This window comes from Bos indicus x Bos taurus, chromosome 24, assembly GCF_003369695.1.
Source record: "Bos indicus x Bos taurus breed Angus x Brahman F1 hybrid chromosome 24, Bos_hybrid_MaternalHap_v2.0, whole genome shotgun sequence".
NCBI classification, from domain to species: Eukaryota; Metazoa; Chordata; class Mammalia; order Artiodactyla; family Bovidae; genus Bos; species Bos indicus x Bos taurus.
In genome coordinates this window covers 4,211,885-4,282,216 of record NC_040099.1, presented here as the reverse complement: position 1 = coordinate 4,282,216, position 70,332 = coordinate 4,211,885, and the positions used below count along the sequence as shown (strand labels likewise).

General features: G+C 50.3%; 2 protein-coding genes and 1 long non-coding RNA gene across 7 annotated transcripts in view; 2 read left to right on the top strand and 1 right to left on the bottom strand.

Moving 5' to 3' along the window:
* Positions 1–21,197: 21,197 nt before the first annotated feature.
* Positions 21,198–38,795, bottom strand: DIPK1C (divergent protein kinase domain 1C). Its single transcript, XM_027525520.1, has 4 exons — positions 38,592–38,795; positions 28,793–29,464; positions 25,426–25,590; positions 21,198–21,847 (listed from the first exon to the last, which is right to left on the bottom strand). Exons 1-4 carry the CDS (start codon positions 38,793–38,795, stop codon positions 21,545–21,547), a joined length of 1,344 nt encoding a protein of 447 aa, XP_027381321.1. The 3' UTR covers positions 21,198–21,544.
* A 1,458-nt stretch (positions 38,796–40,253) lies between these two features.
* Positions 40,254–58,864, top strand: LOC113882801. Of its 2 annotated transcripts, none has more exons than XR_003508448.1 (4): positions 40,254–40,589; positions 56,104–56,149; positions 56,799–56,984; positions 58,083–58,864. It is a non-coding gene; the product is annotated as an uncharacterized LOC113882801 (long non-coding RNA). The 2 variants fall into 2 exon arrangements; XR_003508449.1 differs by having other exon boundaries at positions 53,547–56,149.
* A 6,756-nt stretch (positions 58,865–65,620) lies between these two features.
* CNDP2 (carnosine dipeptidase 2) overlaps positions 65,621–70,332 on the top strand; it is a 13,872-nt gene continuing 9,160 nt past the window's right edge. The window contains exons 1-3 of one of the 4 annotated variants that reach the window (XM_027525781.1): positions 65,621–65,708; positions 68,852–68,932; positions 70,021–70,164. In XM_027525781.1, coding sequence (XP_027381582.1) covers positions 68,873–68,932; positions 70,021–70,164 — 204 coding nt within the window. In that variant the 5' untranslated portion in view covers positions 65,621–65,708; positions 68,852–68,872. Of the gene's footprint in view, positions 65,709–65,733; positions 66,024–68,111; positions 68,933–70,020; positions 70,165–70,332 lie in introns of those variants that run through there. The other 3 variants (XM_027525780.1, XM_027525782.1, XM_027525779.1) reach the window with 3 other exon arrangements.

Below are 70,332 nucleotides of genomic sequence, written 5' to 3'. Positions count from 1 at the left end.
GGTTTAGTCAGTTTCTTTACGTGGCAAAGAGATCAGCAGCATGATAGAAGTGCGGCCACAGGGAAGAGAACGAGGTGTCACTGAGCTGAGCTCCTCAGGCATCCATGCCACCAGCTGCTCGATGCCCGGGCAGTGGGGCCATGGAGGCAGCTGAGGCCCTGTGCTCTCTAGAATCCTGCCGGTGAGGAGGGGTGGGGAGTGGCGCGGCTGGAGGTGTAAGCCATTAACTAAGATCTGAAATGTGGAAGAATGATGTGGGGCCCTACAGGGAGGGACTGGGTGAGCAACTGGTGGTGTTGTCTTGCTCTGGCCGGGCCAGAGTGTGCAGGTTGACAAAACTTTGAGGTAGAGTGGGAGAAAAGAATGGTTGGCCAAGCTTAAGAGGAGATAAGAGGGAAAACAGAGGAGATAAGGGGTGGAAGAGAAAGAGAAGGAGTGAACAGCTGCTACAGGAAAAAGGATCTTGGAGAAAGAATATTTTAAAGAGGATTTTTATGAATTTGTGTGATTTGCGAGGGCTTCCCAGATGGTTCAGTGGTAAAGAATCTGCCTGCCAACGCAGGAGATGTGGATTTGATCCCTGGGTTGGGAAGATGCCCTGGAGAAGGAAATGGCAACCCACTCCAGTATTCTTGTCTGCAAAATTCCGTGGACAGAGGAGCCTGGTGGGCTACATAAGTTTCCATCAAGTTGGTGATGCCATCCAACCATCTCATCCTCTGTTGCCTGCTTCTCCTCTTGCCCTCAATCTTTCCCAGCATCAGAGTCTTTTCCAACGAGCTGGCTCTTTGCATCATATGCCATCTTTGCTCTAAAGTTTTGGAGCTTTAGCATCAGTCCTTCCAATGAATATTCAGGGTTGATTTCCTTTAGGATTGACTGGTTTGATCTCCTTGTTGTCCAGTGGACTCTCAAGGGTCTTCTCCAGCAACACAGTTCAAAAGCATCAATTCTTCAGTGCTCAGTGTGTTTTTAACCCCCAACTTAACAAGGCAGAGACTGGAACCCAGTGAGATTAAGTCACTTGCCCAAGGTCACTCAGCCAGAAATCAGCAAATTCCATCTGAGAATTCTATCTGAGGTTTGTCCGAGCCCCTTGTTCCCCCTACTGCTCTCTGGAAACTTCTCAAATGTTTGCCAAACAAATGAGTGTAGAGGAAGAAGAAAATGTATTCTGCACAGTCTCCATGGTCAAATGAGGTTAATGGGCAGAAGCTAAATGGAAATTGACTTTGACTCATATGAGAAATTTTTATACCAATTAAAATGACCAAATGAGCCTCCTAGGAAGGTAATGAGCTCCCGGGCATTAGAAGAGCTGGGATGTTGACTGGATACCCTGCTGGGATGTTGCCAGACGGAATTCCAGCAGTCGGCTGAGCCGAGTGGTCCTGCAATACTGGAAGGTTTTGTTTTCGGTCCTGTGTGACCCCTGGATTCTGGGACTCTGGGACTCCAGCAAAAGCTGTTTTCACATCTATTCAGAGCGGGCCATTCACTGGACTATAATGCCTCTTTGATCTAACTGATGACCCAAATCGCTCTGAGCAGCTCTCAGCGGGTGGCCCAGCCTGTGTGCAGGGTATCCAGTTGAGGGAGCGGCAGACCGAATCGTGGGCACAGGGCTGGCGCCCCCCAGGGTCAGGATGAAGGAGCCCTGTAGCTGATAGGGCCCCAGCCTGTCCCCACAACCTCACCAGGAAGCCGGTACGTGTGCTGACTCGGTGGCTCGGGTGACAGCATTGATGCACAATTAGCCCCAGTCCAACAAGACAGGTTAGCTCCTGGCTCCAGGGTCCGCAAGGCAGGACGTGCCTGTTGTCCAGGTGGAGGAGCCCCGAGCGTTACTGTCCTGCGGGCTTTGGGTGCCCAGGGCTGCTAGGTCCAGTGACGGCACTTCCTCTCAGCCACACACAGAGCTCAGCGCCCTGGATCTGAGCCTGGATCAGCGATCACCTTTGTGGGAGCAGATAGAGTCCTCCCCCACGTCCTCCCGTGCCAGCTGAGCCTCCATGCAGCTCCACGTAGTACCTTCACCATCGGCCTCCAGGGCCCTGGCCTCCAGCCCTCCTCTCCCCTCCAGGGTCCTTGACCCTTGGCAATGCGAGAGGAAGGTAGTAGATGCTGTCGTGGCTCTTGTCTTAGGAAGCCTCTCCTTCCTGGAAGCTGCACGTGGACAGAGGCTTCCAGGATGCTTGTTTGAAAGAGGATACTGAGGTCTGAGGTCCCCCGAAAATTCACACATTGACACTTCACCTTCAAGGTGGTGGGGTGAGGAGGTAGGGCCTTTGGGAGGTGAGAGGGTATGAGGGATTCCCAGGTGGTGGTCGTTGTGAAGAATCCGCCTGCCAATGCAAGAGATGTGGGTTTGATCCCTGGGTTGGAAGATCCCCTGGAGAAGGAAACGGCAACCCACTCCAGTGTTCTTGCCTGGAGAATCCCATGCACAGAGGAGCCTGGTGGACTACTGTCCACAGGGTCTAAAAGAGTTGGCCATGACTGAGCATACACACACACACACACACACACACACACACACACACACACAGGTCATGAGGTTTGGAACCCTCGCAGGTGAGATTAGCTCCTCATCAGAGACTCCAGAGAGCTCCCGTCCCCCCGCGTCACGTGGACAGTCAGAGGACACCACCCAAAAACCTGCAGGAGGGTGCTCACCAGATACGCCTGGACCGTGGACTTCCAGAACCGTGAGAAATAAATGTCTGCTGTTTATAACCCTTCACACGCACCCCGCCAGTCAGTCAAAGTCTGCTACTGTAGCCGGGATGGATGAAGACGCATAAAGTGCTGACTGATCTATCCTGAGCATTGCTCACAGGCAGGCCGAGGGCTTCCTCTAGAGAACTGTCACAACCACTGAAACATTGAACATTTCCTTCCACTCGTTGAGCTGAAGATCTCTGCACTACAATCAGCCTTCCCCTGTCACCCTGGTCTGAGCGCTGGGACAGATGGGAAGAAGAACCCTGGAGAGAAGTAGACACCCCAGGTGCCAGAGATGGAGAGCCCGTCAATCCTTTGTCTTACAGCCACAGGGGTGCAGCTGCTCTGGGAATGAGGGAGTGAGTGAGAATTGCTCAGTCGTGTCTGACTCTTTGTGACCTCATGGACAGTAGCCGGCCAGGCTCCTCTGTCCATGGGATTCTCCAGGCAAGAACACTGGAGTGGGTAGCTGTTCCCTCCTCCAGGGGATCTTCCCCACCCAGGGATCAAACCCAGGTCCCCTGCATTGCAGGTGGATTCTTTACCAGCTCAGCTACCAGGCAATTCCTGGGGAGCTTGAAATCTTGACCGAAGTCGCTTCCGGGCCCAGGTTTCCCGTAGAAAGAGGAGAGGTCCCCCGAGGTCACCGGCAGGCCCGCACGGTCAAGGTGAGGGTCCCTGTGGCCTTTGCTGCCCTCGGGCTGGCGGGGCTCCTGGTAGTGGCGCCCACAGAGCCCCTGGGGCCTCGGAAGCTGTGAGGCCTCGAGGGTGGGGGTTGGTTCATCTCTCAGGAGGAGGTCAGGTCGATTCTGAGGTCAGCGGAGGTTAAGCCCGTGGACGGGGCAGGCCTCCTGGGAACCAGGGCCCACTGAGAGCATTTCAAATGCTGCAGGGCTCGGGCCCTGGGGGCCTGCGGGGTGTGTTCCTGGCAAAATGTCTGTTCCTTTTGCTTCTTCCAAGCAGACGTGGTCTTGTGAACCACTCACAAGCCTTTCAGGTTAGATTCCTCGGTAACCCAACCTGGCGCTGCCCCAGCTCCTGACAGGTGCGGATGGGGCCCGAGCCCTGGCAGCCTCTCGGCGGCCGGAGCGGCCCTCTCGGCTCCTCCCGACCCCGTGGCCCCGGGTCCGCTTGGCCGTCTCGGGCGTTCAGCCTGAACGAGGACCGCCCCAGGCCTGGCTCCTTTGTTGGTGCCCAGCCACAGGGCCGCTCTCTGGCCGACGGCGGCCTGGGTGCGGGGCTTCGGGGCGCCAACCACACGCGGGCGCGCTGCCTGTGAGGCGGGAACGCAGGAGCCGTGAACCTCCGTCCCCGCGGCCCGTCCCAGCCTCCCCGCTGAGGACGCAGACTCCTCGAGAGGCGCCCCGAGGCCGCGCCCTGCTGCCCCAGGGACAAGCTGGGGATACCCTCCCCGGCTTCTCCTCTGCGCCTCGGGCTGGCCCCACAGCTCACCGGCCCTTTGGGAGCCTCTGCGTAGAGCACATTCCCACACACTCGGGGCAGGGGGCACAGACACCCATGTCTAAGTCGGTTCCAGGCATTAGCAGCTCGAAGGAGTCTTTCATCCTAAAAGACTTTATTTGGTGTCCAAGACAAAAACAGTATTATTCACGTATGGCTTTAAGGAAAAGAATGTCTCTTTTTAAAATACAGTTATTTGAGTTCCCTGACCTGCTATTCATAGTCCTGAGGTACTTTTAAAAAATACTCCCCTCACTGCGACCTCCCCAGGAAGACTTGTGGACAGGCTCCCAGTGATTTGTAAGCTGTTGGTCTCTATTTCAACAGTCACAGCTGCAACGCACAGAAACTGCCCCCTCTCCCAATGTTTGCATGAGTGAACTCCTGCTTCACATATGGAGAAATATTCTCAGAGCAGTGTGCTGTAGGTTAAAAGGACAAAATAAACCAAGTGAAAATCGAGTATTTCCTTTCGGGAACCTGATAGCTCAGGCCACAAATGATCTTCAGAGCAGGTTGAAGCAATGATGGTGTGTGTATGTGTGAGTGTGTGTGTTTGTGTGTGCTTAGTCATTCAGGCATGTTCGATTCTTTTCGACCCCATGGACTATAGCCCTCCAGGCTCCTCTGTCCGTGGGATTTTCCAGGCAAGAATAGTGGAGTGGGTTGCCATTTCCTCTTCCAGGGGATCTTCTCAACCCAGGGATGGAACCCATGTCTCCTGCGTCCCTGGCATTGCAGGTGGATTCTTTCCTCACTGAGCCTCAGGGATACCCACTGATATCCATGTGAACCAAAAGGTTCCCAGCCTGCTGAGTGGAGCAGGCCCCTCAGACATACCCCTGCAGAAGCGAGGTCTTTGCTCTGCCCTTCCCCTCCCCGCTGCCTCCCCTGGCCTGGGGCTTCTCAGGCCCGGGTCTGGAGTCCATTCAACTCCCGCAGAACCCCGCAGCCCCTGTCTCTGCATGCCCTGCCCAGGCTTCATTCAGCTCCTTAATTCTCCTCATCAAACAGTGTGCATCGCTCCCTGGGGCTGACTCTGGCTACATTTAGGGAGGCAGTGAATCTGATCCATACCTGCCTTTGGGCCTTCGCTCAGGCCGGTATTGCAGAGCACTGACCAGTGACCTCCCCGAGACATCCACATTCTCTTTCCTGAAACCTGCGAATGCCTCCTTAGGTGACAAAAGGCGCTTCGCAGATGTGACCACATTAAGGACCTTTCGATGGAGAGATTATCTTGGCTTACCTGGTTGCCCTAAATGATACTAAGTGCCTCCCTAAGAGGGACACAGAAGGCTATCAGACTCCAGAAGAGAAGGAGGCGAGGCGATGATCACAGGGTGTGGGGTTGGGGGGGTGGTGTGTGACCTGCAGCCCAGGAGCAGTGGCAGCCCCCAGAGCTGGATGAACCGAGGAAAGGGCTGCTCCAGGGGCTCAGGAGAGCCGGGCTGTTCAGACTGTGAGTCCAGCCCGGGGAAACCGGTTCTGCACTTCTGGGCTCCAGAACTGTAAGAGAATCAGCTTTGGTTGCTTTAAGCCACGGGATTTGTGGAGATGAGTTACAGCAGCCGCAGGATACAAGCCCAGGTGTGTTATATGATAGTGTCCCAGGTGGAGCTAGTGGTAAAGACCCACCTGCCAATGCAGGAGACTCAAGAGAGGCGGGTTCAATCCCTGAGACGGGAAGATCCCCTGGAGAAGGGATAGGCTACCCACTCCAGTATTCTTGGGCTTCCCTGGTGGCTCAGACGGTTAAGAATCTGCCACAATGCGGGAGACCTGGGTTCCATCCCTGGGTTGGGAAGATCCCTGGAGAAGAGAAAGGCTACTCACTCCAGTATTCTGGCCTAGAGGATTCCATGGATAGAGGAGCCTAGGGGGCTCCAGTCCACGGGGTCACAGAGTCAGACAAAATAACTGAAGAGACTCAGCACACACCATGTAATAGTTCAGGTGAAGTGAAAGTCGCTCAGTCGTGTGTCCAACTCTTTGTAACCCCATGGACTATACAGTCCATGGAATTCTCCAAGCCAGAATACTGCAGTGGATAACCTTTCCCTTGTCCAGGGGAATCTTCCCAACCCGGGGGTGGAACCCAGGTCTCCTGCATTGCAAGTGGATTCTTTACCAGCATTCCCCCAACCCGGGGATGGAACCCAGGTCTCCTGCATTGCAAGTGGATTCTTTACCAGCTGAGCCACAAGGCAAGTCCCTAATAGGCACTCATTTTGGTGCCTCCTGGAGACTCCTTGGCCGAAGCCCTGCACACACCTCATATTCTCTGTAGTCTCTGGGCCCATGATGACAGTAAGCTACCCAGGGTCTTCTGGTGCAAAGTGTTGTCTGTTTCAATGTCACATGACATGCCATGTGAGCAACAACTGCTGGATGCTCACTCAACCCTCTTGTAAAGGAAGGCCTTCACAGGACCTGAACCTATGACACTCTGTACCCAGTTACCCTTTTCCTCGGTTCTGAAAGCAACACCCTGTAAACTCAGTGTGACAGCAAGGCCTTGACAGTTTCCTCTCCCGGAAATGCAGTTTTTGCTTCTGTAGTGGCACGTCCTTGGCGTGGGGGACTCCTCTGCTGATTGTGGAGTATTCTGTAGGATGAAGGGCAATTTTGTGAGGGGTGTCCTGACCGGGTGGACCCTGCCTCAGCTCACCGGCATAAGGCTGGCCCTCAGCCTCCGCAAGGGACTGCCTGAGACCACTCTGAAAGACCAGCCAGTTTGTAAAGGCATCGCACTGGGTTGCTTTTGCTTTTCTGTACCAACACTTGGCAGACCAACCTAGCTGATCATCAGAATCACACAGGGAAGCTTTTGAAAAAGGTCAGGGGAGGGTTCCGGTGTCGCCCTTATAGTGTCTGACTTAGAAGGTTTGGGATGGAGCCTGAACGTTTGCTGTTTGGGAGAGTCTTGGGCTCCGCCAGCTGGGAAAAGCACTGCTGTGAGCTTGCCGATATTCCTTCTTCTGAGAGCTTTGCCTCGCTCTGTTTATAGCTAAGTGCGTCCCTACAGCTTCCCCAGGTCAGGTAATATTTAAGAAGCCATTTAGTCACTGCTGGACACCCTGCCCTTGCGACACTCAGGAGATGGGTGTTGAATCACACCCTCCTCCAAACACAACTGCCTCCAGAGACAGGATTCCATGACGAGAGCCACAGCTGGTGATGGCCAGGCAGGGAAACCCTTCACGCTCAGTGAAGCTCTCTCTTCTGTAGTTTGTCTAGCTCATTCAGCCAAGACATTTATTGAGCACTTGTTACATGCCAGGGGGCTTCCCTGGTGGCTCAGATGATAATGCAGGATAAGACAATGCAGGAGACCCGGCTTCAGTCCCTGGGTCAGGAAGGTCCCCTGGAGAAGGGCTTAGCTACCCATTCCAGTATTCTTGCCTGGAGAATCCCATGGACAGAGGGGTCTGGTGGGCTACAGTCCGTGGGGTCACAAAGACTCAGACACGACTGAGCAACTAACATTTTCACTTAAGTACCAGGAACCAGGAATATAAAAGTGAAGGAAATATACACAAATCCCTGCCCTTTAATCCACATCCGATCATCCCATCCTGTCATCCGGCAGACTGACAGTTCCCCTAACCAGTGGACCATTGTGCCTGACTTCTCCTTTCAAGGATGAGGAAGCCCAGTCCATCTTTTTACTCTTTGATCCTCAGCCCAGCCCTAACCCCAATCCACCCATCAACTTTGTGACCCTTGCCTGCGGCACCCCCCACAAGTTCCCCTTCTTCCTTCGTGAATAAGTGGAGACTTGCTCCTCTGTTCTCCACAGAGGATTTCTAGGGCAGTGAAACCACCCCGTGTGATGCTGTAATAGTGTCTTTGTGCGTTTGTCAAACCCATAAAGTAGACGCCAATGTGAACTGTGGACTTTGGTTATGAGGATGGTGGGAGGATGTTGATAGTGGCAGAGACTGTGCTTTTGTGGGAACGCTCTGTCCTTTCCGCTCAGTTTTGCTGTGAACCTAAAACTGCTCCAAGAAATTAAGTTTTTTTTTTTTTTTTGGATAGCATGACTTAGTGCAGAGCTTGCATGATTCAGTTCAGTGCAGACCAGCTCCAGCAGCTCATGATAACCCGTGTTACCCCAGCCGGCACTGGGACTTTTTCTAGAGGCAATGCAGATTTTAAAGCAGAAAAATGATGAGATCGTTAGCGAGATTTAGGAAGATGGCTGAATGGGAATTAGTTGAGCCAGCAATGAGTCAGGGGAGCCATCAGAACCATGTGGGGAGGGCCTCTTCTGCCTCACTGCTCCCAGGCCATCCGCTCTGGAAACCTGCAGGAGCGGAAGAATTCCCTCAAGGCCCAGGGAAAACCCCGGCCTACTTCCTCTCACCCCGGAATTTTGCCGTAACAGCTTTAGGCATCCTCCGTTTGAGAGTGGAGGAAGCACCTTGGCAGTGCTGGGTTCCACCTGTGACTTAGGGATCTCCGTCAGGAAGCCTTCCGGGTAGACATGTGTGCAAAGCACCCACACGTGCCTGGTAGTGACTTGGCTACCCCCTTAAGAATGGGGTGTAGACTCTGGTCAGGCCACAGTGGGCACCCAAGAAGGGCTTTGGTCTTCGTGGTCTTTCTCTAAGTCATGCTCCTCTTTGCCTGCTCAGATGTCTGTCATCCCCATTTTTCATTTACTTTTTTTAGTTTTTCTAACAAACTTCTCTTTTTTTAGGCCTCACCCAATCTTCTCTCATTGATTCCCCTTTATTTCCTCCAAGGATTCAGAAAGCTTAACATCAATTTCAATTTCCAAACCTTGGAGCTATTGAGAAAAGTGCTTCCTCTGGATCAATACTTCCTCCTGACTTGACATGGAGCTATTAACGACTGTTTGGTGTACGATTTCACTAGGAAAAAAAAAAAAAAACAGAAGCCAATAGAACTGTAATCCATGGGTATAAAATGCACTGGTTTCATGGAGAGGCCCCAAACGCTCAAAGAAGAAAGATGCTCTAGTTCACTGCCCTTTCCTGGTCCACTAAGCTTGTCACCATGTCCAGAAACTAGGTCCGTTTGGCAGGAGTCCCTGCGTGATTGTTCTGCCAACTGTGTGTGGACATTTCTTTCTCTCCCCATAATTTCAAATGGACTACTTTGCCAGCCACGTCAGCGATTTTGCTTAGCAATTATAAGTTATTTACAGTCGCTAATTGACTTACTGGGATCTCTTGTTGAAAAGTGAAAGTGTTAGTCACTCAGTCATGTCCAACTATTCATGACCCCATGGACTGTAGCCCACCAGGCTCCTCTGTCCATGGCATTTTCCAGGCAAAAACACTGGAGTGGGTAGCCACGCCCTCCTCCAGGGGATCTTCCTGACCCAGGGATGGAACCCCGGTCCCCCACCTTCAGGGTGGATTCTTTACCGTCTGAGCCACCAGGGAAGCCCTGGGGTCCTTTGTTAGTGAACCAGAAAGGACTCGAGTGTTTCCACTGGTGTGAAGTTCAGCTATTCCTCTGGGGGTGCCCACAGTTATTCCTTCTGCAGCGCCTCTGCCTGTCTCCCCAGAACTCCCCTTCTGGATTTGGGGGGCGCCCATGCTCCCCTCTCAGGCAAAGCAGAGGAAGACGCTTGCCGGCTCTTCTGCCTCTGCCCGGTGCCCCTTCTCCGAACCACCACTTGCGACATCGAGGAAGATTCTCCTGAAGGATTTAGAACAGCTCAAGAGAATGACACCATCAGAGTAGGAGGTTTTTAACAGCATAAGGTGGCATCCCCTCCACAGGTCCAGAGGGAAGAGAAACCAGCTGGGCTGGGAACATCACAGGCTCCCCCCTTCTCCCCTGGCTCGCAGAGCCGGTCCTCAGCCCAGAGGTACCTGTTCTCCTGCTGAGTTTGCCTTCACAATGCACCCTGAGGGTGTTAGATCAGGCAGGCACACGCACACACACATGCACACACACGCGAGCAGTCACACACGCACACACATGCCCAAGCTCAGCCTCAGTGAAGAGTCACAGAGTCAAAACCAAGGATCGGAACAGAAGCATATCCCTAAGGACCCACAGTTTGCAAGGTCGTGATGCCATCGGGAGGGTGTGACTGCCTCTTGTCCTCACGTGCTTCACTCACCGCCACCCCGGCCCCACACCTTTCAGATTTTGCTTCCTTGGACCGGAGAAAGGAGCCCATTTCTTACAAGGTCGGAGGGGCTGGGCCGTCCTCTCTAGCTGGGCAGGAGGGGAGTGAGGTGTGAAACTGAAAGGAAAGGTAATTCGTCCCCGCACTTCTGCAAGGAGCAGGGTCTGCATTTTAAAAGGAAGCTTCCGAGCCAGGGAGGGTCAGGGAGGACCTCACTCCCGCTCCCTGACCTTCCCTCCTCTCAGGAACACCGAGTGCTCCTCGAGCACGTCGACTGAAAGGCTCCGCCAGTGCCTTTACAAGCACTTGGCGCCCGACCCTGGGAGGTTCCGTTCCCCTGCTGATCTGTCACTTACACTTTCAGCACCTCTGCGAATTTTATTTCCCCACAATAGTACCATTCACTTAACACTTTCAACTTCTGCACAAGCTATTAATATTTTTAAGGAATTACTATTATAAGTATGATAGATAAATAAATAGATGATAGATAGAGATGATGGATGGTTGGACATGGACCTATGGACCGATGAGTAGTTAAGATAATACTTTCTCTCTCCAAACCTAACACATTCCAGCTATTTCCTTGGAGCAGGCGCCTCAGCCTTCTGGCCACTTATTAGTTGAAATGGGGCCCCCCATGTGAATCTCCAGACTCAGCTGAAGAGGAGCCTTCATCAAGCTGGGGAGGAGACGGCTGCACTGACCACTTCATCAGGGGGCTCAGGCCTCCGCGTCCCCAGGAAAATGCACGTCAGAATTTGCTTCAAGCCCACATGGACCCTGGGAAGTAGCAGCAGGAACAGCTGTCTTCCAAGGCCCTTGCTGGCCGGGGTGCGTCTTGAAAATTTTAAAGAAAGGCTTCACGACACCGGTGTCCTTGATCAAGTATGTTGTAGCAGCAATCAGAAACTCATTGCACCGCTGGCCTCTTCACCCACCACACCATGAACTTTCCAAGTCACCATGGGACGCTTCCTGTCCTCCATGAGTCCCTCCCTGAAGGGTCCCCCTGCGGGAAGTTTCCAGTCCTAGGAAGTTTTGGAAAACAGAATCACAGAGACAGATCCAAGAAAAGGCGTGGCCAAGACGCAGATGTCTGGTGCTGTTTCCAGCAGATGCTGCTCACCAGCTAACCCTGGACCCCTGCAGATGCGCTGAGTCATCAGTTCCTCAGTCCAAAGAGCCTTCCAGAGATCACCATGGTACAGCCTCTGTGTTCGGAAGTAAATATAGTTCCTCGAGAATCTTTAAGCAGGAAAATCATCACGGAACCAAAGCAAAATAATATGTCAAAGGCCCCAAAGATTCTTTGGTGAATTACCTTCAAAGTTTTACAAACCTGATTTCTTTGTCTGCCCTGATTTTTTTTCTCCCTGTGTCTTGAAAATTTAAGGAAAGGCTTCATGACACTGGTGTCCTTGATTGATTATATTGTAGCAGCAATCAGAAACTCGTCCCATCTTTGTAGAGAGAGAGGGGTTTTAAAGGCATATCATTTACCTCTACTTATATTTAGTTATGGGAGAAGGAAATGGCACCCCACTCCAGTACTCTTGCCTGGAAAATCCCATGGATGGAGGAGCCTGGTGCGCTGCAGTCCATGGGGTCGCTGGGAGTCAGACATGACTGAGCGACTTCACTTTCACTTTTCACTTTCATGCATTGGAGAAGGAAATGGCAACCCACTCCAGTGTTTTTGCCTGGAGAATCCCAGGGACGGGGGAGCCTGGTGGGCTGCCGTCTATAGGGTCGCACAGAGTCGGACACAACTGACTCAACTTAGCAGCAGCAGCAGCGTATTTAGTTATGAGGCTTCCCTGGTGGCTCAGTGGTAAAGAATCCACCTACCAATGCTGGCGACATGGGTTCGATCCCTGGGTCGGGAAGATCACACGCAGAAGGAAATAGCCACCCACTCCAGTAGTCTTGCCTGAAGAATCCCATGTACAGAAGAGGCTGTTGGGCTACAGTCCATGGGGACGCAGTGTCAGACATGACTGAGCAACTAAATAACAAATAACAACCTATTTAGGTGTGTAGTCTACTTGTCCCCACAAAATAAGACAGGTTAATTACTTCAGAAAACCACAGAACAATTTTTTTTAAAAGGCAATATCAGAAGTAAAGTCAAATTTCATCCAGGCAAAATATTTGAGTATAAACAATGCCTTGAATTTTAAAGCATTTCAAGAATGATCATTTCAAATGATGCAGTTTTCTCTCAAACTCCAAACCTAGCCTAGCATAGATGCTGTGTTTATGTGGGGTCGTCTTCATAAATATAAATGCTAAGTTTCATAAAGCATGAAATCAAACCCCTTGCATAAAAAAACATATCCACACCCCCTATATTATTCAAAGACAGGGAGCTCATATTTTGAGTGTGAGAACAGAGCTGCTTTGCATCCTAACTCACAGAACTATTCTGTACTAGGGATAGGAGCAAAAATAACCTTGATTTTTATAGACTTGTATTTTTTTCCAAGGCCTTGGCCCATAATCTTATTAAATGTAACAGTTCAAATAAGCTTCCCTGGGAAACTTTGAAAACTGACTCTTAGAAAACTTTGAAAACCTTGACATATATGTTATTAATGTTTAACTATCAAAAATGATCATTACCCCAAAGTCAGAAATAATGCAGAAGGATATAAGAAGTGAATGCATGCATATTAAGTTATGTCTGAGTCTTTGTGACCCCGTGGACCCCTTTGTGAGCCCTGTCAGGCTCGTCTGTCCATGGGATTTTCCAGGCAAGGATATTGGAGTGGGTAGCCATTTCCTTCTCCAGGGGATCTTCCCCACTCAGAGATAGAACCCGCATCTCCTATGTCTTCTGCATTGGCAGGTGGATTCTTTACCACTGAGCCATCAGGGGAGCCCAAGAAGTGAATATATAAACATATATACATATGTATATATATAATGTATTTGGTTGCTCCAGGTCTTCATTGCAACATGCAGGATCTTTAGTGGCAGCATGAGCGATCTTTTTAGTTGTGGCCTGTAGGATGTAGTTCCTTGACCAGGGATCGAACCCCAGCCCCCTGCATTGGGAGTTTGGGGGTCTTAGACACTGGACCACCAGAGAAGCCCCAAGAAGTGAATACCTATCCTTCCTACCCTCTGTTGGAGATCATCACAATCTGTAGTTTTGTGTGTATATTTTCAGTTTTAGATAGATACATTTGTATACACACACACACACACACACATATATATACATGCACAAATATACATGTATACCCACATGTACACAGAGGTGCTTTTTTTTCTTTGGCAGAATTTGTTTGGTAAGAGACTAGATGTCAATTGTTCCCACCACAAAAAAGAAATGGTAACTATGTAATATGATGGAAGTGTTAGCTAGCACTATGATGGCGATCATAATGCAGTACATGCAAGCATCGAATCAACAAGTGGTATACCTTAAACGTGCCCATTGCTCTATGCCAGTTACATTTCAATTTTTCTTAAGTGAAAAGCAACTGGGGTGTAATATACCAACTGTTCTGCTGCTTGCTGTTGTCATGTAAGGGCCTGTCAAAGTGTCTCTCCCGGTTGGTGGTTGGCAGAAAGGTGATTCATATGGGCTGTGTGCTCTGTCCCCGGCTGTGTGCTCTGATGGGGCTGTGTGCTCTGTCTGGGGCTGTGTGCTCTGTTTGGGGCTGTGTGCTCTGATGGGGCTGTGTGCTCTGTATGGGGCTGTGTGCTCTGTCCGGGGCTGTGTGCTCTGTCCGGGGCTGTGTGTTCTGATGGGGCTGTGTGCTCTGATGGGGCTGTGTGCTCTGATGGGGCTGTGTGCTCTGTATGGGGCTGTGTGCTCTGATGGGGCTGTGTCCTCTGATGGGGCTGTGTGCTCTGTCTGGGGCTGTGTGCTCTGTTTGGGGCTGTGTGTTCTGATGGGGCTGTGTGCTCTGTATGAGGCTGTGTGCTCTAATGGGGCTGTGTGCTCTGATGGGGCTGTGTGCTCTGTCTGGGGCTGTGTGCTCTGTTTGGGGCTGTGTGTTCTGATGGGGCTGTGTGCTCTGTATGAAGCTGTGTGCTCTGATGGGGCTGTGTGCTCTATCTGGGGCTGTGTGCTCTGATGGGGCTGTGTGCTCTGTATGAGGCTGTGTGCTCTGTCCGGGACTGTGTGCTCTGTTTGGGGCTGTGTGTTCTGATCAGGCTGTGTGCTCTCTTTGGGGCTGTGTGCTTTGTTTGGGGCAGTGTGCTCTGTATGAGGCTCTGTCCTGCAATCTGAGCTCCCAGGCTGCAGTCCCGTCATCCTGACCTGGCATCCGGATCAGGGCACCCAACTGTGTCCTGTCCTTCCTGATCTCTCTCTGGACCAGGTTGTAGGTTCAGAGGCAACTGGTCCGCACTGGTGAGAGGGGCTGTGGCGGACAGCAGCAACATGAGAACCCCAGCCTCCAAACCACTCAGGGAGGCCCGAGAACTCAGCCTCGGCGGGAGAGGACTCGAGCCCAAGTTTTGGGCTCCATCACTGCAACGTCCGCTCCTCCTGGGTCCCTCTGGCCCCCTACCTCTGGGAGAGCAGGCAGCCCTCTGCAGGGAGTCCCCAGGCCTCACCCTGCCTATCACACTTAGGCCTGTGATCCCTCCATTTTCCAATGAGAAGGCCGAACTCCGTCGTGAACGATTGCTGCTCAGTCTGAGAGCTTTGGAGCTGAACCGCCCGGGGCCCAGGCACCAACCCCAGCATGTATGAGCCACGTGAGTCCAGACAAGCAATTGGCCTTTCTCTGCCCTGGGCTGCAGCTCTGCGTTACATGCACGTTAGTCATCCCTCCCTGTTAGAATCAAGAGGATTACACGGCATAGGACCCGTGAGGTGTTCACTTAACGCCCAGACTTGCAATTAGTGCTAAAACAGTGTCAGGCACTGTTGCTCCTATGACAGATCCTTCCTAAGAACCTGTGCTGCTGTAACTGAGATGCAGAGAACTTGGTAGACCAAACGGGATGAAAGGGGCGTGATTCGGCGAGGTCATATGTGGTCCTGCCTCCTACAGACACAGACCCCAGCCTCATACGCACTGGGCCATCCGCACAGGCCTGCTTCAAGGTCTTCACTCTTGGCCAGCCCCACCCTCCTCACCTGAGCCTGCATCCTAGACCTCCCTGGAGTTTGGGTTCATCAGCAGTGCTCCTAGCATCCTGCACCCCAAAGATACCAGAGCTGCAGAGAGAGGTCCCCCTGCAGGAGAGGCCCCTGGAGAAGCATTGACTCACAGTCCAGCTCAGGTGCACCCAGAGCTCTCTCAAGTCCTGGAATCGTGGCCACCGTCAGCCCCACACAGGACGTGTGGGTGGATTCTGACCGAGCATTTTTATCTCTGTCCAGTGGAACTGAAGGTCAAGAGACCGGGGTGTTCTGTCTTGGGCAGCATTCAGATCTGACCACACATGTTTTCTCATCTCTAACAGGAGCTCGTTCCAGCCTCAGTGTTGTGGTGAGAATTAAACAAACCCGCGTTCACAGAGCACTGGCCCTGTGCGGGAGCCTGCTCTGGGGTGGCTGATCGGGAGGGTTCCAGGGCACTGCCGTGTGGTGGGCACCCCCCCGCCCCCACAGCCAGGGGCCCAGCGGCCCAGCTGCCCGGCGGCCCCAGAGCCGGCTCCAGTCTCAGTGTGCAGACGCGCAGACCGGAAACGGGTGGTGTGATGGTCATCCAGCATAAAGCCCTGAACTATACACCGGAAAATGGTCAATTATTCATGTATTATTTACCACAAGTGAAAAACGCCATGGGGTGTGCTGCCTTGACCTGTCAAGTGCAAGCTACACGTCCCTGCCTGCTCCGCGCCTCTCTCTGTCTCGAGTGTTGCTAGAGAAATCGGCCCCTTTGTAGGAAAACATGCGGGTACAAGGCGAGGTCCCAGGTGCACAGAACACCACAAAACGTGTGTGAAAGAAACACAATAAATCAGAACCGCTTATGAAAGCTTGGTAGTTTGCCTTCTTAGAACTGAAAGCCCTCAATGTTAACACCCTCAGAGCAGGACGCCCGGCAAGAAAGAGGGACCGGAGGCCCCTCCGCTGCTCCTGGTGCCCTGATTCTGTGAAGCTGTGCTTGGGGGCACGGGGGTCGGGGGGCGTGCTGTCCCCCAGGGGACCCGGCCCCCACCGTCCGCAGGGAGGCCACTCTTCACTGGGCAGTGCCCAGGTCAACCCTGGCTTCTGCACAGCAGAGACACCACAGGGCCTGGGGTCCCAGTTTGCTCAGTCACTCAGCCGTGTCCAGCTCTTTGTTACCCACCCCACAGACTGTAACCCGCCAGGCTCCACCGTCCATGGAATTTTTCAGGCAAGTAACTGGAGTGGGTGGCCATTTCCTCCTCCAAGGGACCTTCCCAACCCAGGGATCAAACCCACGTTCCCTGCGTCTCCTGCATTGGCGGGTGGATTCTTTATCACTGAGCCACCTGGGAATACCCCGGTTTGCAGAGGGTTCAGCCAAATACTTTCAGAGGAAAGAGCAAAATTAAAGATGTGGCAGGAGAAGAGGTTAAGCAGGAAGCTTTTAATAGTAATTCAAAGTGCTGATTAAAAGCATTCATTCATTTTGTAGCTTTCTCAGAGAGACACGACTCCTGGTTAGACCGCTCCAGTTTCATCTTCCTGCCTTCAAAGGCCGGTCAGACGCTGGATAGGATAAAATAAAAAGTGATTAGGGAGAAGGAACGTAGTGGCAAAGAATGACGGTTTGAAGTGCTGAGAGTCTGGAGAAAAAAGGCTTGGGATGATACGCTGCCTCCAGCTCGGGGAAGCGGTGTGATGACGTGATAGGAAGCGGAACGAAATGACGGAGCCTCGCCTGCTCTTTCCAGGCTCCGAAACGGAGCGCGGGGCCTAGAAGACGCGGTGAGAAGGAAGGTGAGGATCCCAGCCAGTCAGGTTCCCCCCGAACCCCAGCTCGGCAGATAGTTCTAGAACGCCCACAGGGGTGCCCTGCTCAGAAGAGAAACAGGTGAGATGGGGTGGGGGTCCGTCTCATCATCGCCACTGGGAAACCAGGTCCAGAGGCCTGCAGCCTTCAGGAATGCGAGGGAGGGAGCGCACTCCTGCTGAGAAGGGGGGCAGGAGCCTCCAGGGAAGGCCTCCAGAGCCGCTGAAAATGGTCCTGCAGTTTCTTAAGACGTGTTTTCAAATGTGACGCCTGGTAAGTGGACTCTGGACTCTGCATCAGACCGAAGATTTCTTTCAAACTTTAGCAGCAAAGGTGGAGTGAGAGGAGTGAACAAGTTAGAACGGTCCCAGTGGGGTCGGGGGCACCTTTCTCACTAACACTCACACATCGAGTGGGTAACTGCATGTCTTCTGTTCTTGCCCTGGGCATTCTTGCTAAGGGCATTCTCTTAGGGCTGTGAAAGGGAGCAGCAAGGAGCCATTGCTGCTGCTGCTGCTGCTAAGTCGCTTCAGTTGTGTCCAATTCTGTGCGACCCCATAGACTGCAGCCCACCAGGCTCCCCCGTCCCTGGGATTCTCCAGGCAAGAACACTGGAGTGGCTTGCCATTTCCTTCTCTAATGCATGGAAGTGAAAAGTGAAAGTGAAGTCTCTCAGTCGTGTCCGACTCCTATCGACCCCATGGACTGCAGCCTACCAGGCTCCTCCGTCCATGGGATTTTCCAGGCAAGAGTACTGGAGTGGGTGCCATTGCCTTCTCCGCAAGGAGCCATAGGAGGGGGCAGTTCCCAGCGAAATGGGGACAGAGCGGCACTTTCTCTGCTAAGACAGGGGGCTGAAGGGTCATGGCAGAGACATCCCTGGACCACAAGTCGGAAGTTTGATAAACGGGCTGATGATGGCTGACTCTGACTACAGGGAATAGAAGTTGGGAGGACAGATGTCTCTCGGTGTCTACTATGCAGAACTGCTCCGTCAGCCATTCTTATGTAAAGATGATCCCTGATGGACAAACCGACTCAATGCCCTGCAGCTCAGAGGCGCTTACTTGAGGAAAGACCAGCTGGAGGCTTCACACCCCAGCCAAGGCCCCCGGGAGCCACGTGATAAGGGCCTTCTCTACTACAGACATAGATGCTGGCCTCCAGCTCTTGGAGTGCAGTCTCAGCCCCAGAGACTCTGACTCCACACCCGGGAACTTCTCACTTCATAGATGCTTCCAGATGCTTCCGGGACAACCCACGGAGGATCCCTGCTCCACCATTTTCTGTCAACCTGTCTTTTTCAGAGGGAGCTGCCATGACGGCAATGCTCCCAACATTTCTGCCAGCTCTGAGTTTGTGACTGAGACCCCTCTTTGTGCCAGACTGGATCCCAGTAGCATTCTTCCCTCCAGCATTGTCTGGGTCAATTCTCCATATTAGCTACAGCTTTTTGTTGTTGTTTAGTTGCTTAGTCATCTTCAAAGCTTTAAGATCCCATGTACTGTAGCCCTCCAGGCTCCTCTGTCCATGGGGATTCTCCAGGCAAGAATACTGGAGTGCATTGCCATGCCCTCCTACAGGGGATCTCCCCAACCCAAGGACTGAACCTGTGTCTCCTGCTTTGCAGGTGGATTCTTTACCTCTGAGCCACCTGGGAAGCCCTGTTAACTATAGTACGAGTGCCTTTTATAGAAGTTGTAATAAAGATTGAATCGTACTCGGAACCACTACATTTTAACGCATGTCTTCTATGAGCCAGGCCTTACTCTTGACACAAGAGAAAGGGTTCTTCAGTTGTAAAATGAAAAAATGAGAGAAAAACCTGACTTTGGGGAGTTTAAAAATTAGTGATAAGTAGAGATGTTTTATGTGCTGATCATGGAATATTCGTGAGCCTTTCCTAGCTCTGCTCTAGCCAGCCCCACCAAGGGCCATTCCAGAGACCCCACGGGCCCCCATCCCCTTCTGCTGTGTCCTTGCTCTTGGGAGAGCCCCCTTCAGTAGCATGGGCCAGAAGGGGATTGACTTAAATGGCTAAAGTGGATTAAAACGCACATATTTTGGAGGGAAACGTTTGCATCTGTGCATTAGTTCTCTGGACTACTCTAGCTCATTCGATTGCCAAGGAACATTTACATCACAGGTTGCAGGTGAGAAAACTGAGGCAGAGGTAATTGCCTGGTCTAAAGTTACACAATTAGCGTGAGAACCAGACCCTTAGCCCCAGGCTTCTGGCTCCAAGTTCGGGAGCCTTCCAATAAGTGCATACTTAACTATCATTCAAACCCCAGGCCAATCTGTATGTCCTGACATACAGCAGTAAAATAAAACTGGGACCAAAGAGAAAATAATTTAAGTGGTTAAGAGAAAATTCACCCTTCTTGTGAAACCCTATCCAGATGACAGGCTGCTTCGGAACAACATAAAAATGAAGAGCGGAGTGTTTCTCAAGGTGCTTTTCTCCAGAAAGTTCTCTGAATGTGCTGTGTTTCCTTGTTCTCCAGAAATGTGCTGACCAACCACCTGGCAGTCACCAAGGAAGTTGTAATTTCCAGTAAGTATATCCCTTTCCATAAATGGGGGCTTCGCTGATGGCTCAGTTGGTAAAGAATCCGCCTGCAATGCAGGAGACCCTGGTTTGATTCCTGGGTCAGGAAGATCCACTAGAGAAGGGATAGGCTACCCACTCCAATATTCTTGGGCTTCCCTTGTGTTTCAGCTGGTAAAGAATCTGCATGCAATGCAGGAGACCTGGGTTCAGTCCCTGAGTTGGGAAGCTCCCCTGGAGAAGGGAAAGGCTACCCACTCCAGTATTCTGGCCTGGAGAAGTCCATGGGGTCACAAAGAGTTGGACATGACTGAGCCACTTTCACTTTTCATAGATGACTCAGTAAATGCTTTACTTGTGTACTTTTTGTGTTAATACACTGTGAAAATTGGAACTGACCATTTGTCCTGACTCTTGCTTGGTAAGTATGGTGCATAACATTCTTCTCCTCTCTAGTCTGTGTTGGGGAAAATAAAGGACAAAGAAGTTGTGTGTGCTAAGTCGCTCAGTCATGTCGACTCTTGTGACTCATGGACTGCAGCCCACAATCCCTCTATCCATGGGATTCTCCAGGCAAAAATACTGGAGTGGGTTGCCATGCCCTCCTCCAGGGCATCTCCCCGACCCAGGGATCCAACGTGCATCTCTTATGTCTCCTGCATTGGCAGGCAGGTTCTTTACCTCCAGTGCCACTGTGGAGCCCACAAAGAAGTCAAGTCAGCCCAAATATTCCAACTTAGTTTTTCAAAAAAACTTTTATTGGAGTATGGGGCTTCCCCAGTGGCTCAGTGGTAAAGAATCCACCTGCCAATGCAGGAGACATGGGTTCGATCCCTGGGTCGGGAAGATCCCCTGGCAACCCACTCCAGTATTCTTGCCTGGAGAATCGCATGGACAGAGGATCCTGGCCGGCTACAGTCCATGGGGTCACAAAGAGTCGACATGACTTAGCGACTAAACAACAGTGATCTTTTAAAACTTCAGATTAACTAGTCTCCTATTTGTAAACCTTCAACAGAATCCCTTGTCCTCTCTTGGCGTCTTTCTGGATTAATCTTGAGGGTGGCCTGTGGTTGTTTGCTGAGCTCTCACAGTCCCCATATGTCTCCCCATAGACTAGAACTATGTCTCCCCAAGATGGACAGACGTCTGGCCTGGCTTCAGCTGCCCAACCAGGGAGAGACCGGGATGTGGTTCCCCCCATTTGGTCTCTTGCAACAGAGCACCGTGGTCAGGAGCCCACCAGAAGTAATTCTGCCCACAGATGCCAGACGTTAGGTCTGCGGCCTGGTCTCACCTGGCTCTCCTGCCCCCGAGCACACCGAGCCTGCAGGCCCTGCTCTGAGGGAAGACGGACTGAGATAAGAGGTGCTCCTGCTTTTACAATCCAGGAAAGCTATGCATTCCTCTAAACGAAAAGTAGAATAAACTGTGCTTCCACACGCTCAGAGTACAGACTACAGCGCCCAGACTTGTGTATTTTATTGTTTTCAATTCCAAAACAAAGGTGACTCTGCTCGGGAGGCCCAAGGCTCCAGGACCCGCCAGAGACAGCACCTTCCAGGCCCAGAGGAGCACAAGCCCCAGACACTCATCTGCTCACACGTACTTGCTCACACGCACTTGCTCACACACATCCACACACCTGCACAACTCTCACGGCCATGTGCTCACGCACACTTGTGCACATGCATGCGCACACTCCTGTACACGCTGTTGCACTGGGGGTCTGCAGGGCCCCGTGGACACTCCTGCTCCCGCACAGGGGAGACCCCGGCGCCAGACCCTTCCCTCATGTCACTCGAAGGGGTGATGGCTGAGGCCGGCTGGGGCCTTCCGAGCAGCGCCGGGGGTCCCATGGTGAGAGTCCCCGCGCGGATGGCTCCTCGCCCCGGGGCGCAGCTCCTCGCCGTCCCGCAGCTCCCGCAGCACAGCCTGGAGCAGGCTTCGCAGCCTCCCGAGCACGCGGGGCGCGCCTTGGGCCCCGGGGGCCGCGCACTCCTGCACTGCCGCCCGCAGCTGCCCCCGCAGCGGGCTGGACACCGCGGAGCTGCCGCGGGACGAGGAGAACCAGTGGCGGAAGATCTTGTCGCAGACCACCTGGGGGAGAGAGGCGGATGTCACAGCTCAGGGCTTGGCTGGGTTGGGGGGGGTCCCTCCCCGACCTGTCCCTCCCGGGGAACTCTCCCGGAACCCCAGCCGCGCAGCACCACTGGAGACTGGAAGTCTGCCCCGCTGGGGCGGAGATGTCGCGGGGGAAGCTGCAGGTGATGCTCAGAGACCATCGAGGAACTTGTAGCAGGAAATCAGAGCCGGGAACCCATGTTTAAGGAGTAGGCCCTGGGCGGCCCTAGGCTGCCAGCCCTGCGGTCACAGGCCTCACTTTCTAGTTCAAGGCTGATGACAGTGATAGTCATCACCACCTGGCAGGTGGTCCCCAGGGCCACAGGACACTCTGGTGACAAGGGATATATGAATGTGATAGTACTTTCCAGCTCCCTGGGAAAAAGGTATATTGGAAGGGAGAGGCTGCAGGTTCTTTAAAGGAGCCTTTGTGTGCTGTGCTGTGCTTAGTCACTCGGTTATGTCCGGACTCTTTTCCACCCCTTGGGCTGTAGCTTGTCAGGCTCCTCTGTCCATGGGGATTCTCTAGGCAAGAATACTGGAATGGGTTGCTATGCCCTCTTCCAGGGGATCTTCCCAGCCCAGGGATCGAACCCAGGTTTCCTGCATTTCAGGTGGATTCTTTACCATCTGAGCCACCAGGGAAGCCCATGAATACTGGAGTGGGTAGCCTATCCCTTCTCCAGGGGATCTTCCTGACCCAGGAAGCCCAAGAAGCCTTTAAGATGTTTTATTTTAGGAGAAGTAAAAGTGAAGTCTCTCTCTCATAGTCTTTAATTCTCCTTGGGTATGAAATTTACTGGGGCTGAAGATCTCTCTAAATTCTCAATTTAAACATGCTGTTTTGCTGTTTTACAGCCTTCCTGGTTTTCTCCCTGTTGGATGGAGCACAATTCATGCATAATTAATATTCTGCTCTATTTTTCTACATCACACTTTATATTAGACTCATTTAACAAATGCCTCAATTTTATAGATCTACTGTTTCATGGGAGACAAATAATTTTGACTTTTATTTATTAATCCCTGCAAGGATGAGGATTCTATTTAAAAACAAATGTTCTTATTTCTCTTTTGAATTGATAATGCATCTTCAGGTGCAAACATTGAAAATGTCCCACCAATTAGGCTTTAATCTTAAGCTCCATCCAATTCCTAAAAAACCAGACGCAGCTCTCGGCTCTGAGAGGCACCCACTCCCTTGAATGTCCTTCTGGTGAGTTATTTTTTCATGCATTTCCTTTTTCTTTTACTTTACATGGATGGGAGTATATCACACACACTGTTCTATAGCTTCCATTTAACCAAATATCAGAGAGACCTTCCAAATCACTATAAGGCTATTCCATTTGTTTTAATGACTGTATCTCAGATGCATGTCATAAATTATTTAGCTTGTTCCCTGCTGATAGAAATTTAGGTTGCTCACGAACTTTTGCTATTATGAAAAATGCTGCAATACATATCTTTCAGATGTCATTTTCATTTTAAATATGCCTAAAACTTCCAGAAACGAAATTTATGGGCCAAGGGGTATGCACATTTTTGTTCTGACCGATATTACCAGATTGACCCCATAAAAATTGCACCAAGTTACACTCTCACAGCAACATACACTAAGAACACCCTCAACAATGTGTGTTGTCTTTTATTTTTGTCAATTGAAAAATTATTTGATTTGTATCGCTCTTCTTATCAGTCAGGTTGAAAGTATTTATTCTTCCTTTCCAGTGACTGGTCAAGTTGATATACTTTGCCCACATTTCTGTTAGGTTGTTGGCCTTTTCATATTGATTTGTAAATGCTCTTTACATATTAAGGACATTGGCTCCTTGCTTAGGTTGGTTTCCTTCGGAGAAGACTGTAAGATGGAGGTTTGCATGCAGGGATTTATTGAGAGGCGTTCTCAGGAACCATCTTTCCATGAAACTGAGGGAGAAGGTGAACTTCTGATGCTGGGATGACCTATAGAGTTGTTCCTTATAGAGGCCAAAGGGGCTGGGTTTTGCATTTCCCCCCTCCCCCTCTGACCAGTCACTAGCTGATCCTAGGATGTGGGGTAACCACACTGGAGAATGTCTGGTGGGCCAAGGATGATCCTGGGGGACACTGAATCTCTGCAGCTGGGGGTAAAGGCCACCTCTGTCTTCTAGTCTCATCTGTGAGAGCAGTTGCAGACAGTTTGCCAGTTTTCTCATTTAACTTTTAAATTTCTCATATTTTTTGTAATTTTGCTTTTGCCATGGGGATTTTTGTAAGATGGTTAAATGTGTCAGTTGTTCCTCTTAGAGCCTCTGAGCTTTGTTCTGTACTTAGAAAGGCCTTCCAAACTCTAGGGTATCTTCAGTTTTCCTAGTTTTTTCTGGAACATTTAGGGTCTCATTTTTTAGGTTTAAGTATCTGAGCCATCTGGAGTTTAGTTTGATATAAGAAGTGCTCAGTGTGTGTGTGTGTGTGTGTGTGTGTGTGTGTGTGTGTGTAGATGTAGAAATTAGGCCCAGAGAGAACAGACACCCCCATGGTTGTGGGGGACCCAGTAATGGCCGTGCTGGGAGCACCATCCATTAGCCCCCTGGGGTCAATTGGCCCACAGCCCCTCCCCCAGGTAGACAACAAAGAACAAACGATCCCCATCTCCCCTATCCCGCCCTCACTGGACGCACTGAGCCCAGGTGGTGGGGAGAGGGTGACGACCTCCAGGTACATCAGCAGGAGCCATGGAGTGGGGGGCAGAGGACCCGAGGAGACAGGGGCCCTCCCTGCAGAGAGGACATAGCCCCCCCAAGAGGGATAGGGGCCACCAGAGAGAACACGGTCCCCTCCCCCAGAGAGGATAGGGTAACCCCCAGAGGACAGGGTCCCCCCCAGAGGACAGGGTTCCCCAGAGGACAAGGTCCTCCCAGAGAGGACAGGGCCCCCCCAGGGACAGGGTCCCCCAGAGAACAAGGTCCCCCCTGAGAGGACAGGGCCCCCCCAGGGACAGGGTCCCCCAGAGGACAAGGACCCCCTGAGAGGACGGGCCACCCCAGAGAGGACAGGGCCCCCCAGAGAGGACAGGGCCTCCCGAGAGGATGGCCCCCCCCAGAGAGGACAGGGCCTCCCGAGAGGATGGCCCCCCCCCCAGAGAGGACAGGGCCCCCCAGAGAGGACAGGGCCTCCCGAGAGGATGGCCCCCCCCAGAGAGGACAGGGCCTCCCGAGAGGATGGCGCCCCCCAGAGAGGACAGGGCCCCTCCAAGAGGGACAGGGGCCACTGAAGAGAACATGGTCCCCACCCCTAGAGAGGACAGGATCCCTCAGAGAGGATAGGGTGACCCCCAGAGGACAAGGTCCCCCAGAGAGGACAGGGTCCCCCAGAGGACAAGGTTTCCCCAGAGAGGACAAGGCCCCCCGAGAGGATGGCCCCCCAGAAAGGACAAGGCCCCCCCAAGAGGCCCCCTGAGAGGACAGGGTCCCCCCTGAGAGGATGGGCCCCCCCAGAGAGGACAAGGCCCCCCCAAGAGGACGGCACCCCCAGAGGATGGGCCCCCCCCCACGAGAGGACGGCCCACTTACCTGCAGGTTGCTGTTGGCTCTCTGGGCCCCGCACCTGTGCGCTCGCAGATCACACTTTGAAAAACAATCAAAGAAATTGCAGTCTTCATCCCTCGTGCAGTTCTGCTCAAGAATTTCCCTCATTTTAGGTTCGAAAAAAGCCATGTCCACATCGATAGCCACCACCTGCGAGTTAAACAGCACACGGCTATCAGGAGGATGCGGGGCGTGGGGTTCTGGCCGCAGGGAGGAGGGCCGGGCCGTGCTGGGGACGCACGGCTGCTGACACAGGCCGGACTGCAAGGCTTTAACTGCAGAAGGACTGCTGTGGTCACTGAGAGTTGGGAACGTGGGACCAGGATCGCTCTGCAGCTTTGAAAGTTTTCTCAGATCTTAATGTTGAATCTCTGAAAGTTCTTACAAATGAATTGACTTCCCCCTCCACTGCTTTATCACTTTGGCTTCTGACATTCAAGGCTCAGGAATATAAAAGCTACAAGACACAGGTCACTTATTCCTATGAATATAAGCAACAAACGAAAACTACATTCAAGGGGCAGGTGGAGGGCGTGATGGGGAGAATGAGGTGGGCAACAAGGACCTTGTCTATTTATGGCCTGTGACTGAGTTGGCTGGTTTCCAACTGACAGGGGCAAGTGGCAGGGCCAAAGTGGTCGAATCAGGATCAATACCTATGGTCCCAGATGCAACAGCATCAAAAACTAAGTCCCACTATCAGCATGAAAATGTGATGACCCCCTGCAATTTCAGATTTATCTTCCTGGCTTCAACCCAAAAGGCTTCAAAACCAGAAAAAAGAACATCTAAATTATGCAGATTTTCCTCCACCACCTGAATTAGGAAAAAAACAAAAAGATGAGCTCAAACCTGAGAAAACCTGGACTCTGCCCAAATCAGGCAATGTATAGCTTCAAGGTATTAAAGAGCTATTAGAAGACTGGATGAGTTTGATGGAGTCTGTGGCATTTCACAAGCCTTCACAGGTCAGCCTCAACATACCAGCTTTCTCCCTTTGGTAGCATCTCAAAAAAGGGTTCATTTTCTCCTCAAATCTATGCAAAGTCAGAAGGTACATTCCCAGCTTGTTGCTTCTGTTCTTCCTTCAAGATTGATGCCAGAAGGCAGTAAAGTTTCGTGGGGATTATTCCGTAAAACAGAGGAGGGAAAATAATTTATTTCAAGATATGTGGAGAATAAGGGAAAAAATGAACAGGGAACTTTTCCCTATTTGAGAGCTTTGCCTAATTACTAATTCAGGCACTGCAACAGAAATTATCATTTTAATTGATTTTCTCTATCTCCTTAGCCAAAAGAATAGCTCGTTTCATTATTTATCCTGGTTAATACACTAAAAATATATCAGTGGTGGTTTAGTCACTAAGTTGTGTCCGACTCTTTGCGACCCCATGGACTGCATCCCTTTAGGCTCCTCTGTCCATGGAATTCCCCAGGCAAGAATACTAGAGTGGGATGTCACTTCCTTCTCCAGGGGATCTACCTGACCCAGGGACCGAACCCAGGTCTCCTGCACTGCAGGCAGATTCTTTACCAATAATGAGTCTACTGTCTTTCATAATTTATTTTTGGAGCTGCAAGACCCTTCTCTTCTTTTGATAATCCCTGGTCATCTCCTCAGCTTCCTCCGGGACCCTGGTGGAATTTCCACTCTCTGATACTTCTCTCTTCCAGCTCTGATTCCGTCTCATTTCCCAACAAGAGCCAGATGTATTTTCTAATTTTTAGTGTAATCGTAGAATGGATTACAACTATTGGAAGCATAACTCTATGCTCCTACAATAAGAATAGTAACAAAATGAGCAGAAAAACCTGTGCAAGGCTTTTTAGATCACATCAGGATGAATCTTAAAGTTCTTCCTGCACAAAATTACCTAACTTGCATCATCATCAGACTCCATCCTAGCATCAGACTGGAAAGGACTGGTGAGAATTACTTCCTTCTCTACTTAAGACTGTGGAAATCTGTTTGAAAAGCGTGCTTTCTGGCAGCAGTTTGAGAGCAAGAAGTAAAGAGGGGTTCCTAGTTCATTTGCAACCACTGGACAAATTCTCAAGACCCGAAAGGGAGGACCTGAAAAAAGTGAATGACTGTGGGTCATCGTTCTTACAGGTTACCTGGGAGACACACCCTCCACCCACCTGGGCAACACTGCAACATGGGCCAAAGGGGAGCCCATCTGCCCGTCCCCTAGCTCACTAGTTCTCACACTGAGCACATCAGTAATCGCCTGGAGGGCTTGGCTTCCAAACCCAGATGGCTACATCCCACCGCCAGAGTCTGAGTCTTCCTGCTGCTTCCACACCTTGGTTAATTCTTGGCACACCTGCACTGCTTGGAGTGGGGGCGTCCCTGCTGGCTCAGCGGTAAAGAATCCGCCTGCCAACGCAGGAGACACGGGTTGGATTCCTGACTTGGGAAGATGCCCTGGAGAAGAGCATGGCAACCCACTCCATTATTTTTTGCCTGGGAAATCCCATGGACACAGGACCCTGGATGGCTACAGTCCACGAGGTTGCAAAAGAGTCTGACAGGACTTTGTGACTAAACTGCACAGCCTGGAGTGGGACATAAAATTCACCTGCCACTTGCAGAGCAGCACGGAGGCTGCCGTGTCCACGGGGGGTCGAATCTTCTCTTGCATAAAGAAGCAAACTTTCAGCTGTCCCTCTGGAAGAAGTCTTACCCAGGGAAGGGGAACAGACTAGAACCTCTCCAGAAGAAAGAACTAGAGACCGAACTAGAGACCGTGGCCTGTGGTGATGGAGTGTGCATGGCTGGAAACCAGTGTCTCCCCCCCTGGACCTTTGTTCCCAAGCCCCCAAAGGCCAGCCTTCCCCCATCTCCTCAAAGTGCAGTTGCTCAGTCGTGTCCGATTATTTTGCGACCCCATGGACTCCAAGCTCCTCTGTCCATGGGATTTCCCAGGCGAGAACACTGGACTGGGTTGCCATTTCCTTGTCCCGGGGATTTTCCCGACTCAGGGATCGAACCTGGGTCTCCCGCATTGTAGGCGGATTCTTCACCGCCTGAAGCCGCATTAGCCCCAAGAAGGAAGGGGCTAAGCTACTTGGGAGAAACCAGGGCGGCAGTAGAGGAAGACGCACTGAGCCCCTGCTGTGGCGGCTTGCCTTACCATTTCCTTCCCGGGTGCCAGGCGCCTTCCTCCTTTAAATGAGCTGGTTCCCACCCCCAAAGGTCCGGCAGGTAGGAGCTGTCCAGGCCAGAAGGTGGCATCACGCCGCAGGGTTTCCCGGGGGCTTCAGATCCCTCTGGTCTAGGATCCCCTCCCCACCCCGGACCGAAGTCCGCCTCCCGCGGACCCCCCAGCCGCCCCCAGCCGCCCCTCACCGTGAAGTCGTTCCGGATGGCGAAGTTCTCGGGCTTGACGTCGCAGAGGTGCAGGCGGTGGGCGAAGTCGTGGTCGAAGTGGCGGACCATGTCCAGGAAGCTGAGCGCCACGCCGCTGACCGCGCGCGCCTGGCCGCGGCGCCCGCCGTCCGGGCCGAGCGGGAAGAGGGCGCGGTGGCCGGGGCTGCCGGCCGCCAGGTGCTCCAAGGCGTAGAAGTGGCCGCAGGAGCCCAGCACGGGCGGGGCGTGCGGGCTGCGGCCGCGGAGCAGGCTGAGCAGCACGAACTCCTCCTGCTGCAGCAGCGCCCACAGGCTGGCCAGCTGGCCCCGCCGCGGGGGGCCCCGCCGCACCAGCTCCAGCCGGCCCAGGCCGCCCTCGGCCGGCTCCAGGCCCAGCGCGCTCCGGGCCTCCCCGGCCGCCAGCACCAGCAGCTCAGCCTCCGGCAAGTCCTGGCCGCCGGCCTCGGGCTGCCCGTCCAGGAGGCCGAGCGGCGGGAAGCTGGAGAAGGCCTCCTCCTTGGACTTGAGGACCACGGGCCGGCCGCGCCAGTCGGCTTGCAGCACCTTCTTGCCGCGCTCGTAGTACAGGCAGCGCCGGTACCGCAGCTGCCCCGCCTCGCACAGGTCCTCGCACAGGTCTCCGCCCAGCGCGCCGCCCCGGTAGTCCTGGCACTGGAAGGAAGGGACACGGGTCACCCCACGGAGGCTGGACCCCACGCCAGGATGCTCCTGACAGTCCCGGAGAGAACCCTCAGGCATGCGGACCACAGGGCTACTCGGGGCAGAAAGGAATTATGAAGTGAAAGGTTTGTGATAGAATCTCACGTTTGTTATTTTCTCCATCAGGCCCAGGACCAGGTCTTAGGAAGCAGGTGCCCCCCACTGACCCGCCCCTGCCCCATCCTTCCTGCTGAGCTGGGTGATGCTGGCAAAGGCCGTCTGCCTCTCGGCTCGGTGTCCTGGACTGTCAGTGGAAGGACAGAACCAGGCCAGTGGTTCCCGGTTCTTGGGCTCACATAGGGGTCACCTGGAGAGCTTTTAATTGCCCCCTGCCAAGAACAGCACAGCCAGCCCTGGAGAGTGACTCCAGGAACGACCCCTCAGCTGGGACCGCTCAACAGAGGCTGCTGCAGGAAGCAGGACTTAGAACAGGCCTGGAGGCTGGCAGGGTCCGCAGGCCTACGCGGAGGCCGCGGCGCCTTCAGAAGATCAGCCCGCGGGGTGAGTTCTGCAAGCAGAGGGTGTTGGATTCCTGGTGGTGGTGAGGAAGGCACTCAGGGGCCCTCAGAAGGGGAGTTTCTCCTAAGCTTTGGGGCTCACAGGCCCTCCTGCCCCGTAGGGGGGAAGTGGTGACACCCCAATCCTACCACACTGTAAACACCTCTCCTAAGAAGATGGTCCATCCAGGCCCTGCCCTTCAGACCTAGTAGAGGAGCAGGAGACACTGCTGTGAGACTGGTTCAAAGGAGAACGTGTGACTCTGTTCTCTTATCTTTTTAAGGAAACCTAAACCTCTGGACCCACTTTTATGAGGGATTGAGCATATTTTCTGAGCCCACCTGTTCCCCAAATGCATCTTCCTTCCACATGGGCAAAGGCGGGTCAGACTTTCTGGTTGTTCTGTGCTGCTTGGCTTTATTAACCCAATGGATTATAACAGATCCTTCAAGTCAGGTAATGCACCTCCAATCATGCCTGGATATGTGAACAATCCCAAAGTCCAAAAGACCCTGAAAACAAGTTTTTCATGACTCATTCACTCTCATGGAGTGTCAAACCTGACCCAGAAGATGAGGCTACCTATAGTCTGAATGTATTTGACATGTGACTTTGCATACACTTTGCTACAGAATTATTTAGTTGGATCTGTTTGATTACTGGCATATCCTCATGCTCACCAGAAGGTATAAATATATATTCTGCATATTATCTAACACCCAAAACCGTATGAATTCCAAAACAGGCCTGGCTGCAGAGCATTGGCCAAGGGATGGTGGATCTTTATAACTACTCTCAGAGAACTGTTCATATGACCAAAATGTTTATTAAAAAGCTATACTCCTGGTTCTTAAAACAAGTATCTGGATTTTAGGGACCCTTTCAGGCAGTAACTGGACAACAGTCCAAAAGGCCCAAGCCACGCTGTCTGACCTGACCCCCAGCTTCCTGCTGAGGGCACTCCTGCACGCTGGTGCTCCTTTGCCCGGCATTAGATCTCCAAACACTGTATTAGGCGGCGGGGGTGTCACACTTGCCAAACTCAAAGGTGCAAGTGATGGAGTCCTGATCCTGGAGCTTGGGAACAACGCCACCCTGTTTGCCGGCTTTTCGTCTTTGGAACACCAACAGCCGTAATGCAGCTGTATTCATAAACACCCACGAAACTGTTCTAAATATGCTTAATGCAGTGTTCATCTTGCAATTTAATGTAACACAACTTTGGTCAAATGCCTTCCTTTTACTCTTCATCCTGGTCCCTCTTTCCAGGTTTGGGGTCCTGAGAGGAGCAGCTGAGGATCAGGACCCTGTGAGTGGCAGACTCTCTCTGTTTGGAATCGCTTCCATATTGCAGTGCCTTGCAGGAAAGCACCTGCCCATCCCAGCTCCTCTGAGCCCTTTCAGGATAATCTTAGAGGGAAGGTGGGGATGGAGCTGCCCTGGTGGCTCAGTGGTAAAGAATCTTCCTGGGATGCCGAAGATGCAGGAGATGAGGGTCAATCTCTGGGTCAGGAAGACCCCCTGGAGGAGAGCATGGAAACCCACTCCAGTATTCTTGCCTGGAAAGGCCCATAGACAGAGGAGCCTTACAGGCTATAGTCCATGGGGTCGCAAAGCGTCGGACACGACTGATGTGACTGAGAATGCGTGCAAAGTGGGGATGAAAGGTTTAAACGATGGAGAGTCTCAGGAGTAGAAAGACGTGAAAGAAATAATACGGGGTGTTCATGTTACTCATTGCAGCTTCTTCCTACTTTATCTGGTGTTTACAGTTTCATACCTCTGTAATAAGCCTGATAAGAAAAGGCAACACTTTTTTTTCTCGATTGTCTTATAAGGCCCCCATCCCCTTTGAGTAGCTCCAAAATGGTTTAATGCAATCCCATAGTCATCTTTAGGTTGTCATCAAAGTTGTAGTGTCATCAAAGGTGCTTTTCTACGAGGGACAGAGCAGAACTGTTAAAAAAGAAAGAAAAGTGGGTGATAGAACCGAGTTGGGCAAGAGGTGGGTCCTGACCATCAGAATCCTGCAGGGGGGCGGGACCTGGGGGAGGAGACACACGTGGCCTGGCCCAGCAACAGCGCCTCGAGTGGAAGCCCGGAAGGTCAGGTGTGACCCCTGGGGCCTTCATTCTCTGCATCTGGAACCGCGAACAAAATTGTCACTGCCCGCAAAAGATACCCTTGGCAGGGAGTGGCCATGGGCAAGCTGCTTCAGCCGCCGCTGGTCACCCTCCAGTTAGCAGTGCTGTGTATGAGCTGGGCCACGATCCGGTGACAGACCCGGGCTCAGGAGTCACAGCGAGGTCACGGCCTCCAGGACTCCCGAATGACAGCAGGTTGAAGCACAAAAGGAAGGAGGCCAGGCTCGGCTCTGGGGCAGACCGGGTTTGCCTCCAGGCTGTACCTGGGGCTGGCACGTGGCTCATTTCTAAGTCTGTAATGTTGGGAGGATGATGCTGTGTCACGGGAGACCTGTGAAGGTCAACCAAGGTCACAGGTGCAGAGGCCCTGGCAGTTTGCGTGAAAGGCTCCCCCCTGTCCTTTCTGGCCCTGGTCATTAGAAGGCAGGAGGCCGGGGATGCATCTTTCTGGGGGACGCACCTGAGCCCAGTGTTGAAAGGTGAGCTGCAGTCTGCTTAGCACACGAGGAGGGAGAGCTCAGGGAAGCACCTCCATGGGGGCCCAGACGTGCAAAGTCGCTTGTGTGTTCAGAGGACCAGGCAGTTGGGCAAGGTTAGAGCAAGTGCCAGTGTGTGTCCTGCCAAGAGGCCACAGCGGACAAAATGCCTCCCCCCGCAAGGGTCAACTCCGCCTTCCCCAGGAGGCCGCCTCACCTGCCGCTCAGAGTCCTTCCCCCCCTCCACCCGGGTTCCATCCAGTAAGCCCCCCATGCCCTGAGTCTCTATGCCATCCCCACCACCGGCTCCCCACAGCACCGCGTCCATGAAACTGAATTCTAATCGAATCTATATGAGATTCACCCCTGCACATTTAGAAGGCAATTCCACACAAGCGTTGCAGGAAATGTGGCATGTCGTCTACTGGTGACGATGGCATCCCTGACTCAAAGGACAAGAGTTTGAGTAAACTCCAGGAGATGGTGAAGGGCAGGGAGGCCTGGCGTGCTACAGTCCATGGGGTGGCAAAGAGTCGAATGCAACTGAGCGACTGAACAATGGTAACAGCTACTGATTTGTGGAGGGCTACATTAATTTTGGCTGGTTTTCTGAAGATCAGCATGTTGAGGTATAAGCCTGCCTCCCAGATGCCTGGGGGATGCTCTGAATCAGGAAGGGAAGAGGCTGGGCTGGGTGCCTAGAACCCTGCCAGGTCCGCCAACTACTAGAGGTGATGAACTGGGTTCCCCCTCATTTGTCGTAGGAGAGAATCTGCACTGAAGCAAAGTGTACATGAGGTGGCTAGCACAGAGCAGCTCTGTGTCTTCCTCCTTTATGGTGAAGTGCTTTGGGCACATCAGTCCCTGCTGTTCAGAAACAGAATGTAAGATTCATCTCTTCTGTGGCCCGTGTGGTTACCAGTGTTCAGTGAGTCTGTAGCATCAGGATACATGCCTGTGCTTACTAAACCCAGAGAAAGACTGCACTCAGCACTTAAAAAACAGTAAACTTACAGATTACAAGTTTACAGGCTAACTAAAAGTGATCATCATGTTAGAGAAGAGAAATTATTTTCTTGGCAGCATGCCCTACTGAGATAGCTAATTTTATAACTCAACAGAAGTACTTTATATACTTTGACTCCATTAAAAAAAAAATCACTTTCCTCTGAATAGATGGAGTTCCTAAGAACCAGCTTGAACAGGTACACTTCTGTACTGAAATGTGTGAGCACACAAAATTTGCAGGTATCAGATTTTAAGATAAGCTGGGAAAAAAACAAGTTAATAAAGTCTCATTGTACTTAACTGGCATTTTTTTAAAAATTAATGAAACAATGAATTCGTATTTATTATAGTGTTAGTCACTCAGTCATGTCCAACTCTTTGTGGCCCCATGGACTGTAGCCTGCCAGGCTCCTCTGTTCATGGGATTCTCCAGGTGAGAATACTGCAGAGGGTAGCCATTCCCTTCTCCAGGGGATCTTCCTGACCCAGGGATCAAACCTGGGTGTCCTAGGTTGCAGGCAGATTCTTTACATCTGAACCGCCAGGGAAGCCCATATTTCTCATAGATTGTGTGCAACTGTGAGAATGCACACTCCTAACAGCCCCAGTTCTTGTAGGAAGCGTTGTTTTGGTGGTGGATAGTGTTCTTGCCTGGAGAATCCCAGGGACGGAGGAGCCTGGTGGGCTGCCGTCTGTGGGGTCGGACAGAGTCGGACATGACTGAAGCAACTTAGCAGCAGCAGCAGCAGCAGTAGAATCTCTCTAGCTTGTATCACGGTTCTCAGGCAAAAACAAAACCTGTCCTCTCTAGTCTGAGAAACCGGTGACAGGGTATCAGAGGTCACGCCTAAGGGCTGGGTTTTCTTTTGTGTGTTTGCTTTTTTGTTTTTCAGGAACATTGAGTTCCTATGTGGTTAGCAGCATTCATGTCTCACAGTGGATTTCCCCAGCGGAACAGTTACGCTGTGCAATTAGCCAGACCACTCTGCAACCCCTCTTGACCCCTGGACAGCTTAGAAGACAGACGTTACAGACATGGCCAGAGTGCTCAGGGAAGCTGGCTCAGTCCCTGCGATACAATCTTTCTCGGTGAGTGCCCTGGATGCGGCAGTCCCGCTGGGCCAGGGTTTTTATCAGAGCAAAGACAGATAAGCCAGTCCTGTTGAAAAGAAATCCCACATGCAGGCAACTAAACGAAAGCACATCAAGACCTAACTAGCCGAAAGGGACATAAAACCTTCTGAATAACAGAGTCTGTGGGAAACTTTTTGAGATGCTTTGAAAGTGACGTGCTGCGGGAGGGTTGTTGTTGCTGCTTGGCCGCTATGTAGCGTCCATCTCTTCTGTGACCCCATGGACTATAACCCGCCAGGCTCCTCTGTGCATGGGACTCTACAGGCAAGAATACTGGAGTGGGTTGCCATTCCCTTCTCCAGGGGATCATTCCCAACCCAGGGATCAAACCCAGCTCTCCTGCATTGACAGGCAGACTCTTTACCACTGAGCCGGTGGGGAAGCCCAGGCCCAACTGTTCCTTAGGGTTTTCAGTGCTGGAGAAGCCAATGGTGTCACCGTGTCTCTACTATCAGAGTCACGTGCTGGCTCCACGACACAGTCACTGTGTGATTCGGAACAAGTTACTTCACCTCTCTGGGGCTCGATTTCACCATCTGTGAAATGGGGGAATAAAAGCACTTGGCTCCCAGGGGTTGAGATTAGACGAAATATTACGTGTGAAAGGACTGAGCGCGGAGCCCGGCCCTTGTGAGCATCCGCGGCTCCCACTGCTCACATCCCCACCGCCCCAGGAAGTGTTTCCCCACAGAACCAGAAGCCAGGCCTATCAACCGTCAGACCCAACGCTCCGGCACAGCCTCCTGACACAGTTCCCTGGGAAAGCGGGGCTCTAGAAACCTCACAGAGATGTTTTGATTATGCGATGTGCTGAAAAGCTGCAGTAAAAAGGAGGGCTGCCCTCTGCCTAGAAAATTCCAAAGCTGGAGGACCCAAGATCAGCTCTGGAAGCACTCCAGTTGGCTCTTCCAAAACTCCCTCTTGAGAGTGGTGTGTGGGGGCCCCCCTCCAGAGATGGGGTGCGGCTCAGGGGCACAGCACCTAGGGGCCTCAGCCCCTCAGCTTCATCCACAGCCTCCAGCCTGCCACAAGCCAGCAGGTACACCTGCCTGGCCGGAGGGCCCAGAACTGCTCAGGGGTTCACAAGGCCCTTGGCTCTGCCCCAGAAAAGGGGGCTCCCACTGGCTCAGCCGCAGCCATTCCTTTGGTGTCCTGGGACTCAGCATGAAAGCTAATGAGAGTCTGGAGGGTCGTGAGAAAAATAACAGCCAGTTTATTATGAAGGATAAAAGGCAGGCAGGGCGAATTGAAAGGGCTGGGAGAACCGAGAGACAGAGGCTCAATTCAGTCCTGGGAGAGCACGGTGCCACAATGCCCGCCTCTGCGTGGCAGCCAGGGCCCGGCGGAATCTACAATGTGGAAAGCGGGGTCCTGTTCAAACCCCAGCATGCTGGGCAAAAGGGAGCTCCAGTGCTCCACTCAGCAAACCTAGGATGGAGAGGGGAGAGAGCAAGTCGGACCCTGAGAACAGCAGCCTCAAAGGGGGCCTCCTGGTGGGGCACCCCTCAAATCAGGCCCCTGATGTGAGAGCAGGGCAGGTGAACTTTAATCAGACAGCCAGACATGCTACTTCAATTTGTTTTTTTTGGCAGCTGGAAAGATTGCCAGCCTTCAGAGGCAGAGATGAGAGCTTGTTGCTGCAAGCCATGTGTTCATGACCTCCGCAGGAGAGGATTTCCATCTGGGGTCAGAGGCGAGGCTTGACCCCTGGCCTTAAAACAATTGACATGATAATGGTTTGTTGAGCCATTATCAGCCCAAAGTTTGAGAAAAGAAAATAAAAGGTTAGTGTTAGGCAGAATGGGTTTCTTCAACAGAGAAGGGAATAAAACGTCTGCCACTTGAATTTTATTTCCTCCTACCGCTTGGGACCCTCTGGCCTTCCTACCTGTTACCCTCTCCTTACCCATCTCTTGGGAATAAAAAAGACCCATCTGGCTGCCACGGGAGATATACTGGTTCAGCCTCCAAACAGAATTGGTTTTAATTTATGAGCTGAAATGCTGGGAAAGTTATGATTAGTGATTACTAAAGTTATACTAGGCTATTTAATTTCCATTAGGCCTTCTCTCACTTAACCAAACATAAAGAAATGAAAAAAGTGTTTGCTTTTTATTTTAACATAAAAAGACTGCTATATTGTTTTTGTAAATGACTGTTCCATCCTGGCTAGACTATTAATTTTTTACTGTAATTAGTCAATCTGTCTCCCCAAAAAGGAGGGGGAAAAAATCTTTACCAGTGAAAGGAATTTTTAGATGAGTTACTGAGAAAACTAATGAGCTCTTGTAACTTAAAGAAAACTTGATAGAATGCCAGTGTATAGGTGAACAGATAATTTGATAGATGATAGATTATTGATAGGTAGGATGGAGGGAATCAGCGAGTTATCTCACCTCTCACCAACGTGAGATGATCCATTCATGAGGACACGTCAGACTTAATCAGGGAAAATGATTCGGTTCAGCCTGCCCATTTCACCTCATTTCTTTAGTTTTTACAATTTCACTTTTAAAACGTCATTTACTTCAGGACTTCCCTGGTGGTCCAGGGGCTAAGACACTGCGCTCCCAATGCAGGGGACCTGGGTTTGATCCCTGGTCAGGGAATTATATCCCACAAGCCTCAACTAGGAGTTCACCTGCCAAGCAACCAAAGATCCTGCATAGCAGGTGGTTATTTCCTGAAATATAGCTGCTGCTGTTTTCTAAAAGAAAGAAAAACAATCCTGCATGCCCCAACTAAGGCCTGGCACAACCATAAATAAAATAAAATTTAAAAATTACTTCAAAGCCTTTATGCTACCACGTTCTGAAATCCTACAGTCCCCAAAGGCTCACCCATATGTACACAACTGGGCTGGAAGCTTCCCATGCGTTTCTTGAAATTTTCTTAGAAAATAGATCCCTTTTCCCACCAGATACTTAGATGGTCACTGTTCTGGGAAGTGAATAATCAATCAATACAACAATAGTTGCCCGTTACCTTCACCTTTTATGGCTTTCCTTCTAGGGATTCGTAGTTTTATCCAAGTCTCCTAATGCGCTTAATCTTCCCAACCAAACAGAGAAACCAAGGAGGAGCCAACGTTTGGAATCAACCAAGAGCGCAACCGGGGCCCGGTGAGTGCTGCCGCCCGCCAGCGGGGGCGTTTCTTTCTTTCTCTAATTGCGAATCTCGTCTAAAGGGCGCCCCCGCCCTCACCTCTTAGTAGATGGCAGGCAGGACCCCAGCACCGAGGTCTACGGGGGTCCGAGCCGCCTCCCTCGCGCTCCCGCTCGCCGGACTGCGCTCTGCCTTGGGTCCCGCAGATCGCGCCGGGGAGAGCCTTGGCTCTGGGGCGCGCGGAGGAAGGGGCCCCACTGGCCGTTTGCAGGGGGCTCGGCGAGGTGCAGCCCAGGTCGGAATCACAGAACGGCAGTTGAGCGAGAGAACCGGGACCCCGGGGCCTAGGCGTGGTCCCCGCCCGACCCAAGCGCCGCGGTCCGAGTCGGAAGGCTGGGAGCGGACCCGTAAACTTGCTTAGGAGCGGAGTCTCGGGGCCGGCGGGAGAACAGTCGGGCAGGAAGAGCATCTTTGGACAAAGGACCAGTTGGGCGACAGAGGGGAAGACGTCCCCCCAGGCGCTCAGAGGACTCCCGGACAGAGTCCGGGGCTGGAGACCGGGTGGGGCGCGTCGGGCATTCCACGCTCGGTGTCCGATTCCCCTCCCAGTGGATCCACGGCCGCGCCCGAGTCCCCGGCTCCCAGGACCCTCAGAAGGCGTCCCACCCCGGCCCCGGGGCGCGCGGCGCGGGGCAGTGCGGCCACGGCACCTACCAGCGCGGCCAGGATGCGCCGGCTCTTCTCGTCGGTGCAGCGCTCGGAGGGGACGCCCGGGTGCGCGCGGAGCAGCAGCGCGGCCGCCAGCACCCAGCCCGCGGTCCACGCGGCGCAGGCTAGCAGCGCGCGGCGCCCGCACCTCCCGCCCAGCCCGCAGCGCCCAGGCCGGCCCCGCGCGCCCGCCGCCCGCGCCCGCGCCATGGCCCGCCCGCAGCGCCCGCCCCGCGCCGCCTGCGCCCCGCGCCCGCGTCCGGGCTCCGCGGCTCCACCGCCCGGCGGGGGAGGGGGCGCGGGGGAGAGGCAGCGCGAGGGGAGGGAGGGGAGACGGCCGGGTGGCCGGCGCCCGGCCCGTCATGGGGGTGGGTGGGGTGGGGAGTCCCGCCGGCACAAGCCGCGCTGGCCAGAGCACCAGGGGGCCATGGGGTGTCCGCGCGCCCTGCTCCGCGCCGCACCCCGCCACCATTTCCACTTTTTCTTACTTTGCACCTTTTCCCCAAGAAGACCGATCCCTTCTTGAGCAGAATTCATGCTCTCCCGGGTTTAGACTCCCGGCTCCTCTGTCCACACCGGCGACTAGTTCTTTTTACGGATTCCCCCACCGCTTAGACCCCTGGTTGCTGTGGCTGCACCCACTTTTACCTCTCTACTAGACTTCTCCATTCCCTCTACTTGGGTCTCCTCCGAGCACTCCCCGGGGTGAGGTTCCGAATCGGGAGTCCAGGACAGACTGCGAACGTCGTGGAGACCCCCGCCCACCCTTTCTAGGCAGCTCCTGAATCCCACGGCCGCCCGGCAAGGCTGCCCAGAACTCCAGGACCGCCTTTCCTGGGGTGAAAAAAGCACCGCACTCTCTAACCGATTCCCTTAGCCAGTGGAGAAGAAAGTGTTCCCCGAGTGTGTATCTAAGTCTGCATGTATGTGTATTTGCGGCGGCCTTTGGGGAGCAAGCTTCGACGTCCAGCGGCAGTGGTTTACATAGAGTGGGCAGGAGCCCCGGCCTGCAGAACTGTCCTTGGTTCTTGCCAGCCCGCCCCTACCCCTCCCCAGCGGCTCTACGCTCCCTGTAAGCGTTTCTCCCCTAAAGAGACAGAGTCCTGGGCGGGTCAGCTGTCACAGCTGAAGGCCCGTGAAAGCCGCCCCGCCCCAGAAGTTCAACAAAAGCTTATTCACCGCCTGTTGTACAGGCAACGCGTCCTGGTAGGTCAGACCCCACCCGACGGCGCTGCGCCTGAATTTCACCAATTCCCCACCCCACCCGCAGCAAGGAGCTAAGAGAATTGCTTTCACCCTTATGAAGCATCCTGTAATTACCCCTGAGAAGCTGGCTTCTTAACATAGTCTGTTCTGCAACTCTCTGGTTTCGCTCTGAGTTTCGTGGCTCACTGGTGGAGTCTCCAGGAATTATGAAACATCCAATTAAATGTTCAGCCCTAAGGAACACTTTGGGTACACAGCAACTATTCCCTAATGCAATAGACACTTGGCATTTGGGTTCACTCCCCTGGTCGCAGTAGTGCCTGTTCGAGTTCCTTCTTGTTTTTGTCCAGCTGTTTGTGACCCCATGGACTGTAGCCTGCGGGGCTCCTCTGTCCATGGGATTTCCCAGGCAAAAATACTGGAGTGGGTTTCCATACCCTTCTCCGGGGGATCTTCCCAACGCAGGGATCGAACCCACATCTCCTGCATTGGCAGGCATATTCTTCACCACTGAGCCACCTGGGAAACCCATCCACCAGAAGAACCCCATGGGGATATTTCTCTAGGCCGCTGTGTCAGAACTTGGTCTTTTCTTTCAAAACAGTCATGGAGCAAAGGAGGCATCCTTTAAAATCTCTTTGATGATGTAAAGCTGATTCTCTTTCCCAGGAATTTTATGGGCAAGGATAGGAAGAAGATTCAGATAAAGAAATGTTAACACTTATCCTTTAAAATCTAGGAATGAAAACCACGGGGAAAAGCAAAACATGAAATCAAAACTAACATAGGATTTTCAAGGTAAGTTCTACTTTGGTACGTTTTTAAGATACATTTTTAATAATACTTCTTTGGGAATTTTATAAAGAAAAGTATACTGAAAAAAGAAAAAGATAATCCCACAGTAAAGAGAGCATTTAAACATTCAGCATTCTTTCAATTGAAATATAGTTGACGTACATGAGTGTTGTTTTAATACAGAAGTGATGGTTCTCTCTAGAGCCTACAATACAGAACCTAAGCTGGCTGCCTCTCTGTTGTTCAGTCTGCACACTGCACAAAGCCAAGGAGGGCTGGATGGGGCTGGGGTCACCAGAGCTCAGGCCACCGGGCCTGGGGGCTCCATCCGCCCACAGGGGGTGCCTTTTTAAATGACCTGGGCAAAGAGGGCTTTTCTGGGGATTCGCATGATGGTGCCTTACAGGCCAGCTGTCCCCTTGGTACTAGATATTCCGCTAGAGCAGCAGACAACTAAAATAATTACACTAACAATAAAACATGAAGCTTTGGCTTAACCAACAAGGAAAAACGAGTCTGGTCTCCTCTCCCCTGAGTCCTGCCTGCCCGGCGCACCAGCAGGAATTCCCAGCTCCTGGCAGCCTGGGGGGGCCTGGTGGGGGCGCTGCAGGTCAGGATTAGGTTCAGGCAGAGTCATGCTGGGAATGGCTTGGCCCAGTGCAGGCTTCACTTCCAGTTGATCTGAATAATGTTTGACTCCTAAAAAAAAAAACAACAATGAAATCCAAGAGCTGCTTTCCCAAACTATGAAAACTGAAGTCATAACTTTAGAACAGGCTTGAGGGCAATGATCCCGCCAGTCACGCTCTGCTCACAGAGAAATGCACAAGGTGGTTTTCCTTTGTCTTGAAGGAGGTGGAAGCGTGGCTCTTTATAACCAGATGAGGCAAGGAGTCCTTTGAGCCGAAGAAAGGGACCCGGGCCGCAGGGCCCTGTGCCCACACTCAGGCAGCACTAAAGCAAGCCCGTGTAACCAGGGTGTGTCTGTTCTCCCTCTGCAGTTAGACGGCACTGTATGTGTTCATTTAATCTCCATTATACCAGAGGCTACTTGAGGGTAAGGGCTGTGTCTCCCAGCATCTAATCGGGTACCTTAGTCACAGGAGGTGCTTAAAGAACTGCTAAAAAGTGAGTGGAATATGCCTCCAAGCTTTTCCTCTGAAATATCAGAAAACTTTGAGCTCCCCGTGGAATTTTTCTTGAGAAAGTGCTTTTAACACAGAAGTATATCTTTCTGATTTCCCTAGGCTAAATGGAGAGATCCAGACACGTCATGGGGTTAGGAATGTGTTTGAACATATCCTCTGGGTTCTGAACTCATCTACTGACGGTTGAACTTGTCACTGAGAACAGAGTATGAATATTTTGCTTACAGGCCTTTCCTGGAAGAAAGAGTAAAATTCTATAGATTTGGCTATAATTGTACTAGATATATAGGTTTATTAACCCACTCCAGTGCTCTTGCCTGGAAAATCCCATGGATGGAGGAGCCTGGTAGGCTGCAGTCCATGGGGTCACTGAGGGTCGGACATGACTGAGTGACTTCACTTTCACTTTTCACTTTCATGCATTGGAGAAGGAAATGGTAACCCACTCCAGTGTTCTTGCCTGGAGAATCCCAGGGATGGGGGAGCCTGGTGGGCTGCCATCTATGGGGTCGCACAGAGTTGGTCACGGCTGAAGTGACTTAGCAGCAGTGCTCAATTCTGGAAGTTGGTGATGGACAGGGAAACCTGGCGTCCATAGGGTCACAGAATTGGACACGACTGAGCAACTGAACTGAACTGAGCTGAGTGCTCAATTCTACTACATTTTGGGGGCTTCCCTTGTGGCTCAGCTGGTAAAGAATCCTCCTGCAATACAGGAGACCTGGGTTCGATCCCTGAGTTGGGAAGATCCACTGGAGAAGGGAAAGGCTACCCACTCCAGTATTCTGGCCTGGAGAATTCCATGGACTGTATAGTCCATGGGGTCGCAAAGGGTCAGCCACGACTGAGCAACTTTCACTTTTCATAAATGACTCGACTGAGCGGCTTTCCCTACTACATTTGTATGACCTTATTAAAGTACTTTTTTTCCTAAAAGGACTTTGACAACAACAAATAGACCTCAGTGTGTATAATACGTGATATGTTCCCACATATTAACTCATACAGTTCTCCCAGCAACCTGGCAGCGTGTGAATGTTATCTAATACTTTACAGAAGAGAGTAATACACTTAAAAAAAAAAAAAAAACTGTTAGTGGGAGTACAGGGTTGGAGGCCAACTTACCTGCTTCTAGGTGTGATATTCCTTTTTTAAACAACATTTATGGATTCATATTTGGCTCTTCGCTGCTGCACGAGGCTTTCTCTAGTTGCGGCGAGCAGGGCCGCCCTGCCTTGCAGCGCACGGGCTTCTCGTGGGGGTGGCTTCTCTTATCGTGACCACAGGCTCTAGACGCGTGGGCTTCGGCGGTGGCAGCATGCAGGCTCAGTATTTGTGGCGCGTGGGCTTAGTTGCCCTGTGGCATGTGGAAGCTGCCCAGACCAGGGACTGAACTCTGTCCCCTGCATTCGCAGGTAGATCTTATCCGCTGTTCCACCAGGGAAGTCCCTAAGCATGATTTTCTAATTCCTGTTTCCATGTTGGAATTGCCCACTTTGGGAGTAAGCAGGTGGAGTGTTTGAACATCTCACAATCATTTATTGTCGTATCCTGCCTCAGGCCAGGAACATTTCAGATATTTATCTGCTTTACCAGCCCTTTGCAAAACTACAGGTTTTAGCTCATGCCTAGCTTGGCCTGAAATGCAGTTCTATCATTAAAAAGACCAAACTGCAGGACAGGAAAGAATTACCACAGAACCTGCGGGGCCACTTCTGGCCTTTGGAAGTGAAATGATAGCTCTTCACGAGGAAAATGCACTCTCAGGGCCCTGATTGCGACTCCTTGCCCCGTGGTCTGGGGCACCAGTGACGCTGGTTAGGGTCTGTGAGCTGGAGACCTGCATGCTCGCGGCTCGATTTCCTGTGCAGTACTGAATAGGAGACTCTACAACCACTCTCTGCAGCCTTCGCTGTGCTGTTCTCCTGATGCCTTTGCTGTGTGTTGAGTTTAGCCTGAAATCTTCACACAGAACGCATCACCATGTTCCTTGCAGGGTTCGCCTTGGTGTATAAAGACCCTGGGGTCTCCTGACCACCCACACACTTGCACTGCATTGTTTGAGACAAGCTTGAGGAGCTCTCCAACCATTTTTGGCCTCCTTTCTTGCATTTTCATTTTGGTTGGGGACACAGCTGCTCGTGGGGATTTCCCGCCAGTACGAGAGGAGAGATGGGGGTGATCACAGCTCCTCCCCCTCTGCGGGCGCCCCTGCTCCAGCCTGCACCCCGGGTGCGGGGCAGTCATCACGGAGCTCTCGGGAAAGACGGGATCCAGCCCATTCCGTTCCTGTGAGAGCGCCTCTCGGGGAAAGGATGCATCCTGCGACTTGGCCTTGGACTCCTACCCCCGGGCTCTTAGGAAAGAGTGATGTGCCAGAATACTTCCTTTTGGCACATGACGAGCTGCTCTGCGTGGAGTGTGCTGAGACAGTAAACCGTGCCTGGCGTCGTCTGCTGCTCAGCGAGCATGGAGCTGTGTCCTGCTGGTGGGTCTCCATCACCAGCAGGTGAAAGGAGAAGGCCGTTGGCTCTGGAGGGCCTGGGTCCCTGAAGTCAGAAGAGCCTGAAACCTCAGCTGCTGCTGCTTTGCCAAATACACATCCTGAAAATACCGATGGTTCTGGAATCAGGGTCTTCTCAGCAGGTTATTGGGTGTCAGCCTATGAGAAACCGTAGTGTCGTTCATCACCCTGTTCCCCTCCCGCGCTGTGAACCTTGGCTCTCCAAGAGCTGATGACAGACAGGGGTGGCCTTGTGAGAGAGAAGACCGCGCAATTGCATCCAGGCGGATGTATGCCCCGAGCCCGCGGCCCAGACAGCGTCTCCCAGCATTAACCCCCTCAGACAGCTTTCAGCTCCTTGGGGCAGTGGGCTGGACGCCGAGGAATTCAAGAGGAGGAGACACTGCTCTTTCCAGTCAGAGAGAAGCAGGTCTGTGAGATGCGCATGTACTCCGGCGCTCAGACACTGGCAGGTGGAGCCCGGGGAGGGGCGTCGGGCGACACCCTGAGGGGGGCCGTCCTGGAGGGGAATCTAGATGGCTGGGCAGGTGCCACAAGCAGTGAGGGGGTCTCGGGGCTCCAGGGGGAGGACTCGGAGGTGCAGAGGGGGGGAGCAGGGGCCCTGTGTCAGAGGGCACAGGGCGACCCAGCACGGAGCCGTTGAAGGGCCCGGGACCCAGAGCGCGGCAGTCGGCTTCCTTGCCCGAAAAGACAGCTGTCAGCTCCGTGCGGTGGGGCTGGATGCCGCTGTGGAGCTAGGATGGGCCGTCGTCCTGGAAGCTGGCTGAGAGGCCTGAAGGGCCCGCTGAGGCCTGTAGTGACCCGAGACTGGAAGCGAGGTGCCCTCCCCCAGCTACGGGATTGTAAAGATCACCCTTGGCCCTAAGTTAACTGCATGGAAGCCTAAGAGATTTAGCTTTCCCAGTGATGAGTATTCCCCTGCTTCTCACGAACTAGCCAAAAGAAAATTAAATCACATTCGACAAATATCTTGAGTTTTCGTGCCATTCAAGTATGTGCTCACAAACCTCACTAAAAAAAAAATTCACTCAGCATCACGTGTCCTCAGGGGACTGCAAGCTAAAACATAGGTGAGATATCACTGCACACCTATGAGAATGGCCAAAATCCGAAACACGGACAAAGCCCAGTGCTGGTGAGACGTGGGGCAATGGGAGCGCTCATGCCTTGCTGGCGGGGATGCAAAGCGGCTCCATCCACTCGCATGACAGTTTGGCAGTTTCTTACAAGAGTAAACATATTCTGACCACATGATCCAGCAGTTGCACTTCTTGGTATCTACCCAAAGGATTTGTTTCCACACAGAAATCTGCACGAGGATGTTTACGGCAGCTTTATTCTTGGTGGCCAACACTTAGAAGCAACCAGTACGTGAAAAATAAACTGAAACGTACATAATTCCCAATTGGAAACAAAATTTTGTGTGGTAAAATATACGTAACATTAAAATTTACCATTTTAATGGTTTAAAGGTTTTTGAGTGTTTAGTTCAGTGGCATTAACGACATTCATTTTGTTGCGCAAATAATACCACTATCCATCTCCAGAACTTTTTATTTTCCTAAACTGAAACTCTGTCCCCATTAAACAATAAAATCCCATCCCTCCCTGTCCCCAGCCCCTGGCAACCACTGTTCTACATTCTGTCTCTAAGAGTTTGACTACTCCATGTACCCTATAGATGGAATGCTGCAGCGTCTTTCCTTTGGTGCTGGCGGATTTCGCTGAGTGTAATGTCTTCAAGGATCATCCCTGTTGCAGCAGGTGGCACGACTGAGTCATGTTCTATTGGATGGCTAGACCACATTTTGCTTGTCCATTCATCTCTCCACAGACACCTGGACTGATTCCACGAATCAGTGGCTGTCGCGAATAATCCTGCTGTGAACACGGGTGGACTAACATCTGTGTGAGTCCCCGCTAAAATGCATGATTGTTAATAACGGAAAACATCAAACGACAATGAAAGTGAGCCTGCTGATAAAGCACGGTGGCTTCTGTGAAATCAGAAAACGGATTCTCTCCAAAGCACAGTTAAGGGCTGTTCTGATTGCAGCTAACAGATACCAGCAATGTTTTTTCTTAAGTTACAAAAACTATGTTTCACATGCTTGCCAAGGTACAGGATTACTCAGAAAGAAAATCTCATACAACAAATGCCAGTTGATGCAAATACTCGAGTGACTCTAGCCAGAGGGAGAGGAAAGTTGTCTTTCATCATGCAGACCAGTTAACTCACCTCGTTCCCTCACCAGCAGCTTCTGCGGCATCTTGGCTCCCTGTTCAGTCTCATGTCAAGGTCCTCTCGTTCTCTCATGTCCTTTTCTTCCCTTATTCGCTCGCTCCTTCTGCTCCTTTGCTTTTACGGGTCTCGGTTTTAATGGGGAAGATCTAGGCTCTGAGACTCTCCCGCCCTTCACATCACAGTGGTCTCAGATTGTAAATTCCAAGGAGGAAGGGAAGGCACTGGTCTTATTTACTGTGAGCTGGGAAGTTGCAGCATTTCATGTCTCTCTCTCAGCCGGTGGAAGGTGGATGTAGTGAAGGTGTCCAGGGTGGGGCGGTCTCAAGTCCTGGCCCCAAGCTTTTGTTGCTTCCACATCTCCTCACCATCTCCTCACCATAATGAATAGGCTTGTCCCCGTTCAGAGCAATCAGCAAGCTGATTTCCTGGTCTTTTTTTTTCCCATAACGTGGTGTTTTCGATGCTTCTGGCTCCTGACGGTTGTCTGGCAATTCTCACAGCTTAGTCAGTTTCGGTGTTAAAACAATATCCTGTTCAACACGACAGTCCAGAGGTCATCCACAGATGCCCTCCTTTCTTGGCTCAGGTCAGCCTTGGTCCAGAACATCTGCACTGAGGAGGGGTGCAATCCCTTTACTGTGTGTTTCTTAGCCTCCCTCCCCCCGACTTGCAAATACGATGATTTGCTTTCTTCCCTTCCAGGAATCCTTCTGTCTTCTATTTTTTAATCTTCCTGTCGATGTTGTTTAGAATTAATAGTAATAAGCATCCATGTCTTGGGTTCACCCCGTCGTGTCCGATTCTTTGTGACCCACGGACTGTAGACCTCCAGGCTCCTCTGTCCACGGGATTCTCCAGGCAACAATTGTGGGGTGTGTTGCCATTTCCTATTCCAATCCATGTCTGACTCCTACATTATTTTTTTCCCTGTGAATAAATCAAATTTGTATAAATGAAGAAAATGGATAACTGGTATCGGGCACTTTAAGGAATTCTGCTATAATGAGGACTTTGAAAATACTTATCATTGAAAGTACATGGGAATAATCATCGGTGCATGTTCCAACTGATCTTAGCTTCTAGTGTTTGATTTTTAAACCAACATACAGCAGAACTGACTTTTGCGTGGGCGTGTGTACCAGTCTGGGAATTTTCACACGTGTGTGGAGTCATGTAACTGTGTACGTGGGATAGTTCCACCACCCAACAGCCCCCTTATGCTGCGCTTCCCCTCCCTCCTCCCCTGGGAATTGCTGAACTTTATCCTTTTGCTCCAAAATTACTGCAGATGGTGACTGCAGCCATGAAATTAAAAGACCCTTGCTCCTTGGAAGGAAAGTTATGACCAACCTAGATAGCATATTAAAAAGCAGAGACATTACTTTGCCAACAAAGGTCCGTCTAGTCAAGGCTATGGTTTTTTCCAGTGGTCATGTATGGATGTGAGAGTTGGACTATAAAGAAAGCTGAGCGCCAAAGAATTGATGCTTTTGAACTGTGGTATTGGAGAAGACTCTTGAGAGTCCCTTGGACTGCAAGGAGATCCAACCAGTCCATCCTAAACGAGATCAGTCCTGGGTGTTCATTGCAGGGACTGATGTTGAAGCTGAAACTCCAATCCTTTGGCCACCTGATGCGAAGAACTGACTCATTTGAAAAGACCCTGATGCTGGGAAAGATTGGGGGCAGGAGGAGAAGGGGACGATAGAGGATGAGATGGTTGGATGGCATCACCGACTCAATGGACATGGGTTTGGGTGGACTCTAGGAGTGGAGATGGACAGGGAGGCCTGGCATGCTGCAGTTCATGGGGTCGCAAAGAGTCAGACACAACTGAGCGACTGAACTGAACTGAACTGATCCTTTTGAGACAGTCATGGAAGTGGAACCATGGATTTTTGAGACCAGCTTCTCCCATGCAACATAATGCTTTTGAGGTTCATACAAGTAGTTGCTTGTATCAGCAATTTATTCTTTTTGTTGTTGTTATTCAACCTCATGGGGACTGAATGGACAAGCCATCTTGGCTCATATTTCAGGCTGGCGTTTACTTTATTTTAAATTTTTTTATTACTTATTTTTGGCTGTGCTGGGTCTTCATTGCTGCGTGGGCTCTTCTCTCGTTTCAGGGATCGGGCGCTATGTCTAGTGGCTGTGCACAGACTTAGCGGCTGTGAAAAGCGATAGCTTCTCTTGCTGTAGAGCACGGGCTCCAGCGCGCTCAGACTTGGGCTCAGCAATTGCAGTTCCTGGGAATCCCAGGCGGATTCCTCACCACTGAGTCACCAGGAAGCCCAGTGACTTATACCTGTATATTATTGAGTCATATTTCACTGTGTGGATATATCGATGCTTATCTGTCCACCTGTGGAAGAACATCTGAGTTGTTTTCCAGTTTGGGGTGAATATGAATAGACCTGCTATGAATAGTCATGTCCAGGATTTTGTGTGAACGTGCATTTCTCTAGGAAAGTCATACCTAGGATTGGGATTGCTTAACTTTATAAAGTGAAGTGAAAGTCACTCAGTCATGTCCGACTCTTTGCGACTCCATGGACTATATGGTCCATGGAATTCTCCAAGCCAGAGTACTTGGAGTGGGTAGCCTTTTTCTTCTCCAGTAACTTTATAAGAAGCTGTCTGAATCCTCTCCCGAGGTGGCTGCACCATTTCCCATCTCCTCCAGCAGTGCCAAGAGTTCTGGGGGCTCTGCATCCCCGCTCAGACCTGCTGTGGTAAGGATTCCTGTATTCCAGCCGTTGTAGAGGGAACAAGTCCCCTGCCCTCTGGGAGTTTACAGTCCGAGATGACCTTGCCGTGAAGAGGCCTGCAAGGCTTGTAGACAATGCACAAGACCTCAGTTTGCATGTCCCTAAAATCTTGCGATGTCAAGCATGTTTTTATGTGCTTATTTGCTGTCTGTGGATCCTCTTTAGGGACGTGTCTGCTCAGAGTCTTTTCCTAATTTTTAGAGTTTTCTGACTGTTGAAGTTGAGGGTTCCTTATGTATTCTGGATAAAAGTTCTTTAACAGATATGTGGCAGGTATTTTCCCGCAGTGAGGAGCTAGTCTCTCATTCTCCTAACAGCCAATTTCAGTCTTGCAGTTAATTTTGTAATAAAGCCCCGGGATAAGGTCCTTTTTCTGCATGTGGACGTCCGATTTTCTAACACTGGTTTTTGGAAAAGACTATCTTAGTTCCATTGAACTGCAGCTTTGCCATTGTCAGAAATTAACGTGGCTGTATTTATGTGGGTCTAATTCTAGACTCTGTTCTCTTCCGTTGATTTATGTGCTTATCCCTATGCTGATATACACTGGTGTGATTTATTACTGTTGTCTTTACAGTAAGTCATAAAGTTGAGAAATGTGATTCCTCCAATTTTCTTCTTTTTCAAAACTGACTTTTCTAATTCTTTTGCCTGTCTATATAAATTTAAAAATTAGATTGTCTATATCCACAAAATAATCCTTCTGCAGTCTTGCTTGGAATTGCATTAAATCTGAAGGCTGTTTTGGGAAGATTTGACACCTATACTGTTTTCAGTCTTCCAATCCATGTACATAAAACATTTCATCATTTATTTGGTATTCTATGATTTCTTTCATCACATTTTTAGTTTGCAGCCTACAGATTCTGTATTTTCAGCACACACGTCCTGTTGTTTCCGACTTTGTTGTTTCTGCCTTTAAAAGGAATAATTCCATTAGTTTCCCATTTATAGTGACTTATGTTGTAAGGGGTTTTTTTAAGATTATTTTTTGTCTATGGTGGGTGTTCGTTGCTGCACAGGGCGGCTTCTCCAGTCGTGGTGAGCGTGGGCTTCTCACTGCAGCCACTCCTCTTACTGTGGAGCACAGGCTCTACGCTCACAGGCTCAGGGGTTGTGAGGCACCGGTTTAGTTGCTCCACAGCACATGGGATCTTCCTGGACCACGGATTGAACTGGTGTCCCTTACACTGCAAGACAGATTCTTAACCACTGGACCACCAGGGAAGCCCCTGTTGTATGTTTTTATACATATTCTTTATCAAGTTAAGGCGCCTTTTTATCATAAATGGATGTTGAATTTTATCATGCCCTTTTTCTGCTCCTGTTGATATGATCATACATGGTTTTATATATATGTACATATAGCTATATATATATGTATAACCACTTACGATCATTTGATCTCTTAATGTAATAGATCAAATGTATAGATATGAAAATATTAAAGAGCCTTTGAATTCATTGACTCCAACTTGATCATAGCATGTTATCCTTTTTCATGTGCAGTTAGATTCAGTTAATATTTTATTAGAACTCATCCATATTAATGAGTAAAAGAAGGCTCTAATTTCTCTTTTGCACGCTGTTTTTATCTGGTGTTGGTATCAAAATTATACTGGCCTCCTAGAATGATTTGGAGAGCATTTCTTCTGGGAGAGCTTCTATAAGATTGGAATGATCTGTTTCTTGAAAATTTGGCAGAATTTTTTGGATCTGCCAAAAAATTTTTTGTATTCTCTTGGGGAAATTTTTAAATTACTCCTACTTTTCTATAATGGCTTTAGGATTATTTGAGCTTTCTATTTTTCTTGCCACATGTAGTAAATTTTTATAGTTTCTAACAGCTCCCCTGTTCAGTCTTGTCCTCTTCTTCATTTATAATATATTTATTCACTATTACTCTTCTTTTTCTTTAAGGAATTTACCAGAAGTTTTAAATGACCAATATTTGGCTTGATCAGCCTTCTTATACCTTATGGTGATATATGGTTTTTCTTTTTTTCTCTTCCTTTTTAGATTTTTTTTGGAGTTCTCTTGTTCTTTTCCTGACATCTATTTTTTTTTTCAGTTGATCTATAGATAATTTTTCCTAATGTCTTAAGTCTGAAACTTAGTTCACTGATTTTCCACTTTCTTCTTTTTAAAAGATGCAAGTATTTCAGGCAATAAATATTTGTATAAATGCATATTATAGTATACATATAAAGGCTCTGAAGCATCTTGTTCATTCTACCCACAACCTTGCTTGGATAAATCCCACTCAGTCATGTTATGTAATTCTTTTTATGTATTGCTAGATTTAGCTGGCTAGCATTTCAAGGGTTCTTGTGTTAATATGCCTTATTGTATCATAAGCTATATTGGTCTGTAGTTTCCTTTTCTTGTGATCTTTGGTTTTGGTGTCAAGGTAATACTGGCTTATGATGCTGGAAGTACTTCCTCCTCTTCTGTTTTTTTTTGCAAGAGCTATGAAGTGTTGGTATTCGTCTTTTAACACATGGTTGAAATCACCAGTGCAACCAACTTGGGCTTGTCTTTGTGGGAAGTTTTAAAATCACTGATTCAATCTCTTTACTTTGTATCAGCATATTCAGATCTTCTATTTCTTCTAGGGTCATTTTCAGCGGCTTCTGCCTGCCTAGGAGTTTATCCGTTCAATTTAGGTTGTCTGATCTGTTTGCGTATGGTGGTTCATGGCATCCCCTGTGGTCCTTTTTATTTCTGTAGAGTTGGCCGTGGTGTCCCCTCTTTTATTCCCAACGTTAATAGTTTACATCATCTCTTTTTATCTTGGTCAGTCTAACTAAAGGTTGTTGATTATACTGGTCTTTCCAAAGAACCAGCTTTTGGTTTTGTTGATTTTCTCTGTTGTTATTCTATTCTTTATTTCATTTATTATACTCTAACCTCTAATTGCTTCCTTTCTTCTGCTTGATTTGGATTTTGTTTGCTTTTCTTATTCTTATTTCTTAATGTAGAAGATTAGGTTATTCATTAGAGATCTTTTTTCTTTTTTAATATAGACATTTGCATCTATACATTTCACTCCTTCCATTGCTTTATTTCAGTGCTTAAGTTGCAGCCTGTAAGTTTTGGCATGTTGTGGTTTTGTTCTAATTCATCTCAGAGTGTTTTATAACTCTCTGTGACTCCTTCTTTGATTAATAAGAAGTGTGTTGTTTAATTTCTACATATTTGTGACTTCCCCAAATTGTCTTCTCTTATTCATTTCACCCCATTGTGGAAGAAAGGTGAGAACCGTGGCTCAGGTTGTGCACTGCACAACTCCTTGGGGTGGCTTTCACACATAAATGGCAGCCATGGGAGGAAGAGGGCTCCCTGGATGAGGAAGGCTGTCATCTGACACTGGGGCCATCTCCCGGGGCTGGTCTCTGACCCACGATTTCCTCCGTCGTCTGAGACTCCATCTGGCACTCACACTCCATCCTCTGCCCTCACCTTCAAGCTCTTCCTTCTCTCCTTCCCATGGAGAAGCAAGTCCACCTGGCCTGGCCCTTGGCCTGCTCCCCGCCGGTGCTCAGAGCACATCCACACTCAGCACCCTCCATACCCTGCCCTGTGCCCCCACCTGCTCCAAATCCTCTCTGGATCCACAGCTCCCAAGGAAGAAGAGCCTTCCCTAGGGATCTCAGCAAGGAGGAGGAGGATGAGAACATCCCCGTTACCTCCCCGCCATCACCCTCCCCAAGAAGACAGAACCCCACTCCCTCCCAACTGCCTCTCCTGAGGACACAGCCACACCAGATAAACTAGCCTGGATCCTGTCAGTGGTCCTCAAGCTGGTAGCCTGGGGCCTTTGGGAGTCTTGGGGCTCCCATCCCAGCCTCCACCCTCTGTGTGAGGACCGTCCCCCACCCCCGGGAGCCCCTAGGGAGACAGCTGTGTTTTCTAAGGTTTCCCAGGGGATGTTCCATAGGCTGAGATGGTTCTCAAGGATAATCGAGAAGCCAAGCTAAATGCAATAGTGGAACTATGGGTACATGTGGTTTCTTCCTTTCTATTTTCTGTAAAATTAAGTAGAGTGAGAAGATAAATGAGTTTTTTTATTTTTATTTTTTACTTGGAGGATAATTGCTTTACAATGTTGTATTGGTTTCCACAATACATCAACATGAATCAGCCATAGGTATCCATACATGACCTCCCTCTTGAACCTGAGAAAGTCTTTATCAATTTAAAATTACACTTCAAGGTTACCGTTTTGTTTAGGCGTTTTTTTTTTTTTTTTTTAATTTTATTTTAAAACAGACAGGACAACTTGAGTCAGGAGGAGCTGGCAGATGCCTCCGGAATGAAGCCCACGTGTCGTCCGAGTGGGGATTCGAGGCAGCAGCTGGGATCCAGGCTGGGGGCCCGAGCATGTTGGCTGGTGGGTCTGGGCAGCTCTGTTGTCAGTCCTTTGCCCAGCCTGGGCCCAGGTTTGTACGCCCTGAGGTCTTAGAATTTAGGGGATCTCTTTAGGGAAAGGAACACAAAACTGTGAATAAAAACTCAGCACACAGTGGATACTTATTTATTTAGCAGGGGCTTGTGGGAGAGGAGCCCTGGGCTTTGCATGTCATTAACTCCAAGGGGATTATCTTCTCCAGTTTGGCCTGGACGTCGCATCACGGCTCTGCTGGTGGCAGCCAGCCAGGCGCGGGCACGGGGTCCAGCCCTGGCTGCCTCCTCGCCGTGATGCCCCGCAGGGTGGCCTTAGCCCTCTGGGGAGGGACTGACGTGTTCTGTGTTCACTGGGTTCTAGAAAGCGGGCGGCGAGAGGCTTATCTTCTAGGAGCTCCTGGGGCTGTTCCCAGCACATGTAGGGGGATGTGAGGAGGAGCCAAAGACCCTGCTGGACAGATGCCCCCATCTGACTCAAAGCTCCACCCGTCATTCGTTCTGCACGTCTGGGCTCCAGCGGTGTGCGCAGGCCCAGGGGTTGACCAGGCCTCCCACCCAGACACTGCGGCCACTGCACGCCCTGCTCTACATTCTCCTGCCTCCATGCCTCCTCTCCATTAGACAGTCCCTTTTCCCCTGTTTTTCTTCCTCTTTCTATTTCTCTTCTTCCTTCTGGAGGTGCCAGCATGGGTCAGAGACTGCTTGAAACCCGGACTGTCGGGGTGTCTGTGGGATGACTCGGTGCATGGAGGCCTGGCAGGATGGCGTCGGGGGGCCACGGGCCATGGCGGCTTCCTGAAGAAGGGGACTTGCCAGTGGGGGTGTCCAGCCTGCGCGCAGCCCGTGATGATGAAACACACACTCACTGGCTGGAGTCGTGTCCCCCCAAACTCATGTCCGCCTGGACCCTCTGAGTGGGGCCTTCCTTGGGAACATGGCTTTTGCAGATGTAATTAATGAAGATGAGGTCTTAACTGAACTGGCAGGGTGGGGGGAGCCTAAATCGGTGACTGGGGTCCAGATGAGGAAAGGAGAGGCCGTGGCGGGGCAGGGCACAGGCAGAGGCAGACCCTGGAGGCTGTGGCTCCAAGCCTGGGCCCCCAAGGGCCACCATAGCGGGAGGGGCAGGAGGGGTCCTCCCCATGCCTTCAAAGAGATCATGTCCCTGCCGAGGCCTTGATGCCTTGATCCCCGACTTCTCACCTCCAGAACTGGGAGATGACCCATTTCTGCTATTTGTTAAGCACCCCATTTGCTGCAGCAGCCCCAGAACCTAACAGGCACGTATGTGTAAGTCACTTTGAGAAACAGTCTCGGGGCGGCCGAGTACTCATGCAGCAGTGCAAGAGGAAAAGCCCCGCCTGTGTCAGTGCCTGAAGCTCAGCGACACAGCGTGTGTCACTGTCAGAGGTGAGACTCGAGAGCCCGTGAGCCCAGGAGAGGTGCGCACGACTCACTCCGGCTAAAACCCTGTTCTGCCCAAGCAGCCAGCTGACCTCTGCCTGCAGGCACCGCAGGAGGCAAGTGTCTGAACATGAGCAGAAATGTCGGTCACGGATCTGGACGCTTCTCTGCACGTTTGGTTATTCTGCTTTTCCCGAGGAAGAAACAGAATTTCAGTCTGTGTTTGCAGAGTTTGTGCATTAGATACAGAACTATTTAGCGGGCTTCACCTCTCCCGCATCATCTATTCTTCCAGCTTTGGACAAATTGCAGTTGTCCAAAACACGCAGAATTCTTGGTATTTGCTAGAATATTAGATCAGACTTCTTGATATTTGCTGGAACGTTCAATTTCCCTTTGCTTGTCTAGGGGCTTTAAAACTGCTTATATTCTGAAATAGAACAGGTTTTGTTGCTTTGTTTCCCCTCTCACTTAAAAAATAAGCTGGGAAAATAGCCTCAAACTGCCAATAAAGTGTAAACAAATCATGAATTTTTACAACTCCCCAAGTACATGTTTTGCTTCTCAAATAAGAAACCAAAAGGTAAATGGAGAATCAGTCTAACAAAACAAAACAAAAAAAATGGAAAATGGAAACCCTTATCACCTAACTGCACTTACTTAGAAACAGGTGAAAATGTAACAGATCACGGACCACAAGATAGAACATGTATTTAGAGAACTGTTTTGGCAGAAATCTACTGTGAATTATTGATAAATGGGTATACTTTCTGGTGAGCAAACATGTTTCTATCATGCTTAATACTCTTTATTTTAAATCTGAAGTTACAACAAGTGTTGTATGCTTTTAATTAGACTCAGCATCTGGATCCTTTCTAGGTAATCAGTGCAAGATGGGGAGTGCTGGAGCAGGCTTAAACATTAAAAAGTTTTTTCTTGATTAATTAGTAAATGTAATCCTTAAATATTTGGGTACTTTAAAACTATGATTCAGAAGTTCACACTAGTCTTCTTTCAGCCTAGAGAGATGATATAAACCCAGAAGACTCATCACCAGTTCACAGGTGAGTCCTGACAATTTGTCATTGTATCAATGATGACAAATCTCAGTTAGCATTATTAGTGGCAAATCTCTGAAGTCAGTTTGAAATTGCCACAGTGGTGTGGAAATTGACACACCTGGAGTGGAATAGATGCAAAAGACTAAAGTGAAAAATAGATCGTTTTTATTGAGGTTAGTGTCATAATAAAGGTAGAGGTGTAAATAGAGCCCAGGCAGGTAAACTTGATGAGCAGTCCTCCCAATTCCTTTTCCAGACCTTTACACCCTGACCTGCTGTGGCCCGGACACCCTGAGTCTCTAAGCTCATCCCTGTGCTGGAGTGTGGGGCTGGCAAGTGCTGCTTACACGTACGTGCCAGTCGCTCAGTCGTGTCCGACTCTTTGCAACCGCGGGCTATATCCCGCCAGGCTCCTCTGTCCAAGGAATTCTTAAGGCAAGAATACTGGAGTGGGTTACCATTCCCTTTTCCAGGGGACCTTCCTGACCCAGGAATCGAACCCGGGTCTCTTGCAGGCAGATTGTTTACCAGTTGAGCCACCAGGGAGGCCTGGTGCTGCTTAGCGTTCCCCTTTCAGACCTCCAAGTGTTTTCAAAAATTTCCCTCCATGTGATGGACCGCAATGACTTCAATTTTCTTTTTTCTTCTCCAGATATCTACTTACAAATGCTGGGCCATTGTTTCTCTCTACTGGATAAGAAGTTAATGTTTTTCTCTGAAGTATAAAAAAGCAAACAACTTTGTGAAGTTTATTTTTAAAAAGTGCCAAATGGAAATTGAAATGCTTTTTGAATTGTTTCCATGTCTTGGCTGTTGGGATTAATGCCGCAGCGAACATGTGAGTACAAATATCTTTCCAAGATCCTAATTTCAGTTCTTTTGAATAAAATACCCAGAAGTGAGCTTGCTGGATCATATGGTAACTCTACTTTTAATTTTTTGAAACAAGCTAAATGACAGATGAACAGATAAAGAAAATGTGGTGTATATATATATATATATATATATATATATGGGAATATTATTTAGTCACTAAGTCATGTCCAACTCTTTGCAACTGCATGGACTGTAGCCCACCAGGCTCCTCTGTCCATGGAATTCTCCAGGCAAGAATACTGGAGTGGGTTGCCATGCCCTCTTCCAGATCTTCCCAACCGAGGGATCGGACCCCTGTCTCCTGCATTAGCAGGCAGGTTCTTTACCACTGAGCCACCGGGGAAACCCATAAGGGAATATTATTCAGCCATTAAAAAGGAAGGAATCTTTTTTATGTATGCAACAAAGGATGACCCTTGAGGACATTATGCTAAGGGAAAGAAGCCAGATGCAGGACAAATGCTATGTGATTCCACTTACCTGAGGCATCTGAAATAGTCAGACCCGTTGAGAGCAGATGGGTGTCGGGCAGGGGCTGGGGAGGGGGAAGTATGGAGCTAGAATTCAGGGGGTGTGAGATTTCAGTTGTGCAAGATTAATCAGCCCTAGACATCAACGTGGTACCTATTTGTGTTCTTACAAATCTGTCCAGAGATTAGACTTCATGTTAAATGTTCTTACAAGTGAAAAAGGAACTTTTTGGAAATTCTGGCAGTTAACTTTTTTGTATATTAAGAGTCATACTTAAAAAAAAAAAAAAAAAGGTGAAGTCCTGGATTCCCTTGTCTTTCAGGGTTTCGATAAGAATCAAGGTGATGCTATCATTACTGTAGACAGAGAAATCCCTTCCCCCCGCCCCCACCAGCATAGTCATTATAAAGGTTGAATGAAAGAAAATAAGCAGAAAGGTAGCAGGACATAGAGGGAAACAAAAACCGCCTCCATGTCTGCTCTGAGGAGCAGACATCCAATCAAGAATGGAACTGTGCTTTGTGAGCGTGTAAGTATTACATGCTTTAGAAATAGCGCTTCTAAATGAATGTTTATGTACTTTTCCTAGATTTAATTAATGCAAGACCTGAAGGGATATTACTACCACTGAGGTTTAGACTAAACCTGGAGATTTCATTCAAGGATTCCTGATAATGTAAAACCATTTGGAGACTCCAAATAAACGTCACATACCAAGCTGGTAACAATTCATAGCATCTGAAAATCTGTAAAAGAATTGAGGAGGAGGCTTTTTCCCCTTCTGTCCAAGGACCATATGTATGGCAGAGATTTTGGTTTGTGTTGAAATTTTGTTGGAGGGTGAAGCGGGGGTGGAGGGAGTCATATTTTTTAATTTTTTTTTTTACTTTGGATGGAGTTTCCAAGGCATTCGATTGCCTGTGGACATTTGTAACTTTTAAAAGTAGGATTTTATACATTTACTCAGAGGCCTAGCCTCAGATGATGAGTAAGACTGAGTATTCAGTGCTCTGCATGTATAATTTGGTGTATGTATAATTTTGCTGCCGATGCAGGGTATCTGGGGGGAGGGACGGCACTGTGAATTTCCTTCCAGGTCACTCCACCTGTAAGATACACCTGTTCAAGAGTACCACCCGAGGCAGGGGAGGACAGAACCAAAGGAAGAATAGCTTAACCCGTCCATCCCTCTGTCCACTCACTCTCCATGTTTAGTGAGCACCTGCTGCATGCCAGGCACTAGACTAATTCGGGACTTGCGGCCCACGTTCAGCGTTCTCAGTTACAGCTTTGTGTGCTTATGACACAACTGTGATTTTCAGAACACTCCTTCCAAAAGTGTTACAACGTGAAGATCTGTGTGGCAATTGAGATCATCAACAAAACCATCTCTCTGAAAAGGCAAGCGTTAAAAAAGAAAATTCAGGGCTTCCCTGGTGGCTCAGTGGTAAAGAAACCGCCTGCCAATGCAGGAGACACAGGTTTGATCTCTGATCTGGGGAGATCCCACATGCCATGGAGCCACTAAGCCCGAGCAACTACTGAGCCTGTGCTCTGAAGCCCATGAGCTGGAACTTCTGAAGCCCGCGTGCCCCAGAGCCTGTGCTCTGCAGCAAGAGAAGCCACCGTGATGAGGAGCCCGCGTGTCTCCACTAGAGAGCAGCCGGCACTCGCTGCAGCTGGAGGAAAGGCCACGCAGCAAGGAAGACCCGGCACAGCCAGAAAGTAAGTTAGATCATTTAAAAGAAAACAGAAAATTCAGCCCTAAACTGACACACCGACAGCCGAACTCGGTCTCCAGTGAGAACCATGTGGCTCAGAAAACCTTCCAGAAAGCAGAGGAGACTGCCCTGAATATCTGTACACGACAGCACGAGGCAGGAGCCAGAACCATGGCATCTAAATGTAAATGTGGCACATGGGCACGTATTCCAGTTCCCCACAGTGATTTTATTGTAGAAAGCTCGTAAACACTAGTGGGAACAGCAGAGCCTTACATCTTGAAGCTCTTTCAAGCTCTTTGACCTTGAAAATCTTTGGCATAGTCAACGTAGATTTCATTGGGTTAGAAGAGCAAATGGCAGGGGTTTTTATGAATTCATTAAAATGACATTCTTAAATATACTCGTAGTTAAGGTTTCATATCGTTGCAGGCCAGAGAGCCGGAAATGCTGATTTAAAAAGTGAAGACCAGGCTTAGCCACTGCTGCTGCTGTTCTAGTTGTTGTTCACTTTGGGCTGGAGTCACCAGAGTAATTCAGAGAAGGCAATGGCAACCCACTCCAGTACTCTTGCCTGGAAAATCCCATGGACGGAGGGGCCTAGTGGGCTGCAGTCCATGGGGTCGCTAGGAGTCGGACACGACTGAGCGACTTCACTTTCACTTTCATGCATTGGAGAAGGAAATGGCAACCCACTCCGGTGTTCTTGCCTGGAGAATCCCAGGGATGGGGAAGCCTGGTGGGCTGCCGTCTATGGGGTCGCACAGAGTCGGATACAACTGAAGTGACTTAGCAGCACCAGAGTAATTGGAGTTTTCTTCAAAGCAGTGACTTAAAAGCTCTCGTTTCCACCTCTGCTCACACCTCTCTACCCAGGTTGGCACCTCTAGATTCTTGGATGAAAGTGCCTTCCTGAAAACCACTAAGTCAGGAAGTTGATGCTAAGTCAGGGGGAGCTTTTGTCTTGAAGAGAAGGGCAGTTCTGTGTTCTCAGATACAGAAATGGCATCCTGACCTGACCCCACATGGGATGGAAACTGCTGCCACTTCTGCCGGAGTCACCGGAGAGCTGGAGCAAACTGCCCCAGAGTTCCACCCGCTAAAAGATTCTCCTATTCCGTGCCTTTGCGCTGGGAGCAGGACAGGCTGGCGGGGCCCGTGGTCATGCCCCGTCCACAGTCCAGGGCAGACCGCATCCATCTCAGACCCCTGCAGCACAGAGTGCCCCGCTGAGCTGTGACGTCACCCCCTTGGCCAGGCTGGGGTTGCACCGGGGGTGCATGACCCGGAAGCAGCCATCAGCATGTGGGCCGCTGGCCTGGAGAGAACCTGGCCAGGCCTTCTTCCTGGCAGAGGAATTGACTCCTCGTGGTGGCTTGCTAAACTAATCAAATGCTGTCTTTTGAGAAATTTTAACTTGAGACAAAGGAAGTGAATTCTCAGAGTCCAAGTAGAGAGTGGAAGCAGACTCACCTAAAGCAGGAACCAAAGCCACCAGTACTGTGGCTCTGAGGTAACTGCTGGGCCATCAGGGTGGATACCAGCGTCCAGGGGCCGTGGCCGTGCGTGGCACCCAGCTGTCTGTGGGCGGCCCCATCTACAAAGCACCTTACGTCTTAGCATCTGCTTGTTCTCCCTCCCCCTCAAGCTAAAGGCCTAACCCAGGGCTCAGAAGACACACCGGGCATGGCCCTTACCCTGGAGTGATGTCACTGGTGGGTCAACAGAAAATCGCAGTGACTGGAAGCAGGATCTAATGTTTTATCCAAGGATCTGTAATCGACAGTAACTTTCATAATGCTTGTACTCCCTAAGTTCTCAGAAGCCACATCATTTCTCTTCAGGAAGTATCCCTCCACACACCTCATTCTTTGTCTTCTCTTAGCGTCCCTGTTCCCCAAAAAAATCCGGCAGAGAAGAGAAACCTGCTTACTTAGCTCCTTAAAGGAAGATCAGAGTTGTCCGGACCAAGCAGGCCGCAAAGCATCCTTTACCAAGGGCGGGATTGCAGCGCCACCTGCTGGAAATTCCTAGCTGTGCTTCCCTTAGCTTGAAATACTAGCTCATCGCAGAGTAAGTCAGCGGTCTTCAGACTGAGACCCCCACGGGCACAAAAAGACTTTGAAAGGAGGGTTCAGAAAGATTTAAGGGCACGAATTCCCAGCTGCCCCAATTCCACATGTTGTCTCTCCTAGAGCAGGTAAACCTGGGACCCCGCCGGCAGTGGAGCCCTCTGCTGGCCTTCCTTCATGTCTTCCTGCTCTCCTTTACAAGACACTCAGAGGGACCCAGACCAAAGGTTTGCATGCCCCCAAAATTCATGAGTTAAGACCTAACACCCCAAGGTATGGTATTCGGAGGTATTTGGGCCTTTTGTAAAGTGATAAGGTCATCATGAATGGGTTTAGTGTCCTTAATAAAAGACCCCAGTGAGCTTTCTGCCATGTGAGGTTTTATCGAAAAGATGGCATCTATGAACTGGCATAGGCTTCCCAGGTGGCGCAAGTGGTAAAGAACCTGCCTGCCAACGTGGGGGACATAAGAGACGAAGTCCGGAAAATCCCCTGGAGGAGGGCATGGCAACCCACTCCAGTATTCTTGCCTGGAGAAGACCGCGGACAGAGGACCCTGGCGGGCTACCCTGGGGTTGCAAAGAATTGGACATGACTGAATGGGAAATAGATGGGGAAACAGTGGAAACAGTGTCAGACTTTATTTTTGGGGGCTCCAAAATCACTGCAGATGGTGACTGCAGCCATGAAATTAAAAGACACTTACTCCTTGGAAGGAAAGTTATGACCAACCTAGATAGCATATTCAAAAGCAGAGACATTACTTTGCCAACAAAGGTCCGTCTAGTCAAGGCTATGGTTTTTCCTGTGGTCATGTATGGATGTGAGAGTTGGACAGTGAAGAAAGCTGAGCGCCGAAGAATTGATGCTTTTGAACTGTGGTATTGGAGAAGACTCTTGAGAGTCCCTTGGACTGCAAGGAGATCCAACCAGTCCATTCTGAAGGAGATCAGCCCTGGGATTTCTTGGGAAGGAATGATGCTAAAGCTGAAACTGTAGTACTTTGGCCACCTCATGCAAAGAGTTGACTCATTGGAAAAGACTGATGCTGGGAGGGATTCTGGGCAGGAGGAGAAGGGGACGACAGAGGATGAGATGGCTGGATGGCATCACTGACTCGATGGACGTGAGTCTCAGTGAACTCCGGGAGTTGGTGATGGACAGGAAGGCCTGATGTGCTGCGATTCATGGGGTCACAAAGAGTCAGACACGACTGAGCGACTGAACTGAACTGAACTGAAGAGACTTAGCACACACATGAACCAGGAAGTGGGCTGTCACCAGACACAGAACCTGGTGACACCTAGAGCTGGGACTTCCAGCCTCCAGAACTATGTGAAATAAATTCTTCTTGTTTATAAGCCACCCAGCCTGTGGCATTCTGTTATAGCAGGCAGAACAGACCCAGACACTCAACACCAGGCACTGTTCTAAGTGCTAAATTGCTCCAAGCAAAGGGACAGTTTGAAATACAGTTTGAAAGTATGTTATTGGGGAATGCCTCCTCATTCAAGACCACCTGTCTGTTGCATAGTTTGCTTTATTTCTAGGGGCAAGAGGTAGAAAGTTCCACCTCTGACAATTAACATTGTATTTCCCAGTAAAAGAGTTCAATATCAAGAGTAAAATTTGCATTTTCTTAACTTTTATTCAGATTTTCAGGATAAACATTTTCATTAACTCTTGCCAAATGATTTTTAGGTACTGTAAATGCATATTCATTTTTTACTTCCTCTTTGACCTTATTAATTTTCACCACATGCCCATAAAATTTTAGTAAACAGGTAATGTGTTATGGATTCTACTCTAAATCACCTTTTTGCTGTATTTTCACCTAATCCTGTCTCATTCTAGCAATGATCTCATTTATAGATACCTGAATTAATTTTTAAAAAACTCAATAGATATGAGTAAAGGATTCATTTCCAATAAATTACTTTAAGTTGCTAAAAATTCTTTACCAAAGCACATATATAGGAGTTTTATCAATCGTGTATTACTAATAATTGTAATGAGAATTTGTTGTTGTTGTTGTTCAGTCGCTAAGTCACGTCTGACTCTTTGCGAGCCCATGGACTACAGCACACCAGCAGGCTTCCCTGTGCTGTGAATCACTATCTCCTGGAGTTTGCTTAGATTCATGTCCAATGAAGTCGGTGATGCCAACCAACCATCTCATCCTCTGCTGCCCTCTTCTCCTTTTGTCTTCAGTCCTTCCCAGCATCAGGTCTTTTCCAGTAAATCAGTTCTTCGCATCAGATGGCTACAGTATTGGAGCTTCAGCTTCAGCATCAGTCCTTCCAGTGAATATTCAGGATTGATTTCCTTTAGGATTGACTGTTTTGATCTCCTTGCAGTGCAAGGGAATCTTAAGAGTCTTCTCCAGCACCGCAATTCAAAGGCATCAGTTCTTTGGATCTCAGCCTTTTTTATGGTCCAACTCTCACATCCATACATGACTACTGGAAAAATCATAGCTTTGACTACACGGACCTTTGTTGACAAAGCATTGTCTTTGCTTTTAAACACACTGCCTAGATTGGTCATAGCTTTCCTTCCAAGGAGCAACCGTCTTTTAATTTCATGGCTGTAGTCACTGTCTGGAGTGATTTAACCCAGAGGAAAAAGTTTAACACTTAGAACTTTCTAGTTATAGGGAAGTAAATACTAATTTAAATTTTATACATATTCTGTTGCAAAGTATGATAGGATTATCAATAAAAAACTCAAGTATAAATGTGTTACAACTTGACAAAATTCTGTGAGAGATATGGATGGAATCAGGATTTTGAAGGAAAAACAAATCATGTGAAAATTTAGGTAAAATTTCTAATAAGATTTTATAACATATTTACAGGATATGGGAAACTACATCTCTTGCAACTATTAAACTTGTTATTACAACAACAATACAGAATGTAGGGGCGGTAAAAGTTTTGCCAAACATGAGGGGTAACTCTAACAGAAGGAAAAGAAGGCGTCAGAGGATAAGATGGTTGAATGGCATCACCGATGCAATGGACATGAACTTGGGCAAACTCTGGGAGGTCGTGAAGGACAGGGAGGCCTAGCGTGCTCAGTCTGCTGCTGCTGCTGCTAAGTCGCTTCAGTCGTGTCCGACTCTGTGCGACCCCATAGACGGCAGCCTGCCAGGCTCAGCCATCCCTGGGATTCTTCAGGCAAGAACACCAGAGTGGGTTGCCATTTCCTTCTCCAATGCATGAAAGTGAAAGGTGAAAGTGAAGTCGCTCAGTCGTGTCTGACTCTTAGCGACCCCATGGACTGCAGCCTACCAGGCTCCTCCGTCCATGGGATTTTCCAAGCAAGAGTACTGGAGTGGGGTGCCATTGCCTTCTCCCATGCTCAGTCTATGGGCTCTCAAAGAGTCAGACACGACTGGACGACTGAACACCACCACCACTCTAACAGATAATCGTACCCCCAAGGATCCTTGGAAGGGTTAAAAAGATGATAGCAGACGCTCAATAAGTAAAAGTGGCTCTACTTCCTTCATTGAAGTGAAGTCGCTCAGTCGTGTTCGACTCTTTGTGACCCCATGGACTGTAGCCTATTATGCTCCTCCGTCCATGGGATTTTCCAGGCAAGAGTACTGGAATGGGTTGCAATTTCCTTCTCCAGAGGATCTCCCTGACCCAGGGATCGAACCGAGGTCTTCCGCACTGCAGGCAGACAGTTTACCATCTGAGCCACCAGGGAAGTCAGTCCTTGTGATTACTGGATTTAAATACTAAAATATTTCCTCTCTCAGTCATGGTGCTGGTGAAGGACTGGCGAACCAAGTGGCAAAGCGTGAAACTGCTGCACATCCCGCACGCCCCGTAGGAGCTGCGCCGCGGGGATGAGACTGTCGGCGGGAGGTCTGGGTTTTTTTTTTTCCTCCCCCAAAGCCTGAGGGTTCGGGGGTGTGTGGGCGACCCAACTTCAGACCCCCCCCTGCACCAAAGACCACCTCTCAAACCTCATAGAGAGGGAGGTAGAGGGAGGTCACCACCTGGGCAGGTGCTCTGGAGCCCCGCCTCCCTGGCTTCCGCCCCGCCCCCCCGGTTTCAGCCCCGCCTCCCCGGTTTCAGCCCCGCCTCCCCAGTTTCAGCCCCGCCCCATCCCTGCCCCGCCTCCCCGGCTTCAGCCCCGCCCCATCCCTGCCCCGCCTCCCCGGCTTCAGCCCCGCCCCGCCGAACTCACGTACCGCGCGGTGAAGAGCGGGGAGACGGTGGGGCGGGGCGACGCTATCCCCAGAAAGGCCCAGGATTGGTGGACGGCACGGCGGCGGGGGCGGGGCGACGCCGGCTCTTCCGGAAGGGACCCCTGATTGGTGGGCGGGGTGGGCGGGGCGGGGGCGTGCCCGTCCCGGGGGCGTGGCCTGAGCACGTGGTGCGGAACTGGCGCTGCAGCTGCGGGCGGGTGAGCGGCCTTCCCCGGGTGGAGAGGTCCCCGAGGGCGGCGGGAGCGGGAGGCGAGGCTAGCAATGTGGGGCCGCGGGCCGCCTCCGGAGGAGCAAGGGAGAACGGGCGCGGTTGGGGAGCCGCTGATGCCGGCCCGCCCCATGGCCGTCCCAAATGGCAGGAGAGTGTGTTGGGTCAAAAGACAGCCCGTTCCGCTCGGAGGTCGGAGCTCTGGGGTTGCGGGTGGCGCGCCGGCCTGCCGACCCTCCCGCGGCGAGGCCCGCAGAGAACGAAAGCCTGGCTCTTCCCGCGGAGCCCTTGGCGGAGGCCGAAGGTTGGTGCTGCGCCCGCGGGGCGGAGGCCCGGGGTCGGGGGTCTCTAACCCCCCGTCCTCACTTGAGGCCGGGAGGTTGCTCTGAGGCAGCGTCCACCTTCCCACCGGTCAGGTGCGGTGATGCTTGGTCCCCGGTCGGCCTGCACTGAGTCCTTGAGACCCTGGGCCTCGCGGGCAGGGCCTTCGACCCGCCGCCGCCGCACGCACGGGATCCTGGTGCTGACTCAGCGGTCTGGTGGAGGTTTCTTCATGCCTTTGTCGTCCCTGGTGTTGGCAGGGAGGAGTGGCCGAGAGTCATTTTGTAGACCTGTATGTTTGCGATTGGACAAACTAGAGGGTTCCGCCCCTATTTTAGTGGCTTTTACGCAGACTTGAAGCCACGATTCTGGTGTGTGTTTAGTCTCTTCCTGTGTCTTGAGTTAATGAGGGACAGGATGGGGCACTCATAACTGGAGGAACCTTTTGTAGGTGTCACTGGATGGTCCCGGGTACTCCCCTGTCACTCCTTCCTCTCACACTAATTCACTGCCAAGGCTGTTACTCCCTGGAACCTTAGGTTTCAAGAGTGCCGTCTGCCTAGCGCTCTTCGATTTGGTAATACTTGCTTTTATTCCCTCCAGCTCAACACTTTTACCCTCGTCACTGGGGTTCACCAGGACATATAAAAGTGGTCCTATCTAATGGATTTGGTGCTGGCAGTAGTGAAACAGGAAAAACCCGACTGTGAGTGGGAGGGAGAAATGGACCTGGCCCCACCTCTCTGGGTGAGCAGTTCAGAACAGCAGTAGCTTTTCTCTGGCCCTGGTGAGGTGGCAGGCCATGCTGAACAATCTGCTCTCTGTTTACTCTCCTTTGGTTAAAAAAAAAAAAAAAAAATGCAACTTTGATTGTTCTATCTTTGACTTTAGCTGGAAGGCCATTGCTTAATCGGGCCACAAAGAACATGGTATTAATGAGAATTTATCACAATGAGCGTGGGATCTGTGCTATTTAATGACCAGAAACTCAAATGAAAAGTACCTGACTTAGTGTAGTTTCCTGCTAAATAGAGTTTCTTTTGTGATTGAAAACTTTGACTTATGTGCAGTGCCTCTGCATTTATGACCCCGTCATTGAGATAAAGGAGAAGGAAATGGCACCCCACTCCAGTACTCTTGCCTGAAAAGTCCCATGGATGGAGGAGCCTGGTAGGCTGCAGTCCATGGGGTCGATAGGAGTTGGACAGGACTGAGAGACTTCACTTTCATTTTTCACTTTCACTTTTCACTTTCATGTATTGGAGAAGGAAATGGCAACCCACTCCAATATTCTTGCCTGGAGAATCCCAGGGACCCTGGAGCCTGGTGAGCTGCCGTCTATGGGGTCACACAGAGTCGGACACAACTGAAGCAACTTAGCAGCAGCGGCATTAAGATAAGGCCCTCAGCTGAAACAACCTGAGCTGGCTGGGAGGTCTGTGTACTCTGTCGCTGATGTTGGAAGAGGATTTTCCTTACTGAACTCTCACTGCACATCCACGGTCTGCTGCCAGGCTTCATGACTCTGAATTAAGTCCCTCGTCTGTTGGAGCTCCTCGTGGCTCTGACAGTAAAGAATCTGCCTATGGTGCAGTAGACCAGGGTTCAATTTCTGGGCCAGGAAGATCCCCTAGAGAAGGGCCACCTACTCCAGTATTCTTGCCTGGAGAATCCCATAGACAGAGGAGCCTGGTGGGCTACAGTCCATGGAGTCACAAAGAGTCAGACAGGACTGAGCAGCTAATATTTTCACTTCTTTCTGTTTAGATGTGACTTCAAAGTCCTAAACCGAGAAAAAGATACTCTTTAACTGCAGCGTGTCCATACATGGGTGCTTGTCTGGTGTCTCGCTCCAGAGATCAGTTAGCAGGATCTTGTGACTCTGAGCTGCAGTTCTAAAATACTTCCCTTCACTGTGGTGCTGAGTTTGCTCCCAGTCCCTGAGCTCTTCTCAGTCGCTGCTGAGGCTTGAATCTTACCATGTGATGGAAGATGAGTTGTCACTTGGAAGAATCGGGGGGAGCTCCTTCTGAAAGTCCCAGTTCTGAGATTTTCTTTATCTCGTGTGAGTTCCAGTTTTTAAAGATGCTGACTCAAATGGCACCTTCTCCCCTGTTTCGGTAAGGTGGAGCAGGATGTGTTTGGTCTCCAGCAGGAGAAGCTGGGTGTTAGACAATGCACTTGGGGAGGTGGACGCTTGTGTTCCCTCATCCCAGTGGACTTTCACACGCTGTCCTAGCCGTTTCTGGACCTGGGTTGTCAGTTTCCTTAACCTGAACCCACGTTCCTCTCCTTGGATCTTGGGTGCTGTGCTGGTTGGTTTGCAGTATAGGGACACATGTGACATTTTTGCTGAGAGCCTTGGAGTGATTATTTCCTCTGTGGTAGTAGTAAGTGGGAAGTTCTCTGTGTGCTTTGAGGGTAAAATTAAATTTTTTTTAAAAGTGTTAAGAACAGTGGTGCATCAGTACTCCTGGAAAGTACCTGCTTTTAATTATATCAGATTGTCTTCAACTCAGGCCCTTGCTTCAGTTACCTGCCATTCTGTCACACAATTCCTGGGTACTTTTCTTTCTGAAAAAAAAAAAAAAGAAAAGAAAGAATGGTGATCAGCCTGAGCCTCTGACTGCTTTCCCAAGACGTTGTCTCTACTGAGGTCACTTCCTGGAGCCCTCGTGACGGCCGTGTCCTGTGCTATCGGGGCGGGGTGCAATTTATGATCCTGAACAAGTGCCTCCGGGGCCTGAGGATCAGTCAGGCCCTGTCTTGAGGCAGCACTGACAGGTTCTTCTTCTTCCCCGGAGTCTCCAGGATCTGTGGTCTGGTTGAAAGATGTCGGCCCTCACCACCCTGTTTAAGTACGTGGACGAAAATCAGGATCGGTATGTTAAGGTAAGGGAGCATGTAGTGACTGTTCGCATTCAGTTTAATCCCGTAGGACCCAGGGAAACTTCAAGGAGCTAATATGATTGATGATGTTCTAATCAAGTATTAACAATGCTGTCTAGGCAGAGAAAGACAAATGCTAGTGTGATCTCACTTATATGTGGAATCTGAAAAAGGTGAACTCAGAGAAGCGGAGAGTCGAACCCTGGTTGCCAGGGACCGAGGGGTGGGGAGATGGGGGTTTGGCCTAAGGGTACTGACCTGTTACGAGATGAATAAGTTCTGGGGATCCAGTGCACTGTGTGGTGAATATAGTTACCAGTACTCTGTTGTGTGTTTGAATAGATGTTAAGTCTTGCCCCCCCAAACCAAAAAAAAAGGTAACTTAAATTGTGTATTGTCGAGAGGTCTTTTCCTCTGCTTTCTCATTACAATATGTAAGTTACTCTTTTGACTTTTGATAGAAACTCTTAATACATGTTTCTAGAAAGCAAAGTTAATTCAGGATTTTTGTCTGGTCTTGTGATAGATGTAAAGAACTATCTTACATTGCATGTTTTAAATGATTCAGTAATCTTATATGTTAATCTGTTTCTTGATGTTAACGTAAAGAGCCATGCATTAAAGTCACCTTTGGTAGACATATTTCAGGTGAAATCTTTCCAGTTCTCATTTGAAAAATTATATTTTAGAGAGCATGGCCATTCTCAGGATGATAAATAAGGGAACTTGGACTTTGAAGATATTGGGTATTTTCTGTATCTTTCAGTTTCAATTTTGTCAGAACCAGATATAAACATGTTCATGAAACTTACACATTTCATAAAAAAAACTTACACGTCTTGCAACCACATCGTGTTTGGTGGTTAACGAGTCTCCTGTCATTTTGTATAGTTCTTGGTATGGGGTCAGTGCAAAGCGTCCTTATATCTTAAACAGAAAGCAGATGTCACAGATCTCTTCCCCCATGTCTGGGCAGCAGGATCCAGACGGAGCAGACAGCTCTGTGGGCCTGAAAATGGCCCACCCGTGAGCGCCTTCGTCCCTCCCAGAGCAGCTTTTCCAAATCCCTTTTGCTTGTTCTCCACCCACAGAAGCTTGCGGAATGGGTGGCCATCCAGAGCGTGTCAGCGTGGCCAGAGAAGAGAGGCGAGATCCGCAGGATGATGGAGGTGGCGGCCGCCGACATCAAGCAGCTGGGCGGCTCTGTGCAGCTGGTGGACATCGGGACCCAGAAGGTGGGCGGGATGGGGGCTTTCCTGGGCGGCTCCGTGGGGCTGGTGGGCATCGGGACCCAGAAGGTGGGCCGTGGGGCCGGATGGGAGCTTTATTGAGGGGTTGGCAGGGCTCGGCAGGTCCTCACAAGTTCTGAAGGCTTTGCTGCAGATAAATCACTGGTGTTTATT

Bases quoted from the DNA above. Each gene is read 5' to 3' on its own strand.
- DIPK1C (XM_027525520.1), bottom strand. From the start codon at position 38,795: ATGGCGCGGGCGCGGGCGGCGGGCGCGCGGGGCCGGCCTGGGCGCTGC. The intron at 29,465-38,591 runs GTAGGTGCCGTG...CCTTCCTTCCAG, and splicing joins GGCGCATCCTGGCCGCGCTG to TGCCAGGACTACCGGGGCGG. The intron at 21,848-25,425 runs GTAAGTGGGCCG...TCTCTCCCCCAG, and splicing joins GAGCCAACAGCAACCTGCAG to GTGGTCTGCGACAAGATCTT.